General features: G+C 36.1%; 1 protein-coding gene across 3 annotated transcripts; it reads left to right on the top strand.

Annotated features, from left to right (window-relative positions):
- Positions 1 to 15,278: 15,278 nt before the first annotated feature.
- Positions 15,279 to 71,271, top strand: LOC108052918 (UDP-glycosyltransferase UGT5). Of its 3 annotated transcripts, XM_044457494.1 has the most exons (7): positions 30,777 to 30,906; positions 31,163 to 31,248; positions 31,340 to 31,405; positions 53,944 to 54,127; positions 69,812 to 70,108; positions 70,166 to 70,953; positions 71,011 to 71,271. In XM_044457494.1, the coding sequence occupies exons 4-7, from the start codon at positions 54,074 to 54,076 to the stop codon at positions 71,177 to 71,179; spliced, it is 1,308 nt and encodes a 435-aa protein (XP_044313429.1). In that variant the 5' UTR covers positions 30,777 to 30,906; positions 31,163 to 31,248; positions 31,340 to 31,405; positions 53,944 to 54,073; the 3' UTR covers positions 71,180 to 71,271. The 3 variants fall into 3 exon arrangements, with proteins under 3 accessions (XP_044313430.1, XP_044313429.1, XP_044313428.1); XM_044457495.1 differs by lacking the exons at positions 30,777 to 30,906; positions 31,163 to 31,248 and adding an exon at positions 15,279 to 15,848; XM_044457493.1 differs by lacking the exon at positions 30,777 to 30,906 and having other exon boundaries at positions 31,340 to 31,397.
- Positions 71,272 to 72,089: the final 818 nt, after the last annotated feature.

Genomic DNA, 72,089 nt, shown 5'->3' with positions numbered 1-72,089 from the left:
AGTTCGACGGAATTGCTTTCCGGTTCCTGCATCGACAGATAAAACGAAACGCAAAAGCAGCAAAGCGAATCAGCTTCATCCAGGAAGAGACTCGAAGAAATAGGGACTCGATGAAGGATGACTGAACTTCAGGTTCGATGCGCCTGGATAGAGATGTCGATTTAAGCCCTTCCGTTAGGGGCATGTCCAGAATAGAGTTGATGTTGCTTCCGCTCTGTAGCTTCGCGGCGTATAGATTGGTGTGGTGTAGTTGGCTTGGACCATTCCACCACAGCTCGTGGTTCAAAAAAGTGGTGGAAAGCATACCCGGCGGGTTTATCCTTTGGGCAGTGACGTGATGCCATGCGTTCCGTGGCGATGAAAGTCTTCAGCTTTGAAGGCGTGTGCGACAACCACGACAGAACAATTGGTAGGTGCCGTCTACATGGGTTACACGACTGTATACGACAGCCGCGCATGACTTATAGATGCGTCTGAGAACGCATGAGTTCGATTCTGCAAAGTTCGTTGGGTATGTAGCGTGGTATCCACAAATGTGTGATGTTCCGGATGTCATGGGGAAGTATTGAAACCCAGTCCAAGTCAAGAAGTCACAGCTCTTGGAATAGGGTCCAGAACTGCGCTACCATAGGTGCCAGGAAACCTAGAGGATCAAAAATTCGTGAGACGTCAGATAATACATGCCGTTTTGTAGTATCCAGCTGGCTGCATAAAGCTATCTTGAATGAGAGTTTGTCGGGCTCAGGATTCCATTGAAGTCCTAAAACCGGATTTCACTGCAGACGACGCTCTACATCTTGAAAGCGTGAGACAGCTCCCTGCAGGCTATATCCAAACTCTGGGTTGTCGTGTTTGAAAGGCAAATCAACAATGTACCTTCCGTTTGGATCTCTGGAATGTTTGGTCAAGAAATGGTGCTCCACCTTTTCGAGCGATGGATCCCTTTGAGTATGCTTAGTGATGTTATCAATCTCCCAGAAGCGCTGAAGCGAATCGTAAAAGTGGTGGCGGCTTGTGAGTACGGCATTGCAATCAAAGTGATGATTCATTAGAGGTGCAGATGTCGATGTCTCCATTCATCGATGTTTTCGATCTTTTTCACCCAAAACATCGATGTTTTAAAAAATTAAAATAATATTTTTTAAAGTATTAAAATGCATTCTTGTGGTTGTATTAAAAATAGAAAAACAAAACATTTATTCACTTGGTTTAGAAATTTAGTTAAACGTTTTTAAAAAAAATGTGATTTTTGTTTATGAACATAAGTTTGTCAACAATATCAGGCTTTAGGCGCGTTCTAGGGTCAGAAATAATTTGCCCCGCCTTGCTGAAGGCTCTTTCTGACTCGCAGGAAGTGGCAGGGACACATAGAAATTTTTTTGCCACTTCTTTGAAGGGCGCCATACTGTTCGACGACTCCTGAAAGCATAATTAATTACTAAAAATAATCACTTAAAACAATTTAGAAACGTACCTTCCAATACTTCAACAGCTCGCACTCTTTGGCCTCATTCGTAGTCTCTATATGCTGCCTGAGCATAACTATTGCTTCGGAGCGTGCCGTGGTATTTTTTGAAATAGTCCGAAGATTCAGTCTGGCGTGGTACGGACCTTTTTTTTTTTTACGTAGCTTTCCTTTGCCTTTTTCTCTTGATAGTGACGGCACAGAAACATCGATGGTTGAAAAAAAACATCGATGATTTAGAAAATTTCAAAAACATCGATGCATCGATGTTTTCATCGATGTTTCTGCACCTCTATGATCCATCCAAAAATCGAGGAAATTGCAATGATGTTTCCCTGGGAGTTATATTTTTTCTCACCTGTGAGAATAGACCAGATTTGTTGGGTGCCCAATAAAATGTCTATTGGCGAAGAAGTGTTGAAGCTTGTGTCTGCTAATTGAAGTCTATCGTAGATCTTCAGTGCATCTGCTTCTATGTTATCCCGTCGGAGGGATGTCGTTACCCAGCACATGAGCTGCGACAACGATAGTGTGCGGCGACACCATAGATTCGATGTGCTGCGTAGATAATCCCCGTGTAGTTTCTGGCTTGATAGAAGAGATTCCGGAAACCAGGATTCTTGAGGGTGAACGTGCGAGCCCAAGTGCGTTGACGCAACGTTCTGATACGTAGAATAACTTAGAACCACATTCCAGTAACACACGACAGGTTGTATATGTCCCTCTGGTGTTTTGTGCATATACCAATGTAGTGTGCTTCTTTTAAGTCCAGGTGACTGTGATGACGAGCTACTGCCTGAAGTCTGGGCGACGTAGCTTGAGGTGCTTCCAGAGGTTTGGAAGTTCGCCTGTGCGATGTTCGCAAGGCCAGTCGGAATGACATTTGTGCTTTCAGGATGTACAAGAGTGCGATGTAGACCGTTCCAGTGCTTGCACGAATGTTTCGACTGACATTGTGTAGATCGATGTCCAGCTCACAGGCAATTGAAGCAGAGTAGAGAAGGCTCATCTCTGTTCCACGTTCAGGGTGTGGAACTGCATACATTTGTATAGAGGATAATCAGTAGAGCCACACTTTTTACAATTGTTTGGTTTGTTGGTTTGTTGCTACGAGGTTGGCTGCTTCACCCACGACGAACGACTTGGGGTAGAGAAACTTTTAAATCTTTCCGAGATGATTCTTGTGGTGGACGGTGCTCTCGTAAATATCCTTAAAAGCAGGCCACTCTTTGTAGTCTCCACCAAAGGGCTTGATGGGAATTTTCGGCAAGGGGTTTTCCGGTAGATGAGGTGCAGCAGGCAGAGCTGACTGACAGTTTTCGCATAATCAATGGAAATCGTTTTGCTGCTGCAGTTGCATGCTCATGTTTGCGCCCGTATCAGGTTTTATGTTTGGATGAAGTCTACTCATCTGCGAGACAAATAACATAGGGGCGTGCAGGTACTTTTCTCGCACACTTGAAAATCGTTGGCAGGATCCACAAATCCCTCAACGTCCTCATACTGGTAGATTTCGTCAGAATGGTCCTCAAAAGACTTGAATGCTTGTTGAAGTCGTGCCCACAAGGCATCGACGGTGGCGTACGTGCAGTCTGGAGGTAGCTCCTCGACGTAGCTTATCACGCTGGTCAGTGTTGACTTCAGGCGTTCACGTGCTTTCATAATACGTTCCTGTTGATCTATATCCATGGATATCAATTTCAATTGTTCAATGGTTTGGTAAATGCGGACTCATCCAGCTCGAAGGCCAAGTGGGTTGTAAGACCACTTTCAGGTTGATGTCGGCCACGTTGCTTACAAAAAGAGAAAATAGTCATAAGAGGCGGTTGCCAGACCGTCAAGACGCAGTGCTTTCGTAATGCACAGCTGATTGTCGATTGACTTGACAGCTGGACCAAAAAATACTAAATAACAATAAGAAGGTGGCCTGATTCCTCAACAGTTGTATTTGAATAATTTTGTTTCCTTAGCTAGCAAAATAAGTATTGTATTTGAAAATCTGAAAAAATTTAAATTGGTTGTTAAAATGTACAAGTAAATATAAAAATAAATATTTTTTTTAATTATCTCTCAAAATGTGAGTTCCTATAAAGGACATACATGTTTTATCGATATATTTTACTGGACTATTTTCCATATGGTATATATATGCATATGTATATGTATATACACATCTAATGCAGAGCACATACAAACTTATATCTACCACTGCGCAAATTATTTTTAAACACCACCATTTGGTTATGATTTGCACAGTACAATTATAACGTTAATATACTTACTTATTTTTAACCACAATTTACCAATAAGGGGCCTTAAATGTGTTATATAGATTTACTAATACTGAATATGGGTTTTATATTATTTTGATTTTTCCAGATGGTAAAGCGCATGGCGGAACTGGCATCTTTCACCATCTGCAAAAAATCATCTGCAAGCGTGCCATTGCCGCTGTCTACTGCCGACCCCGCTTTACAGTCTCCGAAGATCAATTCATGGACTTCACCAGGCAGCCCTACATACTGGCCTACAGATCCCAGAAAACTACGTGATTTAATTGATTTTGCTGTGACAAAAAACATTTCTCGCAATCTAATATCTGCAAAATCGCTTTTAAATTATCAGTGGACCACTCACCAGTGCTAATAACTCTTCTTCGAAGCCCGGAATTAATCGAGCACCCTCGCAGGCTGACGTCGCATCGAACCAACTGGCTGATGTTCAAAAAGTACGTAAGTTCCCACATTGAACTAACTCCACAGCTCAACATCAAGAAGGACATCGACTGCTATGCCGATGCACTGGAGTCTGTACTCATAGCAGCAGCCAAAGTCTCAACACCGCAAGGGAGGGATGGGTACACACACCAACACAAAACTAACCATGAAATCGAACAGCTTTTTCTGGAGAAAAGACGTTTGAGACGTGCATGGCAAACCAGCAGATCGCCATTCTCAAAACAAAGTCTTAACGAAGCTGGTCGCAGAATGACCAGGGCTCTAAGGCAAGAAGAACTAAAAGCACAACGCCAGTACATTGTGAAACTTTCACCCACCAGCACTAAGCATCCCCTGTGGAGGGCCCACCCAAATCTAAGTGCGCCGGCCGAAACAGTAATTCCCATAAGAGACTCTTCAGGCAGCTGGGCCAGAAGCGACAAAGACAGAGCTTGTACATTTGCTTTACACCTTTGAAATGTTTTTCAGCCAAACCCTGCAACTAATTCATTCGCACTACCGTCGCCGTCAATTCGAATTGAATCTGAGACAGAGCCAATTCAGTTTCAACCAAATGAAGTTGGAAAAGTAATCAGCGAGCAATTGAAACCAAAAAAGGCCCCAGACGGTGATCAAATAACTCCCAAAATGTTATTCGAACTTCCAAACTGTGCAGTGATTACATGACTATTGAAAAAAATTGGTAATCATAATGATCCCAAAGCCAGGAAAAGATCACACAATACCAACTTCGTTCAGACAGATAAGTTTACTCTCGTGTCTGTCATAACTGCTTGAAAAATGCCTTTTGACGCGCATAATCCCATATCTGAAAGATCACAACGTTATTCCAGCACACCAAATTGGCTTTCGAGAAAGCCATGGAACAATAGAGCAAGTCAACAGATTAACAACAGAAATACGGACAGCATTCGATCTTCGGAAATACTGCAGTGCGGTATTCCTTGACGTTGCACATGCTTTCGACCGAGTCTGGCTTGATGGCCTTATGCATAAAATCAGAACGATCTTGGCGGGAAGTACTCACAGGATACTTGAATAGTACCTTTACAACAGAGCCTTCGCCGTGAGATGCAACACTACACTTGGTCCAACTCTATTTCTCCTCTACACCCTCCTCAGCACTACTAGCTGATCATGTCGTGGTAGTGGAGAGGTGGTTATCAGACTGGCGTATAAAAATAAATGCGCAAAAGTGTAAACACATAACGTTTACTCTTAACAGACAAACGTGCCCTCCGCTAACCCTGAATAACACGCCACTTCCACAAGCTGACGATGTAACGTGCCTTGGCATCCACCTAGACAAAAGACTTACATGCCGGAGACATATCGAAGCTAAGAAAATTCACCTAAAACTAAAATCAAACAGCCTCCATTGGCTTATAAACGCGCGCTCCCCCCTCTGCCAGGACTTCAAGGTCCTGCTCTACAATTCAACGCTTAAGCCAGGGGTTTAGCCTTCCAGCTCAGCAATAGTTATTAGAGCCCCTAAATCTCACGCCAGTCACCTTGACTGTCAGATAGTTTTTATAGAGGGTATTATAATTTTGGTCAGAAGCTTGTAACGCAGTGAAGAACCGACCCCATAAAGTATATATTTTCTTGATCAGGATCAATAGGGGAGTCGATATAGCCATATCCGTCTGTCCGTCTGTTTCAATACCGTTTGTGAGCTCAGTTTAAAACCTATTGACATGAATTTTTCCAAGTCTTATTTATTTACGCATACCTTGATCAGGGTAAAAGCGCTTGCCGATCGGACGTTTATATCTTATAGCTTCCGTAGTAAAAATTGTTAAAGGCGGCGAAAATATCTTTTTTTATTCTATTTTTATATGACTTTTTGCAGTATAAAAGCTATTGACATGAAACTATGCAAATCTAATTTATTTATGTTTACCTTATTCTTTTCGCTACTTTTTCAATTTTATCAATGTCGGCAAAGTCTGCAAGGGTATTAAAACTTCGGCTTGCCGAAGTTAGCTTCCGTCCTCGTTTAATTTAAGATTCTATATACTTATTATTAACATCAATTCAGAGCAGATCCAATAAATAAAATGCAAATGTAAAAAAAATGGGTTTCTATATACTGCTATTATTTCTAGATATTACTATTTGCTTAGTTAAAATTGGCGTAAGGCTAAAAAAAATAAAACCAACGTGCGATTTCTGTAGCACAAAGATATGGACGAAGTAAAGAAGAGAGGGTGTTTGTAAAAGCTTTTAGGGTTTGTCAACTAAAACCCTTTTACGACTTCCTCAAAAAAGAAAGACAATTATATATCGGACAGAAAGTGGACGTGGAGTTTAATATTATTATTATATTATTAATTTATACTGATAATGAACTTCACGTCCCACTGCCAAGACGTGTTAAATTATTTGCCCTCAATACGGTTGCCGAACCTCAGCCGAAATATATCGGAATATATTGACCTCGAGGCGGTAAAACATTAAAAGGATAAAGATTTCAGAAAAAACGATCGACAAACCCCTTGTATATAACGGCTTTAGCAATAAATGGCTTCAAATAACATTCAGACTGACATGACTTACATGATTTTAGCAAAGAGTTTGATTTTTTAAATCTCTCTCTGCTTGTATAAAAGCTGGACTTATTGGGGTTTTCATGTCATCATCTGACATGGATTTAAGTTTTCTGATTGGAGAAACCAAGTTCAGCCAACAGCCACCCAGTTCTATTAGTCCTCTACCAACAAACATGCAACAAACATAAACATTCCCACATTTCAGCCGGCCTCAGTTCCCTGGCAAAAAATCACGGCTAAGACGAGAAGGTCACCAGACTCTCCCAAATGCCCAAATAAAAAATTAGTATTAGTACCCTTCTTGCAGAAAATCTGTTTGCTGCCCTCGCTGACAACCCGATGGTGAAATCTCAGCTTGTGGATCCCACCGAAAATGACCCACGCAATGCTCCTGGTCAAAGTGTTTGGTTATTGATCTCAAAAAATCCAACAATAGCTGGGAAGCTTTGAAAGTCTGTAAAGTTGGACGGCAAACCGTAAGGGAAGAGATGCTGAGGAAAAACATCAGCATACGCCACTGTTATCGTTGCTTTGGTTTCGATCACACTAAAAACTATCGCACCAAGGATCCCAAGGATCGAACGAGAGCCAGGTAAGGACCTATGAGTATAAAGTCAGCTCAAAAGTCGAAGTCATCCTTCGGATGATTAAAGTATTATAACAATAAAGCAAACCAAAGCCGGTCTGTGTTCTGGTTAGGCATCAAATGGATATCTTGCTTATCTCAGTGACTTTCCTACACGGTGGTTCCTTCTTTAATATGCTCGGATACGTCTGCTTCCGCGCAGACCACCCTAGTGGTCTTCCTAAAGGAGGAACATGTGTACTAGTCAGGGAATAGTTCACCATCATCTCCTACCAATAACAACTTTGTACGTTAAAGAGAGTCGTTTTTTAGGGTTAACCCACAATATCCCACGTATACGCTTGGTGGAGGTGCGTTGTCTAGACTCACGCATGTTAATGTCCTTGGCGTACTTCTTGACCAAAAACATAAGTTTTGTGTAAGGTGGCCAATGGAATTCGATGATCTCTATGTTACAAAGACTCTGTTCATTTCACTAGTCCATCCAATCCTGGAGTACTGTTCAGCAATTTGGAGTCCTCAGTATGGTATACATATAGATCGGATAGTCAGAATATTTTATTATTTGCTCTACGGGGCCTAAACTGGAATGCAAGCCTTATTTTAATATCTTACTCTAGTAGACTTCTTTAAATTAATCTACCATCCTTATCAAACCGTGGAACGATGCTTGGCACTATGTTATTTCTATTACCGACTCTTTGGCAATCGTAAAAGCATTAATATTATCTTACTTAGCACAAAATTAGTATTTGAATTCGTTTGTGTTATAATTTAGTCTTTCTATATTGTCCTTTTTCACTTCTCCCGATTTTGTTTTTTACGTCCATTGGGGAATAGAACTACTACGAGACTTGTTCTACTAGGTAGCAACATAAGACTCTTTCAAGATGAGCTGGGCAATTCCGTTAACCTCAACTCAGAGTTAAGCACGGCGGAGGACATCGATAAAGCTGTTGAAACGCTGTTTAAAAAGGCCAACGACGCTGCTCAAATGGCATATCCAGCAAGAGCTTCTTCTTGAACAAGAAACGCACGCAGTCACTTCGACCTTTCTTCGGAAACTGTTGGGCTCCTAACGCTTAAGAAGCGCCTCAAACGAGAGTTTATCAGGACAAATGACCCAGCCACCGACTGTACGGAGGCAATAATTATTCAATCCTTCCGGGAGAGAAAGCAAATGTTATTGCTTATGTTAGCTCCCAGTTAGTGGAAGTTAGGTTAGTGGGCTGGTCCCGATCATTGACCAAGAACTAGAGGTGCAGAAACATCGATGAAAACATCGATGCATCGATGTTTTTGAAATTTTCTAAATCATCGATGTTTTTTTTCAACCATCGATGTTTCTGTGCCGTCACTATCAAGAGAAAAAGGCAAAGGAAAGCTACGTACAAAAAAAAAAGGTCCGTACCACGCCAGACTGAATCTTCGGACTATTTCAAAAAATACCACGGCACGCTCCGAAGCAATAGTTATGCTCAGGCAGCATATAGAGACTACGAATGAGGCCGAAGAGTGCGAGCTGTTGAAGTATTGGAAGGTACGTTTCTAAATTGTTTTAAGTGATTATTTTTAGTAATTAATTATGCTTTCTGGAGTCGTCGAACAGTATGGCGCCCTTCAAAGAAGTGGCAAAAAAATTTCTATGTGTCCCTGCTACTTCCTGCGAGTCAGAAAGAGCCTTCAGCAAGGCGGGGCAAATTATTTCTGACCCTAGAACGCGCCTAAAGCCTGATATTGTTGACAAACTTATGTTCATAAACAAAAATCACATTTTTTTTAAAAACGTTTAACTAAATTTTTAAAAATGATCTCCGTTTTCTAAACCAAGAATGCATTTTAATACTTTAAAAAATATTATTTTAATTTTTTAAAACATCGATGTTTTGGGTGAAAAAGATCGAAAACATCGATGTCTCCATTCATCGATGTTTCTGCACCTCTACCAAGAACTACGTCAGGAGTCTATGGGGGAAAATTAGAGTTAGGTTGGTTTTTAATTTTAGTAACTTAAACTTTTTTTGTCCTTTAGATTCTCACTACTTGAGACCGCTGCACCTTTAGGTTCTTCCGAGTGGTAGGGTTTAAGCTGGTTGATGTTGGCGATCTGTCGCTGTCGATCTCCTGGATGTTGCAAAGCTTACCAGGTTCGGAAACGTAAACTTCGTGACGATGTAAGTTCCATCAAATGTAGGCGCCAACTTAGCAGAAAATCCCTCTGCTGCTTTCGAGAGTGGATGCTGTATCAACCATACCTGACCTCCGAGCGTTAGTCTTTATTCACACCATCGGAGTTTCGTGACACTCGCGTAAGATAGCTTCCTCGGGATGTAGTCATCGTCGTCGGTTCGGTACATGGGATCCCTTAGAGGGTTGCCGCTAATTTTTTTGGGTCGTCATGTATCTTATCTTTAATCTTTCGTATTTATTCAAAGAAGACACCCCTCAAAATCTCTCGATCAAGGATAGCTCTTGGTCAATGAAGCTTTGTTGGTCCGGACTTGTGATGCTTCGTCTATCTTAGTCGTGATTTTCTGGTCCTATCTCAACGGGTATTACAGCGTCCATGCTTAAGGTCGAAGAAGGTCCTCTTCTACTTGCCTTGCAGTCTCCAACTGGACGGGTCGTATTGGTCTTTCTTTTTAATGGTATTAGGATCGGGGTTCGGTCTACAAGTCGAGAGTGGGTTGACCGCACTGCACCTGCGTCCCCGCTGCTTATAGAAAATCTAAGAATCACCCGATAGGTAGGAGAGCCGTAGTACTAGGCAACGTGACTGGGGTTCGCCAGAGTTTCGTCATATTTAGACTTGACTGATCGGCCAACGCTATTCTAGTGACGACGTCCCTTATTTCACCTGCGGGGGCACTTCTAGACTCAGATAGGTGTCATATCGCGGCTTTAAATGTACCACTTAATGTGCCAGTGCCCAATATGTTTTAGCACCAATTGTTTAATTCGCTACTTTTCGAGATCTTAATTTATCTAGTAGGTGGACATCGCAAACGGTGCCTGTAAATAATCTGTTGGCAGAGTCAATTTTCTTCAAGCTCCAGAATATAAATATGCTTATCGGCACAGATACGTTTTTCGAACTTGTATCATTTGGGGAGAAATAGCTTTTTGTAGGAAATTCAGATGACGTTGTTGACTAAGCCAATTTCTTTGGCCAATCTGCACGACATTTAAAATACCTGCGGTAGAGATTTGCGTATATAGGAAAGAGTGGATGGTCCAGCTCTGTGTTGACCACCATGGATCAAGAAGAACTGTCCAAAATATTAAGTTGCAATATCAACAGCGTCGATATTTAATAAAATCTTATTGGCTCCAGCTTCATCGATCTCAGAGTTAATGTAATTAAGATTATCAATCAAATTAATAAGTTCAAAAATAAAACCCGATAAATGAAATCTTATTGGCTCCAGCTCTCGCCTTACACTAAACTGCAAAATAAATTAAAATTTAAAAAGCGCACCATCTGAAGGGACGACGTCCTTCAGAACAGCAGAGTCAAAGGAGTCAGCCGATGGACAGCTCGCCAGATCCTCCCTGGTGGTCCTCGGGGACGACGACTCCCAACTTTGCCTCTTTCTGCAGGCTGTGCGACTCGTGACCAATAATGCCAAAGCCTGTGACTAAGACACGAGACACCGCGCCATAGTCGTGAGCAAGTTAGGTTGATTTGGACCGGGAGCGCTGCTGATGCTGAAGATATTTTATAACAAGGGGACGCCGATTAAAAGACGCCCGGGGGTCAGGGCATCGCCGTCGCTTGGATCGCTTCCGAGTGCCTCATGGAGCCTGGAGAGTTTCGAGCTCCTACGCGGTTAAGACGTACCGCTCTCTCCTTCTGCGGCGCCCGGTACTCTCTGAAGTAGGGATCGGCGACGAAGATCGTCGCGTTGTCGCACACCACCTTTTTCGGAATTCAGTGACGTTTATCGAACTTTTAAAAGGCCAACAAAAACGCATCATGTCATACACGAATTCCAAGAGGACCGTCCTGGACGGTGGTTCACCAGGGTTACGATATGTAGTTACAAAATGTAAGTCTATCCGCTCGTAAGTTGGCGTCAAGAGTTGCGGCTGGCAGCAAAGGAAACGCATGCACGAGCGATCTGTGCGGCGAGAGACTTCTTGAGCGTTGAATAACCATATTTTTAATAATAATGTCGACAAACACAATTCTAATTTATTCTCCTGATCTTGTGAAATTGTATAAATTCAACAATTATGTCAAAAACAAAATGTAGTTTTCTAACCGTAAAAATAATATGGTGGTAATATGGCTGCAACACATTCTTGCTCAGAAGTTTCAAGTTCAAAATGTCAATATACATACCAATTAACTTCTGGGTCGAGCAAAAACGAAGGCCCAGCGAAATTACATTTTATGGTCCTCAAAACCTTATCTTGGGGGCCGTGGGTTAATAGTTTTTGTTGAAACATCTCGCTAAACTGCTTTTTCCGATCAATCCTAAATCTCTGTGACCTGTTTTGAGACCAAAAACAACGAAGGGTGGGATTTGAACAAGTGTAACAACAAACAAGTGTACAAGTAACCTTGTAGTGAGTTTATTAAAAAACTTTCTCAAAGGACGATTAACAATCTGACTTGATTAAGAAAATCTGCTAAAACATTTTGCCTAAAGTCGATTTGTGGGTTCACTAAGGCACTTCGCCCAGAATTAAACATAATTAAACAGTGACGTTTGCAGTTTATGGCGACGAGTGCACGGACAAATTGCAAGGCATTTTTAATTGAAGGGTGGGTGTCATGGTGGAATATCTTGGTTAATCCTGCGAAGTCTCAACATGCCAGTTTTCCTCTGAACAGGCTGAACACATGGACGGAGTTCCAATCAAGCACTCTGCTAGCTTGGGCCTACCTTAGCCAGGCGACTTACCTGGAAACAGCATAAGATGGCTCCTTCGTCCGAATTGATATTTTTTAAATATAAATCTTTTTAAAAAGCAATTTTCAACTGCTTTATTTAAGCTGGGGCTGTGGTAAGCTTTACCATCGATGCAGATTTAAAATTAACTGGCTTTACATCACCGAATAATTTTGGTTTCATTTATAGATCAATTTTACCAACATGAATCTTTTGGAGAACCTTGTGACAACTATAATAGCTTGTATAATATTTTCTTATTTAAAATTATTTAAATTAATATGTCATGAAATGTCAGATTTGTAATCTAATCAATAGTGTTTCATTGTTAAAATAAGCTTGTGTCAGATAATCATCATTAATAAAATAAATAAATAGTAGTTTTATGGTTTATACATATGTAACATTTTTGTTATAGCTTCAAAGGTATTTAAACTTTGGCTTGCCGATGCTAGCCTATTTTTATACCCTTGCAGAGGGTATTATAATTTCAGTCAAAAGTTTGAAAAAAAGTTTAAAGCTATTTGCTTGAAACTTTCCCAAAAGTTGTTTTTCTATTGCAGGTAGTATATAAGTCGGAACGAGCCGGATCGGGCGACTATATCATATAGCTGCCTATAACTGAACGATCGGAAAAGCCATAACGTTGGTGTTTTTAAAGTTAGGAAGTTGGGATTTTCTATAAGTTTTATTTTTGGCCAATTAATATGACCTACCGAATTTCATAAGGATCGGACGACTATATCCTATAGCCGCCATATAACTGATTGATCGGAAATGCCATAACTTGGGTGTTTGTAAAGTTAGGAAGTTGGGATATTCTATGGGTTTTATTTTTGGCCAATCAATCCGACCTACCAAATTTCATAAGGATCGGCCGACTATATCCTATAGCTGCCATATTACTGAACGATTGGAAATGCCATAACTTTGGTGTTTATACCCGTTACTCGTAGAGTAAAAGGGTATATTGTATTCGTGCAAAAGTATTTTAAAAATTTAAATATTTCGGAAAAGTAAAAATGCAGTTTTATTGTGTTTATCAATACCTATCGAAATGTAGAAGAAATTTTTCAAATCGGACCATTCGTTAAAAAGTTATGCGTGATCAAAATTTCTATCTCCATCTCCCTCGCACTCCCTTTACCTGAGTAACGGGTATCTGATAGTCGGGGCACCCGACTATAGCGTTCTCTCTTGTTTTAAATTTAGGAAGTTGGGACTTTTTATGAGTATTAAGAATACATCATATGAATAATTTTGAAGAATATAATTTACAGAATATTCTGCAAGGGTATATCAACTTCGGCTCCGTCCGAAGTTAGCTTTTCTTTCTTGTTATTTTTTATACCCTTGCAGAGGGTATTATAATTTTGGTCAAAAGTGTGCAACGCAGTGAAGGAGACATCACCGACCCTATAAAGTATATATATTCTTGATCAGGATCACTTCCTGAGTTGATATAGCCATGTCCGTCTGTCCGTCTGTCTGTCCGTCTGTCTGTCCGTCTGTCTGTTTCTACGCAAACTAGTCTCTCAGTTTTAAAGCTATCGAATTGAAACTTTGCACACACCCTTCTTTCCTTTGCACGCAGTATATAAGTCGGAACGGCCGGGATCGGCCGACTATATCCTATAGCTGCCATATAACTGATTGATCGGAAATGCCATAACTTTCGTGTTAGTAAAGTTAGGAAGTTGGGATTTTCTATGGGTTTTATATTTGGCCAATCAATCCGACCTACCAAATTTCATAAGGATCGGCCGACTATATCCTATAGCTGCCATAAAACTGATTGATCGGAAATGCCATAACTTTGGTGTTTGTTAAGTTAGGAAGTTGGGATTTTCTATGGGCTTTATTTTTGGCCAATCAATCCGACCTACCAAATTTCATAAGGATGGGCCGACTATATCTCATAGCTGCCATATAACTGAATGATTGGAAATGCCATAACTTTGGTGTTATTAAAGTTAGAAAGTTTGGATTTTTTATGAGTATTAACAATGCATCATATGAATAATTTTGGAGAATATAATTTACAGAGTATTCTGCAAGGGTATATCAACTTCGGCTCCGCCCGAAGTTAGCTTTCCTTTCTTGTTAAAGTTATTTTTAATAGAATGGGGTATTACCAAATTCTTTATCTTTAGTGAGTATTGCTCGACGCTAACAGCGTCACATATCGGAGTTATGCCGATTACATGCAGTCATATATAAAACAAATCGAACTTAAGAAATGTTAATCAAATTAGAATAGGGATTTAATTTTTTTATCTTAAAAAAATTCTACTGTGCCAAATCATTATCTTAAGAATAGGCTGAAAGAAACAGCATAGAACCATATGGCCAGTATGGCAAACACATGACAACAGAGTCATCTGATTTTTATTTAAGACAAAAACAGCAAGAAAAAAAAAACTTTTTGCAAAAACGGCAAAATTAATTAAACTGTTTCTACGGTAACACCTGTAAGTATTCGTCTGATCAGAGGCTTTTTTAACTCGATCTGCGTTTACATATAAAAAGACGATTGCGAAAGTTTCAATTCTAGCCTTTAAACTGAGTTCGTCAGCGGTATAGAAACAGACGGATAGACCGAAATCGGTTTTATAACTCGGCTACTGTTGCTGATCAAGAATAAATATTTTAAGGGTCAAAAATGTCTCCATCAATCAAAATTGTAAAAATATTGCAGTAAAGATTAAATTTAAATTAAGTACTTTACCATTATTTTAAATGATTTGGGTAGAAAAAAGTTTTTTATTCAATAGCTCCAAGCTAAGTGAAATAATAGGTCAAGCAAATTGTGAGAAGTGGATTAGGACCCCTGATCTATCTTTAACTGGGACAATTTGACTTCAGTTTCAGTCCAAAATTATTATGTAACGGAAAGAAACTTTGCCACAGTTTTACTAAAAAATACCACACAGCAAGTGCAGTGCCACCAAACCAAATTTACTGAAACGTAACCAAAACACGTTGTATGCATATATTCCTGTAACACCGGTCTCTAGTTGTGACGTTGAGCAGAGCCCAAAAGCTTACCCAACGTTCAGTTTGTTTCAGTTAACCCGCGGAGAAACTTCGAAACAACAAGAGCTTAAGCTTCAATGAAAAGTGAAAAGTCGTAGTGTTTGTTGGTTTATTTTGTTTTATCGGGCTCAGAGTCAATGTGCTAATAAGATTAACTGCTTAACGGTATCGCGTCAGTAGCACTCATTATTGTTTTGAAATTGGACAACGAGTGCATATGCTTATTCTATGTGCGGTCGATTGCTTTGCCTTTTATATTTGGTTATGATTCGCGTTTATTATTACCATATTAAAACGGAATATATAATAATTCGTTTGCATTAGTGAAAGTGTGGTAATAGCTTTGTGTACATCGGAGCTAAGCAGTTGCAGAAAGAGTGTTACAGATCTCGGAGACATGCCAATGCATATGCATATGGGCTTAAAGTGCAGCAAAATATAAAACAAAATTAACTTAACACTGTGAAAAGTTAATCCATAAATTTGAATAAGTCGTTAATCTAAAACCAATCCTACTTCCCCGACTCATAAGAGCTCACATTAAAATTTGTTATGAGCCAGCTGAGATAAGATGTAAGAGATGATTGTGGATTATGAATTTTACGTTTTTTCGAAATTATCAATTTTGTATGTCCATATGGGTAAAAAGGCTGAATTTGAATACCAGATTGATTGTCGTTTTTTTTCTCTTCGCGAAAAACTGATGCGCTTAGAATGGCAATGTTATATGTTTGATTTGGGGAATAAGCATTTGCGAATAATCATAAGATGAGCATACACAGAGAGCAGAAATTAAAAACCAATGCCATATGGTGGGAACGGAAAAACTGATATTAAGTTGAACCGTATCATTTTTAAGATATTTATTAAGTTCACTTAATAAATCTATATTTGCTCCTTTTGAAGACATTATCCTTATCCCATATTGGATGACTATATCCTATAGCTGTCATATATCTGCTATGCTGACCATATGGTTCTATGCAGTTTATGTCAAAACTGTAAAAGCTATCAACATATTCTTATACCCGTTATTCGTAGAGTAGAAGGCCAAATTGTATTTGTTGGGAAGTACGTAACACGAAGCGTTTCTGACCCTATCAAGGAACCTTTCAGGGTCAATAGGCCAATTAAGCCATGTCCGTATGAACGTCGAGATCGGAAGCTACAAAAACTAGAGTTTTGGGATTTAACATGAAGATTCTAAGTTGTTGTCACTCCCACTCTAACGTCCACAAATCACAAAACTCTTTAGAGATTTAGTAGAAGCCAGATATTGGGTGGAAGATGTCAAAGTCGTGTTAATATCTATTGACACATCAAAAGCGAAATCGCACCATTAATTTAGAAGCTGAACAGTGCAAGAAAACTGCTAGCGAAGGCGGGAGTGATGCTCGCTTTTGCGGTGTTTTCGAAATGCGCAATCAGCTGGGGGCTTATTTATTTTCAAAATTGGTTAGCTAAGTAACTGGTATCTTATAGTAGAAACAACAAACATTTGAGGAACACAATTTTTAAATGCATCTAAAACAATATACGTTTATACAAATCATATAAATTTATATATTTATATATTTTTAAAATTGATTAAATTATCGATTCTAAAGTACTAAAACTATTTAAAGAAAATGATTATAATATTAGCTCTGAAGGAAAATAATTTGTTATTAAATTCAAATTCCGTGTGGTTATATTTTATGTCAAATAAATAATTATGTAGATAATTATCAAATAATTTTATGTACTTATAGTCAATTCGGATTCGCAATTATATGTATTGTTTGTTTCCAAAAGTACGTTTATAGTTGTATTCAAAAAATGTGTTCGCAATACTTGTTTTGGAACCTCTTCAAAAAGTTTGTTATGGAACTTATCCATATGGATAAATAGCGAATGGTTTATATGCATTCTAAAGATGTGTTAAGGAATGCTTGTAAGAGAACGCTTCTTGTTTAACCACTTCCTTCATAAAAAGAAGGAGGGAGAGGCATTCTTTGTGCCAAAAGAAACGATAATTAAAATCATCTGTATTTTACTTCAATTCTTAGGAAGAAAAACACGCATTATAAACGCAGCCTAATAAAGTCTTTAAAAACATTTTGAACGAAGACATCAAAAATCAATTGCACTTATGTATAAAACCCCACTTTTTGACTAATTTCACGACCGACAAAAGCGATACGAAAAGTTACAAGCAAATGTGTTGTAAAGAAGGAGAAAACATTCTAAAAAGTAAACACAGAGATGCGGGACATCCCACTTAATTATACCTTTGCAGAGGGTATTATAACTTTGGTCAAAAGTGTGCAACGCAGTGAAGGAGACATCTCCGACCCTATAAAGTATATATATTCTTGATCAGGATCACCTCCTGAGTTGATATAGCCATGTCCGTCTGCTCGTCTGTCTGTTTCTACGCAAACTAGTCTCTCAGTTTTAAAGATATCGAATTGAAACTTTTCACACACCCTTCTTTTCTTTGCACGCAGTATATAAGTCGGAACGGCCGGGATCGGCCGACTTTATCCTATAGCTGCCATACAACTGAATGATCGGAAATGCCATAACTCTGCTGTTTGTTAAGTTAGGAAGTTGGGTCTCTCTATGGGTATTATATTTCATATTCATATTCATAAGGATCGGCCGACTATATCCTATAGCTGCTATATAACTGATTGATCGGAAATGCCATAACTTTGGTGTTTGTAAAGTGAGGAAGTTGGGATTTTCAATGGGTTTAATATTTGGCCAATTAATCCAACCTACCAAATTTCATAAGGAGCGGACGACTATATCTTATAGCTGCCATATAACTGATTGATCGGAAATGCCATAACTTTAGTGTTTGTTAAGTTAGGAAGTTGGGATTTTCTATGGGTTTTATTTTTGCCCAATCAATCCGACATATCAAATTTCATAAGGATCGGGCGACTATATTCTTTAGCTGCCATATACATAACTGAACGATTGGAAATTCCATAACTTTGGTGTTTTTAAAGTTAGGAAGTTTGGATTTTTTATGAGTATTCAGAATGCATCATATGAATAATTTTGGAGAATATAATTTGCAGAATATTCTGCAAGGGTATTTCAACTTCGGCTCCGCCCGAAGTTAGCTTTCCTTTCTTGTTTTTAAAATATGGTTGGTTGGGTCAAACATTTTCTTAAAATAGAAACAAAAATAAAAAATGAAATTAAATAATTAAAAATCTTATGAATTCGCCACTCAACATAATTTTTTTCTGAATACAAGAAATTTTTTTCTAAGAAAAGAAAATATTTTTTAAATTAAAAAAACATTTTCTTAAATTTAAAAATTTTTGCTTATACTAAAATAGACCTAAAATTTAAGTAAAAATAGTACTTGTTTTCAAAAACTTATTTCTTTAAATAGGAACTCTGGTTCGAATCCCACCGACAAACTAATAAAAATATAAGCTTTTGTTTAGATGGATACTTATCAGAATTTTCTTGTAAGAACTAAAATAAATCATAATTATACACTTGTTTTCATCCCTGTGATTATAGTTGTATTCGAAATGGGCAATTCATAAGTCAATACACAACATTCTATTACACTACTTGTCTACTCAACCCCAAAAAAAAAAGAAGGAAGCTTAAATTTGTGTTAAAATTAAACTACAGACAGTATCAAAGTATAAAGAATATATATAAGTTTATACATAACCCTTATACTTTGTAGTTTCATTTATATACCGATGAGTCTGCAAATCAGGCCGTAGTATTATTTTTATGCCACACACAAATAAATTTTCAGTTTAAAATTAATGCTTATGGCTTAAAGAAAACTACAGGCAATTTAAAGAAATTCAGTATTAATTTATAACCAATTAACATGAAACCTATACTCAGTGGAAGTAATTCAATACTAAGGATTATAAGGTCCATACACTGTAGCTTAAAATTTAACCCGGAGTTTTGATTCTTGTCCCTGGTCCGAAACAAAGACCAAATTTAATTGTTTAAGAATAAGGGAAAATGTTCAAGAGCGAGTGCGCTGATTGAAAATTTTTAACTTATTTGGGGGTGATTTCGCCTACGAAATGTAAATAAATACATACATATAAATACAAAATATATGTATCCATTTACATTTCGTGAGGTCACTCCAATAAATTATATACATGTATAGAATAAACCTTCATGTACATTTTAACAAATACGACAATTATTATTAGCTAGCTATGTCTGAATAAAATTATTTTACTATAATTATAAGAACAAATGTTTATATAAAAAAAATGAAATTAAAATTCGTTCATTCGGACATTTTAATGCTATACATAAACTAATTAAACTGTAAAATATATACTACAGCTCTCAGGAATTAGAATAGGTGTTATACCATATAGTACGAAATGTATACTACACGCTGTCATTGGCGTTATTATTGTTGATATACTAAATAGGATGAAAAATAAACTAGGATTATCAGTATGAGTACCTCTTGCAGAGGGTATTATAATTTCAGTCAAAAGTTTGCAACGCAGTGAAGGAGACATTTCCGACCCTATAAAGTATATATATTCTTGATCAGCCTCACCAGAAAAGTCGATCCATTCGTTTCTAAGCAAACTAGACCTTCAGATTTAAAACTATCTGCTTAAAACTTTCCCAGAAGTTGTCTTTCTATTGCAGAACGAGCCGGATCGGACGACTAAATCATATAGCTCCCATAGGAAAATTAAAAAAATACAAATAAAAAAAATTGTATTTTGCTGTTTTTCTATTTATCAAAATATTCCTTTGAGATATAGTAATTATTTATTTGTTTCTAGAAATGTAGGCATAGAAATCGAAATTTAGGTGTTAATAACTGCAATGGTATATAAACATCGGGTTGCTGAAGAAAAACTCATAAGCCTTAAGTATCTCATAATGGACATTCGAAAATGCTTTTATCTGCGTCACAACATTACACATTAAGGGCATTCAATTATGCTTTTAACTGTGTTAAAAACTTTTTTACATGGTCATTAGCTTGTAAAACAAATAGTTTCAAAAATGGCGGTTCAAAAAAAAAATATAACCCATTACTTTATTTAAAAACGAGGACGGAAGCTAACTTCGGCAAGCCGAAGTTTTAATGCCCTTGCAGACTTTTCCGAAATTGCTAACATTGAAAAAGTGACGAAAAGAATAGGGTATATATAAATAAATTAGATTTGCATAGTTTCATGTCTATAGCTTTTATACTGCAAAAACGTCATAAAAAAATAGAAAAAAAGGGATATTTTCGCCGCCTTTAACAATTATTACTACGGAAGCTATAAGATATAGACGTCCGATCGGCAAGCGCTTTTACCCTGATCAAGATATGCGTAAAAAAATAAGACTTGGAAAAATGTATGTCAATAGCTTATACACTGCGCGAAATATTCTGAAAAACATCAAATTTGGACCGATTTCACCGTATTGTTCCTATGGGAGCTATAGGATATCGACGTCTTTGTATATATATTTTTAGAAATTTGGTTTTAACTTGTTAGCTGTCATCGTCTTCTGATTATTTACATTAATTTTACTTAACGAGTATCCATTATAAATAATATAGACTGAATTGTTGAAGATTCATTTGGTCATTGCCAGTTGATTAATAGAAATTCAATCTTCAGAAATTTTAGCAATGTATCAAACCTTAACCCATATAAATGAAAAAAAAATAACAACTCTCAATATTATACTGGACGAAAAGAAGAAAGTGACGGACAATTCAACACCTAAATGATAACTTTTAGATATAGTTATCAGATTAAGATAAGCCTCAAGAAATTTACCTAGAGCGGCCGGTGAAATATACGAATATATGTATGCTAATTTTAAATTAGCTCTCACTTTTGGTGCCCTTAATGCACAACAAAAAGAAAAGGTTGAAATACATGGGATTTCAAAAATAAAATGTTCACAGTTTTTTATTCTTTTTTTTTTTGCGAAAAAAAAACAATTTTAATAACAATTTTTATACCCTTGCAGAGGGTATTATAATTTCAGTCAAAACTTTGCAACGCAGTGAAGAAGACATTTCCGACCCTATAAAGTATATATGTATATTCTTGATCAGCGTCACCAGGAGAGTCGATCTAGCCATGTCCGTCTGTCCGTCCGTCCGTTTCCCTCAGTTTTAAAGCTATCTGCTTGAAACTTTCCCAAAAGTTGTCTTTCTGTTGCAGGTAGTATATAAGTCGGAACGAGCCGGATGTGGCGACTATATCATATAGCCATATAACTGAACGATCGGAAAAGCCATAACTTTGGTGTTTTTAAAGTTAGGAAGTTGGGATTTTCTATGGGTTTTATTTTTGGCTAATCAATCCGACCTACCGAATTTCATAAGGCCGACTATATCTTATAGCTGCCATATAACTGAACGATTGGAAATGACATAACTTTGGTGTTTTTAAAGTTAGGAAGTTGGGACTTTTTATGAGTATTAAGAATGCATCATATGAATATTCTGCAAGGGTATATTAACTTCGGCTCCGCCCGAAGTTAGCTTTCCTTTCTTGTTTTTGTTGTTCTTTGAGAGGAACAATCGGAAAAACAATTCAAAAAAATGATAACTTTGTTGTTTTTAATTTTTTTTGCTGTTTTTTGAGATTTGGTAATATTTAAATCTTATGGAATTACGGTTTTAATTAAATTAAAATCGGACAACAATATCAAATAGCTGCCATAGAAACGATGGCAAAATGCAGCGCAAAATCCAAATTGCTTAATTGTTTTTAGTAATATAGGCATAGAAATCGAAATGTAGTCGATTTGTAATATCTGCAAGGGTATATAAACTTCGGCTTGCCGAAGTTTTCTTCCTTTCTTGCTTATAATAATTTCCATTTTAATATCGTAAAATTAAAATTGATATTAGATTGGCTTTAGAAAAAATATCTTTTCACGAGTCCTACGACACTCAAACAGTCTTTTTGATCGAAGACAGCAGTTCCGCCTAAAGTTGTTACAAATCTACTACATTTCGATTTCTATGCCTATATTACTAAAAACAAGTTAAGTTAAGTTATAATTTTTAAAATTTATTTTTCCGATTGTTCCTATGAGAGCTGATATAGTCGCCTGATCCGGCTCCTTCCGGCTTATATACTCCTGCAATAAACTTTTGGGAAAGTTTCAAGCAGATAGCTTAAAACTGAGGGACTAGTTTGCGTAGAAACGGACGGACGGACGGATGGACAGGCGGACATGGCTAGATCGACTCTTCTGGTGATGCTGATCAAGAATATATATACTTTATAGGGTCGGAAATGTCTTCTTCACGGCGTTGCAAACTTTTGACTGAAATTATAATACCCTCTGCAAGGGTATAAAAACAGTCGTTCGATCTGATAGGTTTTCAAACTTGATTTGCGTTTACATAAAAACTAGGATTTCCAAAAGGTACAGTAATAATAACCAATAATTCTTAAATTGTTTTAGAGAGTAAACCCTTCACGTCACAAGTCAATAGATATTTTATATTTTCGTTTGAGCACCTAAACACACGTTTAGGCACACACATATAAAATACAAAATTTAAAAGCAATAGTTAATTCGCTTAAAAATCGGTACATTTTTAAAGAATTTTTATTGGCGTACGGATAGACTCAGATCAATTTTGGTTTTTATTTTTTAATTTTTTTTCGATTTTTAATGGCAGTTGAAAGTCAAAAACCTCAATTTTCGCAAAAAAAAAAATAAAATATTTGTTTTTGTAATGCAAAATTTCAAAACGATTCGTACAGTAAATTTTGCAGCATCGTGTACACCGACTATAAAAATGACAACTTTTTAGGAGAGCTTGTCAAATTTTCGGAAATATAATATAAAACACGCTAACTTACATACTTACATAACTGCCCATAACTTCTGAAGTTTTTCTCGGATCAACCTAAAATGTTAACACAATATTCTTAAAAGGTTTTGCATTCAGTAAACAAAATACAAGCAAAAAAATTAAATACTATACCCCCTTTAGAAAAGGAACCTTAAACACAAAACAGCGAAATAAAAACCTACAAATCAAGCCGAGGTTTTTACACACTTGCTGCTGTTTCTAGGTCGATTTGTCGTTACATTTTATGATCGTTCCAATGGCAGATATATATTTTTTATAAAAGTTAGACCGAACGTTTGAAGTTGTTGAAAATGACTATATCTCGGAGTGAATGTGCATATGTTAAGAAACAACAAAGTTTATAATTTAATTTCCCGTTTTTCTTATTATTTCTATGAGAGCTATACGTCCTATCCGTAGGTAGTTTATTCTTCTATATTTTTTGGATTACAAATTTTGAATGGTTAAACATTTTTGAGATAGTCAAATTAACTACTTAACCTTGTCTTCAACCTACCCTAAGTCTAAGTTCAATTCTTGCATAATTTTCAAGTCGCTTAGTCCAATCTTTTACGGCTGGCATGATGACCCTAGAAGGTTTATTTCTACGTATTTGCTTAAGCATTTTTCGTTTAAAATATTGTATAAGTAGTTGAGCTTAAATCATTATGGTACTGCGCACGTAGGTTAGGTAATAAAACAAAAAAGTTTTTAAAGGTAAAGTAAAAATGTATCGTAGTTCGGCGTTTTGTTTTGACAATGAGGTTTCCGGCATAACTAAGTATGAATAGCTCGCTCGGTAAACACAAATCATTGGGATGCAGTTAACACATGATAAAGATTAATTGTCAGGCTTAAAAATCAGTAAAATATTTTTACATCAACGCAAACGTCATGTTCACCAATTAACTATTTATAGCTTGATTTAAGCTTTTAAGAAGGGTTTCATAATCAAACAAGACTCTCATATATGTAAAGATTTTTTGAAAGAAAGCTATTGTGTACAAGCTAAAGCCAATAACGGAACTTAAAATACTTGTTAATTAATTTTGTGAGCATACTTTACTCTGTGTAAAAAAATAAGTGTTATAAAACAAATGTTGTGAGTGTATAAGCACGTGAGAAAATGTTCGTTGAGCTGCGACTTCCATGTCTCTTTCACACTAAAGACCAGCTTTCTCCAAGGGTCTTTCATTTTGAGCCAGGCCACTACTCTGATCCAGTCCAGCTTACGGCTCGTTACGCAGTTGACACATCTTTTACATTTGTATTTTAGAGACAGGTGGGGATTTTTAAACTTTTCGGGGGGCACTGGCAAAAGCTTTCGCTCGTTTTGGGGAAACTTTGGTCGAAATATTTTGATTATGCCATTTTTGGCAAGTTGTGCTGTCGACCGGTACACATAGCTAAATAAAGCAGGCCTCGATCAAACCTGTGCGTGTATGTATGGATTAAATACATGTATACATTATATTCATTTATGCATATGTACATATGTATGTACATATTTATGCATCGTTGCATTTTTGATAAAGTTGGGTCTTTCATTTTCTGGTCACAGCTCGCACTTTCGTTTTCCTTTTGAGCGCATTCAACCTGATACTATAGTATACCAATCGATTATAGCAAAACATGTAATAGTTATTTTATCCCCACCTAGCATTGACCGCTAGAAATAACGTGAGTGCTTAAGGCTAATCCCGAAATTAAAATGATTGATAATGAAAAAATGTTTGTCAATCTCAAATGAGAAAGCCGCTTTATCGTAACCCTAATAAAAATTTTTATTGACTTTCTTCATGTATGTAATTAAAAACTGAAGTTTTGTTTTTACGATTCTCTTTGATACGCATTCTGCATCTTGTATGCAATTTTTGTTTCCGCAGGCACTCATAAATACATAAAAAACAAGAAAGGAAAGCTAACTTCGGGCGGAGCTTAAGTTGATATACCCTTGCAGAATATTATGTACATTATATTCTCCAAAATTATTCATATGATGCATTCTTAATACTCAACAAAAATCCCAACTTCCTAACTTTAAAAACACCAAAGTTATGGCATTTCCAATCGTTCAGTTATATGGCAGCTATATGATATAGTCGGCCGATCCTTATGAAATTTGATAGGTCGGATTGATTGTCCAAAAATAAAACCCATAGAAAATGCCAATTTCCTAACTTAACAAACATCAAAGTTTTGGCATTTCCGATCAAACAGATATATTTTGCTATAGGATATAGTCGGCCTATCCTTAAGAAATTTGGTAGGTCGGATTGATTGGCCAAAAATAAAACCCATAGAAAATCCCAACTTCCTAACTTAACAATCATCAAAGTTATGGCATTTCCGATCAATCAGTTATTTGGCAGCTATAGGATATAGTCGGCCGATCCCGGCCGTTCCGACATATATACTGCGTGCAAAGGAAAGAAGGGTGTGTGCAAAGTTTAAGTTCGATATCTTTAAAACTGAGAGACTAGTTTGCATAGAAACAGACAGACGGACAGACGGACATGGCTATATCAACTCAGGAGGTGATCCTGATCAAGAATATATATACTTTATAGGGTCGGAGATGTCTCCTTCACTGCGTTGCACACTTTTGACCAAAATTATGCAGAGGGTATTATAATATATATACATAATATACTTGTATATATACATTTCAAATTTTAGGGTTATATCAGTTCAAGAACAAATTGAACTCATTTATCGTGAACGAGTATCGCTTCTCCTCAAAATAAGAACTCGTTATCCAGTTCTTAATAGAAAACATTCAATTGAGAGCTAGCAAACTAAAAATTAGTAAAAAACAAGAAAGGAAAGCTAACTTCGGGCGGAGCCGAAGTTGAAATACCCTTGCAGAATATTCTGCAAATTATATTCTCCAAAATCATTCATATAATGCCTTCTTAATTCTCATAAAAAATCCCAACTTCCTAACTTTAAAAACACCAAAGTTATGGCATTTCCAATCGCTCAGTTATATGGCAGCTATAGAATATAGTCGGCCGATCCTTATGAAATTTGATATGTCGGATTGATTAGGCAAAAATAAAACCCATAGAAAATCCCAACTTCCTAACTTAACAAACACCAAAGTTATGGCATTTCCGATCAATCAGTTATATGGCAGCTATAAGATATAGTCGGCCGATCCTTATGAAATTTGGTAGGTCGGATTAATTGGCCAAATGTAAAACCCATAGAAAATCCCAACTTCCTAACTTTACAAACACCAAAGTTATGGCATTTCCGATCAATCAGTTATATGGCAGCTATAAGATATAGTCGGCCGATCCTTATGAAATTTGGTACGTCGGATTGATTGGCCAAATATAAAACCCATAGAAAGTCCCAACTTCCTAACTTAACAAACAGCAGAGTTATGGCATTTCCGATCAATCAGTTATATGGCGCTATAGGATACAGTCGGCCGATCCCGGCCGTTCCGACTTATATACTGCGTGCAAAGGAAAGAAGGTGTGGCAAAGTTTCAACTCGATATCTTTAAAACTGAAAGACTAGTTCGCGTAGAAACAGACAGACGGACAGACAGACGGACAGACGGACAGACGGACATGGCTATATCAACTCAGGAGGTGATCCTGATCAAGAATATATATACTTTATAGGGTCGGAGATGTCTCCTTCACTGCGTTGCACACTTTTGACCAAAATTATAATACCCTCTGCAAGGGTATAAAAAGGTAATTCCGTTTTTATTAATTTTTATTGTTTCAATATTCGTATTTTTATACCCTTGCAGAGGGTATTATAATTTTGGTCAAAAGTGTGCAACACAGTGAAGGAGGCATCTGCGACCCTATAAAGTATATATATTCTTGATCAGGATCACCTCCTGAGTTGATATAGCCATGTCCGTCTGTCCGTCTGTCTGTTTCTACGCAAACTAGTCTCTCAGTTTTAAAGCTATCGAGTTGAAACTTTGCACACAGCCTTCTTTCCTTTGCACGCAGTATATATGTCGGAACGGCCGGGATCGGCCGACTATATCATATAGCTGCCATAGATTGGAAATGCCATAACTTTGGTGTTTTTAAAGTTAGAAAGTTGGGATTTTTTATGAGTATTAAGAATGCATCATAGGAATAATTTTGGAGAATATAATTATAGAGATATAGTTATTTTTAACGATTTTAAAATTAAGGTTTTACTTTTATAAAATTAACATTGGCTTACCGAAGTTTACTTTTTATTCTAATTATATTTAACATTTTATGCTTATCTAAATGCGTAGAAAACTATGAGACGCTTTTTGAAGTAAAAGTGAAATATATTTTTTAAATTGCTTTTTTAAATACACGACAAATATTATCATTTCAAGTTTCTAAAAAAAATTGTCTCTGAAAATATTGACATAATGGTGTGCTCAGCCCGTTTTCTGCCCCCTTCAAAAAAAAAAAATTTTTCGATGCGATCCGGCTCGTACCGACTTATATTACTACCTGCAATAAATAGACAACTTTTGGGAAAGTTTCAAGCAGATAGCTTTAAAACTGAGAGACTAGTTTGCGTAGAAACTGAACGAACCGACGGACAGACTGACGGACATGGCTAGATCGACTCTAGTGATGTTGATCAAAAATATATTCTTTATATGGTCGGAAATGTCTCCTTTACTGCGTTGCAAACTTTTGACTGACATTATAATACCCTTTGCAAGGGTATAAAAAGAAAATGTTTTAAATAAAGCTTTATCTTTGGCAAACATTTACAAATTATATTTCTAGACTTAAGGCAAAATTATAGTTTTTTTAAAAGCAGCTATAATCATGAAACTTTTCAAGAAGAATAATATTTTTAAAGTAAGGTGAAAATAGTTTTTCATATTTTCATAGCATTACATAATTGATATTTTCGTAAATAATATTATGGAATTTTGTTTTATAGGATTGATATGCTACACTCATCAGATATTACTATTGTTATGGTATTTTTATACCGTTACTGGTAGAGTGTTGTATTCGTAAAGTATGTAACGGGTAGAACCCTATAAAGTATATATATTCTTGATCAGGACCAAAAGCAGTGTCGATTACCCATATATCATGTCTACAGAATATGGTACATGTAACAAAGTCTACATAATATGGTTAAAATACGTTAATCAGCTTATCTTTGCTATTGTCAACCAGCTTAGTATTAACATTTAGTAAACTATAGGACATTCTCATTGCTGCACAGAAATTTACAGGTTTGGATTATATGATTTATAAAACATCTCACGATGGTAATGAATCAATATTTCAAGGGTATTTATATTATTATGAACACTGGTTAAGATTTACAATGTGCTGTAAGTACCAGCATGTAAAACCTATAACATTACAATATTATTGGTGGATTTCCCTGATAACTGTTTTTAATACTCTCTCAGTTCAGGGTGCTTTCAGTCCTAGATTCCAAACAAATTAAAAAGGACACGCTGCACCATACCATATATGGCCTATAGGCTCTGACCCAAAGAACTGATTGACAGTCTTGTGTCGAATTACTCCTGCTTTGGTATCGGTCAACTAGTTGGTTCATTTGCTAGCGAAATTCCCACGCTGCCCACCCCGATAACAAGTCAGGTTATCTCTGGGCGATAAGGCTCCCTTGTGTAGTTGATTACAGTTCCATCCTGACCTAACGTAGAGCGACAGTTGCTTATTTTGTGGACCGGCTTCTTCCATGTTTTCCACAGTGATGTGCGAGTGTGCGATTTTCCCTTCGGCAGTTATTGATATAGACGTCCGATTTTTATAAAACTTTATAATTAATAACGACGTTCTAATTTGCACTTCCTTTTCCCTTTTGTTTTTGTATGAGCTATATGATATAGTAGGCCGGTCCGGCCCGTTCCGTTAGTTAATTTGCTGCAAAATCAGTATTTTTTATAGAATTTTTATAGCCGACCACTTGTTTTTAGTTCAATTTTTGTTTCCCATGTGAAAATACAACATTTAAACAATATGTGTGAAAATTTGTGTCCAAAAAATACATGTTAGTCCGTCTGCCCGTCCTTCTGTCAGTTTCTTTTCTTTCAACTTTAAAGCTTTACAAAAAGTCTTAATCATAAAAAAAGGAAAATCAAATTATATTTTTACTGTTTATACGGTTTTAGTTTAATGAAAATCAGAACAAAATAGCTATTTTTAATATTAAAGACATAAAATTTAAATTTTTAAAGATTGCACAACTGTATCATATATTGTTCTATAGAAAAGATCGGAAGAAAAAATAACAAGAAAGGAAAGCTAACTTCGGTCGGAGCCGAAGTTGATATACCCTTGTAGAATATTATGTATATTATATCCTCCAAAATTATTCATATGATGCATTCTTCATACTCAACAAAAACCCCAACTTCCTAACTTTAAAAACACCAAAGTTATGGCATTTCCAATCGTTCAGTTATATGGCAGCTATAGGATATAGTCGGCCGATCCTTATGAAATTTGATAGGTCGGATTGATTGTCCAAAAATAAAACCCATAGAAAATCCCAATTTCCTAACTTAACAAACACCAAAGTGATGGCATTTCCGATCAATCAGTTATATGGCAGCTATAGGATATAGTCGGCCGATCCCGGCCGTTCCGACATATATGTATACTGCGTGCAAAGGAAAGAAGGGTGTGTGCAAAGTTTCAGTTCGTTATCTTTAAAACTGAGAGACTAGTTTGCGTAGAAACAGACAGACGGACAGACGGACATGGCTATATCAACTCAGGAGGTGATCCTGATCAAGAATATATATACTTTATAGGGTCGGAGATGTCTCCTTTACTGCGTTGCACACTTTTGACCAAAATTATAATACCCTCTGCAAGGGTATAAAAATCTATACAGCTTCGTTGCTTTGCAAACATAATTTTATAGGGTCTTAGTTATGGATTTTACATTTTACAAAAATCTGTAACCTATTTTACATAGCATTCATAGATACAATCATTACGGGCAGTTCTTTCGCTATTACTTCTTAACACTGACGTCATTGAATTTGCCTTTAAAACTGAATTTATTATTTGTATATACTTGTAAAAAACTTGTTAAGCCTGCAAGGGTATAATAACTTCGGTTGGCTGAAGTTAGCTTCTTTCTTGTTATGTCTCAATTTCAATGGTAACAAAACCGAACGGTTTACAAAATAAATTAAAACAGTAATTACGCACGGTTGATGCAATTATACTTCTAGTTCAATTACGTCATACTGAATGCGTTTCGAGCTTACAAAACACTAATGTTTTTTTCGGAGAGCAAATGGGGCGCTAAAACAAAGCAATTAAAAAAAGTTTCTGAAAATTTTAAGTGAACTAAACGCTAAACAATTGTTTCATATGAAATGAGTTAAAATGGTTTGAATTTAAATGAATTACCCAAATGCTAAAACCTTTTGCACACCGGATATTTTTTTTAATTATCACAACTTTTTTTAACGTTCGGGACTTTTAGGTATGTTGTATATTTATTTTGCATCAAGGTTATGAGTGGCTGGTATATTTTGAGGATTACAATGACTTATACAGAATTTAAATAGTTTCAGTGGAAAATATTATTAACGTTTAGAAAATCGGTTTCCAAGCGTAAATATTAGCTGTAATTTCTTTAGAAGCTGGAAGTAGAACCAATTATATTAGAACAGCCCCAGAATGTCGAAAGTATATGAATAAAGGGAAATTTGACTTGCGCCAACCTCTTTTTTATTCCCAACATTGTGTTGCTAGTACTTTAGTTGAATTCCAGTTTATTACCCGTTGACTTTTTGCTGACACTGTGCGTATATTAAAAAGTAATTTTAACAAAAACGTGGCAATTATATAAACATTATACATTTTTGGGTCGTTTACTAAACGCTCCATTAAGAGACATAAATAGCACGCGCTTTGGGCTGGTATCAAATCTATAAAGGCAAGCGACTCGTCGGCTGTGGTTCAAATACTGGTCCGACGTCAAGGCATATAGCTTAAAATTACTAAAGTAGTTATAGTCTTCAAGAAAATCTAATCTTTTTAACTTTACCATTTCTTAGTAACAACATGGTTCACAAATTTGCCTTATTCTTGCTTATCTGGAGTTGCAGCACACTGGCTGCAGACATCCTAATGGCAACTCAAGGTAAGTTTAGGGCCTTAATCATATAAAACTCATTTCATGCATCACTCTTACTCGTGCCTAAAATAACACTTTGATTTTTAAAAAATTTCAGGCGGAACGAAGTCACACAAAATACCATTCTGGGAGCTGGCTAGAGGACTAATAGCCAGGTATGTATGTATGTGCATTGAAAATTTTAAAATATTAAAAGAATGACATCATTGAAAGTTTTAAAAACTTTGAAGTGTTGCCGAAGCGAATATATTACCACAATAGGGTTCGTGGTCTTCTGATCAGAAAAGTTGGTGGAAGGGACGCAAATATTATTGAGCAGCACAACCTGGAATATCTTTATTGACATGAATAAGGTTAAAACCTGCCAAAAGAGCACCCTTATTTTCAGTTTGCCATAGGAACATCCGGAATAATAATTGAAACAAAATTAAAACGTCCTTGCTCTTAAACATTGGCGAAAGGAAATATAACTAAGTAATTATCAGTAAAAATATAAAACCATCTCTTACTAGTCCGAAGACATTTAATAGACATTTTTTTGTTCGAAAAAGCAAACCCAAAATTTCATAGAGTTTTAAAAAATTCAGATCTGCTAAAAATATATATAGAGGTAAGCGGAATGAAAAAATTTAATTTTTACGGGGCTTTTTGTATACTCTTGCAGAGGGTAATATAATTTTGGTTAGAATTTTGTAACCCAATGAAGGCAAAATGTACGACCCTATAAAGTATTTTTATTCATGATCAGCACCACTAGGCGAGTTGAAATACACATGTCCGTCTTTCTCTCTGCTTCTATAACGCTTGTGAGCTGTTTAAAAGCAAGACATTTAAATTTATTTGTTTTTAAATCAATTTAGTATTCTGACTATTTTGTCTTATATAATGTTTTTTCCCATTATTGGACCAATATTTTGTGTTTTGTTGAATTCTATATTAACGTGCCTAGTGATGCTGATCAATAATATATGTAGCTTATGGGGCTAATTTTTTTGAGCGTGCCGATAGAGAGTTCTAGAAAATGAGTTTATTTATTCATAAAAACTTATAGCTATCATTTTGAAGTTATTATATTTTAATATATTATATTTAAGTCTTAATTACACTGGTTTCCAATTATTGGTTAATATTTTTTAAGCTTTGTTGTTTTTAGGAGCTGTTTGCGAACATATCGTTGTTAATAAGTTATTTTATAGTCTTAAATTATTATTTTAAAAATGGATTATTATATATAAAAATATTTTGTAAACATTTTTCTTCATATTACCACTAATCATACAACATATGTTGACTGATTAGAACTTGAGATATTGTGGCTACCGCATCAAAAAAAATAGGTTTCGAGAAAAACGCGTTTAAAGTTTTACGTTAAGTTTCGTGCAGCGTAACTGATAGAATATTACGTATAACTTACATTCTTTTAATCAGCTATCCCAGCTCCATACAATGACCTTCAAACGATTAGTGTAGTATACTGGAAGTAAGGGTATTGTTATAGAAAGAAGGAGAGAAAGTTATTCATACTCAGGTAGCCCGTGCTTCCAGCTACCTATTGTTCCAGTCGTTCGCTCAACCGGTCTAGTTGCCACGTCACTAAATGGCTATAACATTGAAAATAATTTGGATTTTGAAAAATCCTTTTAGGGAGATATTTTTAATCATCAAAACTATTAAATTCTGAAAAAAACAAATTTTCGGTTTTTTTTTAAATTTATAGACCCCTTTAAATTAAAATCCAGTCTTCGACTATCTCTCGTCGCGAGCGGACGTCTCTTATCTCCAAACAGAGGTTCTCGATCGGTCACTATTTATTTTGGACCCACGTGGTTCTTATCTTTCTTAATTTTTCATCGAGTTTTGAAATAGTCTTTAATCCACTGTTTATAAAAAACAACTAAAGTATAAAAACCAATAAGGCCCATCATGGGCCCAGGGCCTCCCAACCTGGGCGACAATCGGTTTGCGCCGCTTGCCATCATTAAAAAAAAGAAGACAACCCCAAAAACTGAATATTGCATTCCCTGAACTTCCGCCTACCTCAGTTGATAATCCAAGATATATAACAATCGCCTCCATCAATACTGAAAAGACAATTTCTCAATTCTCATGCCTCGCCGTCCACTGCGCCCTTAAAATGATCTTCAAAAACATTTTGACCATTTCGAATCTTAGAGACGGAAATTTACTTATGCTACAAAAATGACAAAATTAAAATCGCTTCCACCGACGAAGTCCCGATTAAAACCCCTTCCCCGAATCCCCAGTCCCCTATCCCCACAACCCCTTATCAGCCAAAGCAATCCACTTCACTTGCTCATAACAAGTATAATACTTATAAGAAATCCATTCTGAATATGAAAGCAGCCGAGCAACATCTTTAAATCATAATAAATCAACATCACGCCATGAGTGATTCATAGTTTCGTCAATCCAAAACCAAACCAAATAACATCCTCTCTCTTTTCCCACTTATGTCCATTACACTAGTACAATGGAACATGAATGGTTACTTTAACAATTACCACGAACTACAACTTTTGATAAACAAAACCCTGCTGTTATTTGCCTTCAGGAAACACATATTAATGCCAACCTAACGAATATTGCTTACCCCAAGCAATTTTTTGGATACTTTTATAACTTTAGCTCTATTACCTATGCCAAACAAGGTGTTAGCATACTCGTACGTAAAGACATTCCCCACAAGCCCATACCAATCAACAGCAATACTTGCTCTTTAGGTATTAAAATCCTAGCCCATCCCAAAATCTGTATTTTTATACCCGTTACTCGTAGAGTAAAAGGGTATATTGTATTCGTGCAAAAGTATGTAACAGCTAGAAGGAAGCGTTTCCGACCCTATAAAGTATATATATTCTTGATCAGGGTCACTAGCCGAGTCGATATAGCCATGTCCGTCTGTCCGTCTGTCTGTCTGTCTGTCTGTCCGTATGAACGCTGAGATCTCGGAAACTATAAAAGCTAGAATATTGGCATTTTGCATGCAGATTCTAGAAGTTCCTACGCAGCGCAAAGGTGCCACGCCCCCTTTAACGCCCACAATCGCTTATATACGATTTTAAAAATTTTAATATTTCGGAAAAGTAAAAATGCAGTTTTATTGTGTTTATCAATACCTATCGAAATGTAGACGAAATTTTTCAAATCGGACCATTCGTTAAAAAGTTATGCGTGATCAAAGTTTCTATCTCCATCTCCCTCGCACTCCCTTTACCTGAGTAAGGTATCTGAAAGTCGGGGCCACCCATAAACGTTCTCTCTTTTTAATACATATATACCTCCATCTCAATTAGTAGCAGCCAACGAAATTCTAAAAATAGTAGATCTTTCTAGCAAGCCAATCCTATATGTGGGAGATTTTAATGCTTGGAGTCCATTGTGGGGATCATCTTCGCATAACTCCAGAGGGTTCCAAATAGAAGAAGTCATAAACAAAGCAACTTTAACTCTCCTCAATGACGGCTCCGCTACCCATCATTCCACTCACAACTCATTCACGGCTATTGATCTTACATTAGCCTCCGCATCGCTGTTCCCTTTCTGTAAGTGGTCCGTAAAAGACTCCCTATACGGAAGCGATCACTATCCTTTAAAGACAAAGATTCAGTTTCAAACTAATCCCATAAACATACTGCCATCTCCTAAATTTAAAATAGACAAAGCCAACTGGGATCTGTATCGCGCCAAATGCAAAGATAAATTTAATTTCCCTGCAACATACGACTTAAATCTGTTTGCCGCCAAAATAATAAAAGGAATCAAAGCCTCAGCTAATGTAGCAATCCCACAAAACAAACCCTTTCTACATCCGCGTAATGTTCCTTGGTGGAGCAAAACTCTGCAAGATCTAAGGCAACAAAAGCAATCTCTTTGGCACGCATACAAAAAAACTCAGAGCACCGCTGCTCTAATTTCTTACAGAAAATCTAATGCTCTTTTTAAATACAATGCCAAAAAAGCAAAACGGGAATCCTTTGAAAGATTCACTTCGAATATAAGCCCTCTATCATCGACCAAGAAAATTTGGTCTGACCTAAATCGCTTAATAGGTAATTTCCCAAATACCCTCAGGACAATTAAATATAACAACGAAGTTCTCCATCACTCCGTACACATTTGCGATTCATTTGGGAACTTTTGGTCGGACTACTCTAAGGACGACAATTTCTCCCACTATTACAAGACTCGTAAAGAAGAAATTCTTTCTCAGGAATACTCACCCACCAAACTGTCGACCGCTTCTACAGACCTTGACTCCAATTTTACCCTTAGTGAGCTTGAATATGCCCTTCAGTATGCGAAAGGGAAAACACCCGGTATAGACCGAATTGCATACCCAATGCTTAAACAGTTGCCCTCCGAAGCTGAATACCGCCTATTAGAAATGTATAACGCTATGCTCGCTGGGGGTACCTACCCTCATGTGTGGAAATCTGCCATAATTATCCCTATCTTAAAACCTAACAAAGCAACACACGAAATAACATCATTTAGACCTATTTCTTTACTCCCATGTTTAAGCAAGACCCTAGAAAAAATGTTAGCCAAAAGGTTAATGTGGTTCATTACAAAACAAAAACTTATCAGCCCCCACCAAACAGCTTTTAAACAACAGCATAGCACTCTTGATTCCCTTCTGCATCTCCACTATTACGCATCGGATGCCCTTTCTACCAAATCATGTTACCATATTGGCAACTGATTTTGAAAGGGCTTTCGATCGCGTTGGGGTGCATACAGTATTGGATCAACTTTCCCTACCCCCCGTAGGTCAAAAGACCTTCAACTTAGCGAAGGCTTTCATGATCAACCGTTCTATCCGAGTAAGAGTTAACAACACTCTATCTAAATTCTATATTCTCCACCATGGCATCCCACAAGGATCGCCCCTCTCTGTGGTATTGTTCATGATCGCCTTCCAGTCCTTAAATAACATAATATTAAGACATAAGCAAATTAAACTGTCAGTTTATGCAGACGATGCCATAATTTTTAGCAAATGTAAGAATAGTCCTTAATGAAATCCAAATCTGGGGTAACACCTCCGGTGCGACCCTTGCTGTAAATAAATGTAAGGTTTTCCATATTTATAAAAAAAAACAGCGTTGTACATACTCACCATTATCGTACAATGACATAGATATAGAACGCGTTTCTTTTCTTACAATACTTGGCCTGACAATTGATAAACGACTCACATTTAAACAACACTGTAGCGAACTTAGGATTAAACTTATCAATAGATTAAACATTATTAAATTCTTAACATCTAAGCGATCTCTCATCCACATTATACAAGCGACAGAGCTTTGTTGCTGTCCATAATTGATTATGGCCTCCCCATCTACGGCTGGTGCGCGCAATCGAACTTAAGAAAAATCTTACCTCGTTATTATGCGGCCGTCAGGTGTAGCATTGGCGCATTTCCAACGACCCCAACTAAATGCATCCTAGCCGAAGCAGGATTACCGGACATTAAAAACAGAGTCGCGCAAACTACATTTAAATTAATACCAAAAATCATGTGCTCAACCAACTCTATTCTGCTGAAGGACTATGAAGTTGCCTCGAAGCACCGTAGGAAATTCAAAGTCCAATCTACGATACGAAGATGTATAACCTTTATCAAGAGACACAACATAGGATCGCCTTATCGTTGGAGCAAAGTCATTCCGTCCCCTCCGTGGAAATTACGCTCCACCGCCATAGACACTACACTTCATGATTTCCAAAACTCAAGTAATCCAATTACAAAGCAGCTATTCGCAGAAGTTACCCATAAATACTCCAACAAAAAATGGCTTTACACCGATGGTTCAAAGTCCGACACCTCAACCACCCTTGCAGTGGTTGACCAACACGGATTAATTGTTTCATGGGGTCAGCTACCTCACCACTTCTCAGTTTTTACTACCGAAGCAGTAGCTATTGTTAAGGCAATTAAATTTGCTCTCGAACTTAAGGGAAGTTATATCATCTGCAGTGATAGTCTGTCCACCCTGCAAGGAGTACAAAACTTGTACAATAACAATAACTTTTTATCCGAAATTCGTCACCTCTGCATTAAAAACAATAGCAAAATTAAACTATTATGGGTCCCGGCTCATATAGGAATAATTGGGAACGAGTTACCCGACAAAGCTGCAAAATTAGCCGGACGGGCTACGTGCCATACAATCATACCTGGAGTCCAACAAGACATCTGGAAAAGCATCAAAAACATTTTGCTAGACAACGAACTGGAAAACTGGTCGTCGTTTAACCACTGCACTGGTATAAACAATTTAACCCCGACAAGAAAGACATCAAGTTCCCTGCTTCGATCAACGGAAGGGAATGCGCCAGGAGGTGATCCTGATCAAGAATATATATACTTTATAGGGTCGGAGATGTCTCCTTCACTGCGTTGCACACTTTTGACCAAAATTATAATACCCTCTGCAAGGGTATAAAAATTAAAATCGGACAACAATATCATATAGCTGCTATAGAAACGATGGCAAAATGCAATGCAAGATCGACATAGCTTCATTGTTTTTAGTAATATAGGCATAGAAATCGAATTGTAGTCGATTTGTAATAACTGCAAGGGTATATAAACTTCGGCTTGCCGAAGCTTGCTTCCTTTCTTGTTATACCCTTGCAGAGGGTATTATAATTTTGGTCAAAAGTGTGCAACGCAGTGAAGGAGACATCTCCGACCCTATAAAGTATATATATTCTTGATCAGAATCACCTCCTGAGTTGATATAGCCATGTCCGTCTGTCCGTCTGTCCGTCTGTCTGTTTCTACGCAAACTAGTCTCTCAGTTTTAAAGCTATCGGATTGAAACTTTGCACACACCCTTCTTTCCTTTGCACGATAAAGTCGGAACGGCCGGGATCGGCCGACTATATCCTATAGCTGCCATATAACTGATTGATCGGAAATGCCATAACTTTCGTGTTTGTAAAGTTAGGAAGTTGGGATTTTCTATGGGTTTTATATTTGGCCAATCAATCCGACCTACCAAATTTCATAAGGATCGGCCGACTATATTCTATAGCTGCCATATAACTGATTGATCGGAAATGCCATAACTTTGGTGTTTGTAAAGTTAGAAAGTTGGGATTTTCTATGGGTTTTATATTTGGCCAATCAATCCGACCTACCAAATTTCATAAGGATCGGCCGACTATATCCTATAGCTGCCATATAACTGATTGATCGAAATGCCATAACTTTGGTGTTTGTAAAGTTAGAAAGTTGGGATTTTCTATGGGTTTTATATTTGGCCAATCAATCCGACCCACCAAATTTCATAAGGATCGGCCGACTATATCCTATAGCTGCCATATAACTGATTGATCGGAAATGCCATAACTTTGGTGTTTGTTAAGTTAGGAAGTTGGGATTTTCTATGGATTTTATTTTTGGCCAATCAATCCGACCTATCAAATTTCATAAGGATCGGCCGACTATATCCTATAGCTGCCATATAACTGAACGATTGGAAATGCCATAACTTTGTTGTTGTTAAAGTTCGGAAGTTCGGATTTTTTATGAGTATTAAGAATGCATCATATGAATAATTTTGGAGAATATAATTTACAGAGTATTCTGCAAGGGTATATCAACTTCGGCTCCGCCCGAAGTTAGCTTTCCTTTCTTGTTTATAAATGAATTTATGTTATTCCGCCTTCTTTTATTCTCATTCATTTCTATACCCTTGCAGAGACATCTCCGACCCTATAAAGTATATATATTCTTGATCAGGATCGCGTCCTGAGTTGATATAAGCATGTCCGTCTGTCTGTTTCTATGCGAACTAGTCTCTCAGTTTTAAAGATATCGAATTGAAACTTTGCACACACCCTTTTTTTCTTTGCACGCAGTATATAAGTGATTGATCGGAAATGCCATAACTTTGGTGTTTGTAAAGTTAGAAAATTGGCATTTTCTATGGATTTTATTTTTGGCCAATCAATCCGACTTACCAAATTTCATAAGGCCGACTATATCTTATAGCTGCCATATAACTGAACGATTGGAAATGCCATAACTTTGGTGTTTGTAAAGTTAGGAAGTTGAGATTTTCTATGGGTTTTTTTTGGCCAATTAATCCGACCTATCAAATTTCATAAGGATCGGCTGACTATATCCTATAGCTGCCATATAACTGAACAATAGGAAATGCCATAACTTTGGTGTTTGTAAAGTTAGGAGGTTGGCATTTTCTATGGGTTTTTTTGGCAAAATCAATGCGACCTACCTTAATTTTATAAGGATCGGCCGACTATATCCTATATAATAAATTCTACGATCATTACTGCCCGTTACTGTCACCCCCTTGCATTATAAAAGAGGCTGAAAAGGGTAGATATTTCAAATTCAAAAGAAGTATGAGTATTAAGAATGCATCGTATGAATAATTTTGGAGAATATAATTTACAGAATATTCTGCAAGGGTATATCAACTTCGGCTCCGCCCGAAGCTAGCTTTCCATTCTTGTTTCAGCTTGAGACTTCTCGCACAAACAAACAAGTTACATAAAAAGTTATTGGATATAGAGTGTTATTTATGACGTCACTGCATATTTAAATATTTACATATTTTTGTCGACCGGACGAGCTCTTTAATTTAAGCTCTTTAATTTAAGTTTTTCTTTTAATTGGTGAATAAATTGCTGTTTTTGGCCAAAATAATTTTTTTTAGTGCTTAGAACCTATTTGATGAGTATTGATCCGAATTGGTTGCCTATAACTTCCATATATGTCTCATAATATATATAACTACGATTACATGCCGATATTGATTGATTGATTCTTGAAATTTTTCAAATCGTAATTTTGCTCTCCTTCTCATGAGGATGTGAAAATTTAATATATACATATAACTACAATTAAAATTAATTTTTTAAAATTATTTTCTATTTGAGTTTCAAGTAATTGTGTGAGTGATGATGCAAAGCCGATCGAGAGGTATCGCTTTAACTGAGGAAAGTGCATATTAAACTTTAAAAAAATCAATAAGTTGAGGAAAATTTAGAAAATTGAAACTGTTAGGCCGGTGAGGCAAAACGTTTCACTTTTGTAGCCTTTTGCATTCTTATTATCAGTCGAATGACACGACACCTGCTATGAATGTACATGCGTCTGGAAACATTTTAATGTTGTTGAAAAGTTCGACATAAAGAACGTTTGTTCTTTGAATTTGAGATTTTTCGACTTTTCTTAACATTCTTTACCGGAAAATTCGCTTTTGGGAGTTATTAAACCTTAAAAAGTGAAACCCATTTTAGATCTGTATAATTACATTTTATTATTAAATGCTTAGAAAACTTAGCTAATTTTATAATATTAATTTCGTGATAAAATTCTTAAATTAAAACAGAAACCTAAGAAAAATATTATTTTTGTGTGAATAGATAATTTACAGCCTTAAAATTAAAAAAAAGGTTGTTAGCTAAAATGTATAGTGTCATTTAGGGATTAATTACACATGTTCCATTTATATTTATTTTATATCACTAAAGCAGAAAAGTCCAATGAGCTACGTGATTTTTTTTTGAAAGTTTAGGAGATAGAAAAATATGTCTTGATTAGAACAACTTTAAGAACAAGTCATTATGGTAGGACCAACTGGAATCGCAGCTTGCAATGTAAACGGATTAACTATTTATAAATTGTTAAATATACCCTTTGAGCATGGACACATAGCTTAATATGCTCTGTTAAATAACACAAATCAATGTTAATATAGGATAACCTAAGAGCTGCTTGCCTAATTATAATTGATAACATTGTAATGGTGTCCAATGGCACATTTCAAAAAAAAAATATTTTTTTTAATTTTTTTTTTAAAATTATTTTTATTTTTTTTTTTTTATTTTTTTTTTTTTAATTGCCCTTTAAATTTGGTAGTCATTATTGAAAATAAAAAAAAAACCCACTTAATAAACACCAAAGTCATCATTCCATCAATCAGTTATATGGCGACTATATGATATAGTCGTTTGACGATTAGTAGAAAAAAGTAAAATACTTTCGAATACTCAGATGACTGGTTTGAAAAAAAATAAATATTTTAGAAAAAATTTGCTTACAGCTAAAGATTTGTCATTTAAAAAAACATAAAGGTAAGTGCTGGTGAACTGTTAATATAGCTGATACAATAGGTAATACAAATTGATAAGATAATATCACTTCAAAATCTAAACTATGCAACACGATAGCGCCCGCTTTTTAAAAACGTCTAAAAAGTTGTCTGTTTAATTTGAAGAAAATTGATGTGAAAATTAAAGTATTGAATGACAATTTGAGGTTTATCCAAACGAAAATCATTTCTAATATGTTTGGCGTATGCAATAATTCGCGACCATAAGTTATTATTTTTGATATTGGATGCTTACCTATTGGCACCTGCTAAATTAAAAGGCACGTAAGTCTAAATATTGGGAGCAGACTTTCGCAGAGGTAAGCCATCGAATAAGTTTTAATTTCTGGAAACAAACAATTGTCAGTCAGAATATTAAAAAATTCTTAATCATTTATCGTAAAAAACAACAACAAAGAAACAGGGTTCCATAAATACAGGTCTTATTTGAGCTAGGGATACATACCGAATAATTTCTGATGTCTTGCCTTTTGTAACATTTTGGCTGCAGCCAGTCAAAATCGCAAGCAGACGGAATTATTTAAATATCAAAAAAAATAATAAAAGAACATTTTTACGAAGTATGCCAAAAATTGTATAAAAGGTTTTTTATTTAATTTCAAAACAAGAAAGGAAGCAAGCGTCGGCGAGCCGAAATTTATCTAACTTGCAGTTATTACAAAACGACTACATTTCGATGTCTATGCCTATATTACTAAAAACAATGAAGCCGATTTTGCGCTGCATTTTGCCGTCGTTTCTATGGCAGTGTTGAGCTAACAAGCCCTTTTGTCAGCTATTTTTGAAACAAATCACAAGGCGAGATAAATTCAATACTTCAGTTTATTAACGTTTATACATATGTATGCACGGGCCTTGCGAACACCGCAGCTTGCAATCAACAACAACAAAATGTATGCGTTAGCGACGGACCGTAGGCGTTGAGAGGCGGGCTCAGACAGAGTAGTCCAATTAATAGAGAGATAAGAGGAGCCGCTTAGAAATGGGTGAGTCTGACTGTCTCTTTAGTTGGAGTGGTTTGCCGCTGCGCTCAACAAAAACTAAAAACGTAATTCTGATATAGTAAATAATTATTACATCTCAAAAGATTATTTTGATAAATAGAAAAACAGAAAAATAAAATTTTTGGATTGCCGAAGTTTTCTTCCATTCTTGTTTATAAATTAATTAATGTTATTCGCCTTCTTTTATTCTCATTCATTTTCAGCTTGCAACTGCTCGCACCAGTCGCACCAACAAACAAACTAATTTCCATGATAAAAAACTCAGAAATCTAAAATTTTCAAATCGCACCATTACATAAAAAGTTATTGGATACAGCGTGTTAAGTGTTATTTATGACGTCACTGCATATTTGAATATTTGCATATTTTTATACCCTTGCAGAGGGTATTATAATTTTGGTCAAAAGTGTGCAACGCAGTGAAGGAGACATCTCCGACCCTAAATATAAAGTATATATGTATATTCTTGATCAGGATCGCGACCTGAGTTGATATAAGGATGCCCGTCTGTCCGTCTGTCTGTTTCTACGCGAACCATAGAGTAAGAAACTATATAGAGGTTTCATTTGAATTGTATTTTCCGATTGTTCCTATGGGAGCTATATGAGCTAGGCTCGTTCCGACTTATATACTACCTACAATAGAAAGACAACTTTTGGGAAAGTTTTATGCAGATAGCTTAAAAACTGAGGGATATGTGTGTTCGCTGCGTAAGTGCATATCCTAGAACGTCATTTAAAGTAGGCGACGCATTGGCGAGACATATTTTGGAACTTTGGATTGTAAAAGCGCAGTTAGCGGGAAAGAAGCATAGTAGCGGAAATTGAGTGTCTGCTACTGAGTGAGGTCTGATCGTATTCCGCGAACTGAGTGAGAACAGAGGCAGGAGCAAAAAAGGAATTGGTAAAATTGAGCTCTGCGTTCTTGGAGGTCAGTTCGATTTGCGGCATAGAGACGAACAGAACTTGCTGTGCTTTGAAAATTAAATAAAAATTAATCCGTCACCAAACGAGCCCCCGATATCAGAAGTGGGATCGGCTGAGCCTAGAGTTCAAGATTCAAATCAGATCCTGGCAACTCTTGAATCACAGAACCGGAATCTAATGGAATAATAAAAGTTTCCGGTGAGTCAATTCCGTTTTGCTTCGACTCAGGAGCTGAATGTTCGTTGGTCAAGGAAAGTGAAACTAAATGGCATCTGTAACGACTCTATCTATAGTACAATGCAAATCCTTTCTAATATTGTGATACTCAATACATCCTTTCTAATATTGTGAAGTATTGAACAGTATTGCGTAGAAGCTTTATTGCACGTTGTAAGTTATGACGTTTTGATTGTGGCCGAAACTAAGGACGAAGCTTTAGATCGTGCTTTAGATTGTGCTAGAAACCTTGAGCAAGACTGGATTTTCATTCAATGTAACTAAGTGATCTTTTCTCAAAACTAGGATAGAATATCTGGGGTTTGAAGTGAGCGAAATACAGATTCGCCCTAATCCACCCAAAATTCAAGAGCTGACAGAATTGCCACCTCCAAAAACGGTTACGCAATTAAGACAATATAGGGCTGGCAACTTACTTTCGGCAGTGTGTACCAACATTTTCAGAGACCTTAAAAACATTGTATTCGCTCTTTTCAAGGAAAAACTCAGATTTCGTTTCGTAGATTTTTTATCAAGGAATCCGATGATTAAAGAATGCAAGAGCGTAGAGAAAATTGATGAAAAGCGGATTGAATTGAGTGAGGTAACTGACAATTGGATAGTTTCTGAGGAACAACGGAACCCTGAAATAGCAGATTTACTAGCTAAGCTTAAAAATAACGAATTGCCGGAAAATTTAGATAAAACATATGAATTGAGAAAAGGCGTTTTATATCGAAAAATACAAAGGAACGGCAAAAACAAGTGTTTACCTGTAATACCTACGGCATTTAGATGGGCAGTGATTAATCACGTCCACGAATCTATTATGCTTTTAGGTTGGGAAAAAACCTTGGATAAAGTATATGGGTTTTATTGGTTTGAAAATATGTCGAAGTACGTTCGAAGGTAAACTGTATTACCTGTAAACTAGGCAAGCCACCAATTGGGAAAATTCAGGTGGAATTACATCCAAATAATAAGGTCGAAATTCCGTGGCACACAGAGCACATAGATATTACTGGAAAGTTGAGTGGAAAGAACGACCTAGAGGAGTATGTAATTGTTTTGGTGGATGCGTTCACAAAATTTGTTTTTTTTCATCATACCTTAAAACTTTGACACAGAAAGTTCCATTAAAGCCGTTAAAGCCGTTAAAGCCGTCGTGTGTTTGTTTGGTGTGCCTACTCGAATTATAGTGGATCAGGGTCGTAACTTTGCCAGCTCAGGATTTCGTGATTTTTGTTCTTCCCAAAAAATTGACCTTCACTTAATTGCAACAGGCGCGAGTAGGGCAAATGGCCAGGTAGAACGTATTGTGAGGACACTTAAAAGTATGTTGACCGCTGTCGAAGCCAGTCAGAGATCGTGGCAAGATGCATTGGCCGAAGTACAGTTGTCAATGAATTCCACAGCTAATCGAATCACCAAGGTCAGCCCATTAGAAATGCTTATCGGTAGGGAAGCCAGACCTTTCGGCCTATTGCCAATAGGTGTAGAAGAGGATAATTTAATTAATAGAGAATCCGTAAGAAAACAAGCTAAGGAGAATATGGAAGTAAATGCTCGTTACGACAAACGTAGATTTGATAAGTACAAAGCAAAAATAATTAAATTTAACGTTGGACACCATGTATTGTTGAAAAACAAAGAGCAACACCAGACAAAACTTGACAAAAAATTTAAAGGTCCGTTTGAAATCATTGAGTTACTAGATGGAGATAGATATGTTTTAAAATCATTAACAAGTAAGAGAACATATATGTACATATATGTACTGCACGAAATAAGCTGCGATCCACTGTAAGTATGCGCATGAGATTTTAAGAGCATTGCCAAATAGACAAATGAGAAAAGAAGTTGATAAAGAATTCGACGACTCAAAAGGAGCCGAGTCTGATTCCCAAGTGGGGAGTGAAGATATGGATGGCACTGTAGGTGCTTTGGAATCCCAAGAGGGGATTTAATGACCGCACCATAACAGATGGACATGTTATGGCGGGGGTCGGTGGTGACCGCACCTTAGCAGAAGGACATGCTATGGCGGGGGTCGGTAATTTGGTGTGAATGAAAATGCACAAGTTGATAAAGTTCATAAGTTAGTATGAATTGTTAGGTATGGTTAAGAAATAAAAGTAATGTAAAGAATGTTATCAAGAAACTTATTCGTTTATTTTGGTCTAAATGCCTCAAATTATGTGAAGAAATTTTAATGAAAAGAATAAAAATGAATTACAACTGATATGAGAAAATTTTGTGATTTAAAGGTAGCACACGAGGACGTGTGATTTGTCAGGAAGGCCGTTTCGGAGAGCAAGTACATGTTCTTTGTAGGTCAGTGTGTGTTTGCTGCGTAAGTGCATTTCCTAGAACGTCATTTAAAGTAGGCGACGCGTAGGCGAGACATATTTTGGAACTTTGGATTGTAAAAGCGCAGTTAACGGGAAAGAAGCATAGTAGCGGAAATTGAGGGTCTGCTACTGAGTGAGGTAGAACAGAGGCAGAAGCAAAGAAGGAATTGGTAAAATTTTAGCTCTCCGTTCTTGGAGGTCAATTCGATTTGCGTCATGGAGACGAGCAGAACTTGCTATGCTTTGAAAATTAAATAAAAATTAATCCGTCACCAAACGAGCCCCCGATATATGTATATGGTCGGAAATGTCTCCTTCACTGCGTTGAAAACTTATGACCAAAATTATAACACCCCCTGCAAGAGTATACAAATTTACCTTGAATTCCTATCTATCTATCTATCTATCTATCTATCAAAAAAAATATCCTTTATATGGATGGATATGACTCCTTCACTGCGAAGCAAACAATTTTTTCTTTAAAGAAAGAGTGCGTAAAAACCTTATATATTCCTTTTACTAGCCATGCTTATAAGAAAATTTCCCTCTCGAGTGCTGTGCCATTAATAAAAAAATTCAATGTTCGAAGACTTAACAGCCCGACTATAATTACTAACACAGAGTTTTCAAGGCCCGGCAGACAAAACCTCAATAGTTTTTCTCTATGCCATGCTTATATGCTGATTAATCCGAAAATTCTGAATTTACTTGTCTTTATATAACTATTAAATATTTAAAGAAAGCGTGCGTTAAAACCTTATATTATATAATAACAAATTCGGGATTTAACACTTTGAAAAAAATATAATTTTTATTTATCAAAATAGTGTAAACACGATCTGGGAGAGATAGGTCTGCTCCTTACAAGATTCAACTTAAAACTCAAACTTAAAAACTAAGCTGGCGCTTATCAAACCTTCGATTGGGAGAAAGAACTTTATTGATAAATTGAGAGTGTCCAAAATGAGAGCACTGAGCAAGAGAGCGATCTAGGTTTGAGCTGCGTCTGCAATTTTACAGTATTGGGGGATAAAAGCTTTTTGGAGTTTGGGGACATTTGTTTATAATGCAAGAGGATGTTTACATTAATTGGTCAGTCGTGGGAGCCGACAATTTGGGGTTCTTTCATTTGTTTATAACTGAAGAGGATGTTTATATTAATTGGCGACTCTTGGGAGCCGATGATTTTGGGTGTGACAAATGCGTAATGTAAATATGTTTATGTGGTAGATATGTGGGTGTGTGTATTTTACTTTATGTGGTAGATATGTGGGTGTGGGTATGTTACTTCCGCATCCATTAGAAAAAAGCCTGTCCTCAGGCGGATATATTAGGGTATATGTGAGTTGGTATGTTAGTTTGTGTAGTATTTTCGTTTAATTGTAGGGTATTTTCATTTGGTGCAATATTGTTTAATTCTGTTAGATTTTCTGGGTCCTTAGTATTGTTTTTGTTTTGATTTTTATATTTAATTACAACGTTTCTCGGAATACTCTTAAATTTATAGATGAAGTAAAGAATTAAAATTATAATTATTACAATTAAAATAGTAAGTATTATAATTTGAAATGTGTTATTTTTTCTTGTATGTATTCTTATTATATCTTTTGCTTCAATTATTGACAGTGGTTCTATCATTGTTACATTATTGTTTACATAAATAGTTTGTGTGTAATCCATTATAGTATTTGTTATTAAGATTTCTTCGATTTGTACAGAACAATTAAATGCTTTTACGATTTTATTTCCTTCGACAACTATTGCTTGATTTATACATGTTTGGTTTAAAATAGTTTTTGGTAAGTTCCAAGTAATTATAATATTTGGCTCTATATAATTTGTTTCATATTTTGTATACATTTTTGTGTATTTACATTCGGCATTGGCTTGGTTTAATATTCCTATAATGCATTTATTTGTAACTCTTTCTTTTGTGTTAAATGAAAATATTTGATTATTTTGAAAATTTGTCTTCTAAAGGTTCTGTTAATATGTCATTAAATTCATTTGGGTAAGGCAAAATTTTGAATATTGAAGTTTTTATAATGTCTTTTGGGATATGAGAAATTATCAATATTTGATTAGTATTGGTTTGTAAAATGTATTAAAATTAATAAGATGTTTATAGTGTTGATCAACAAGTTAGGTTTGGTTTTCATTTGGCGTGCATCTGGATTATCGTATTTATTTTCGTTAATTTTCTTTGTTTTCTTATATTTAGACTTAAAATGTATTATTTTTCTTCCTCTGTTAACTTCTTCGTAATGATTATCATCTAATTTTGTGATTTTTCCTGTCTTTTTAAACGGATTAGTGGTTTTTGATTTTACTAGTGGAGCTTGTCGATATCTAGTATCAAATTCAAATTTATTTCGGGATTCATTTAGTTTTTCTATTTTATTGATTTTATTTGACTGTGTATTATATTTTGGAGTTCCAGCGAAAATAAAAATATCTGCAGGAGTTCTGCCTGTCGTGTTATGTTTTGTTTTATGATTATAGACATAAAGAATAGTTTCAAATTTTGTTAGCTTATTTTCTATGTCTGTTTCACTGTTTATGATTCTTAACTTTTCATTTACTGTTTTATGAAATCTCTCAACGTCAGAAATTCCATTTTTGCTTGTTGTTATATCAATAACAACATCTTCAGATTTTAACCAAAGTTACAATGCTGCACACATGAAAGCTGAATCTTTGTCTGCTTTAATTTGGTTTGGTTTACCCATTTCATTAAAAACTTTAGTTAATGCTCTTTTTGCTTCTAACCAATCTCGACTGTTGACTTCTATTAAGGTGGCAAATTTTGAATAAATGTCTATACAAGATAAAAATTGTTTATTATCTATCATATAAAAATCAATGACATATTTTTCTCTTGGATTAAAAATTTCTGGGGTTATTTCGAATTCTAATTTAGTATTTCTGTGTTCTGTTTTTGCGATGTTGCATACTTCGCATTCATTAATAAAATTTTGAATTAATTTTTGGTGATCGGGAAAATAATATTTTTCTTTAAAAAGTGCTGTTTGTTTTTCTATTCCTGGATGTAATAGTTCTCTGTGTGTTTTAATAATAATTTCTTTGAATTCTGCGTAAGTGTTAATATCTATTAATTTACTATTAGTTTTCATTGTTTTAGTTAAGTTATCTGGGGAAATAATTTCAACGTATGCCTTTTGAAAAATTAAAAAGTCTGTTTCAATTGGAAAGTATATTACGCTTTTCTTATTAGAAAAGTATTCAATTATTAATTGTTTTGCGTATTCTATTGTCATCTCTTTATATGTTATTATGATTTTTGTTTTATGAAAATAATTTATTACTTCGACTTCATTTAAGTCTCCTCTTTTAAATTCTAGATGTTTGTTATAATAATTCAGTAGTCTTGCTGTTATTGAAATGTGGTTTTGGTTATCTTCTGGTGCACTATGCACTGTAGCTACTGTTGTTATTGTATTTGAATTACTGGAAGTCTCTCCTAAATAGCCTTCCTCTATTCTTATTCTAGATAAGGCGTCTGCCACATGGTTTTCTTTACCGGGCAAATATTTTATTTCATAATCAAACTCATTTAGTTTGATTTTCCAGCGTTGTAATTTCATATTAGGTTCTTTAATATTATTGAGCCATACTAGAGGCCTGTGATCACTTAGGATCAGAAATTTTCTGCCAAAAAGATAGGACCTGAAATATTTGGTGGCCCAGACAATAGCTAAAAGTTCTTTTTCTATTGCCGAATAATTAATTTCGTGTTCATTAAGAGTTCTGCTGGCATAACAGATTGGTTTATGATTTTGCGATAATACTGCTCCTATAGCAATATTACTTGCATCTGTTGTTAATGAAAATGGTTTTTCAAAATTTTGGGTATATAAGTATTGGATCGGACATTATTAAAAGTTTAAGTTTTTCAAACGCTTGTACATAGTCATTATCTTTTATATTTAAAGTTACGCCTTTTTTAAGCTTTGCTGTCATTGGTTTTGCTATTTTAGCAAACTTTGGGATAAATTTCCTATAAAATCCACAAAGACCTAAAAAGGATTTTATTTGTTTTGGGGATTTGGGTATAGGGAAATTTTGTATTGCCTCTATTTTGAGAGGATTTGGTTTTATACCAGTTGTTGTTATAATATGTCCAAGGAGTTCTGTTTCCTTTTTCATAAACTCGCATTTGTCGAGTTGAAGCTTGAGATTAGCTTCTCGTAATTTTTCAAATACCTTTCGCAAAGATAATACATGTTCCTCCAATGAAGTGGAGTACACGATAATATCGTCCATGTAGACCAAACAATCCTTGTAGATCAAGTCTTCTAAGAGATTGTTCATGCACCTTTGAAAGGTAGCAGGGGCATTTTTCAATCCAAAGGGCATTCGAGTATATTCATAATGGCCATTTTTGGTGGAAAAAGCTGTCTTTGGAATAGAATTTTCATCCATTTGTATTTGGTGAAAACCTTTTGCAAGGTCAATAGTGGTAAAATATTGGCATCTACCAAGTTTGTCCAATATTTCATCCATGACCGGGATAGGGTATTTGTCATCTACCGTAATTTCATTTAAATTACGATAGTCAATTACGATACGGAACTTTTTTGTTCCTGATGCATCACCTTTCTTAGGTACTATCCAAATAGGTGAGCAATAAGGGGAATTTGACTTTCGAATTATTCCCTGTTTTATCATATCTCTCATTTGCGAATCGACTTCTTGGTCGTAAGCTTGAGGATATTTGTATGGTTTTTTGTAAACCGGTTGCTCATTTTTTGTATGAATGACATGCTTGATAGTACTAGTGAAAGTCAAATTGTCACTTTCTTTGTACTGTATGTCGCTAAATTCATATAAAATTTTCTTAAGATTATCTTTTTCCTCGTCATTAAGGTGTTCTAATCTAAACTTATTGGTTTCTTGCAAGTCGTTATTTATTGCAAAATTAAAAGGTGTATCTGTTGAAAATGGGGGATCGCAGCAATCAATTTCTGCTTCTCTTTGTTTATATTCGAAATCGTTATAATTAAATCTCATTCCGAATTGATAACCGTTTAAATTAACTGTTTTTGATTTATAATTAATAATTGCGTTACAAGCTTCGAGATATTCTCTTCCTATGAGCATATCATATCTATCGGAAAAATTATGGACCCAAAATGTGTGGTTGGTCGTATAAAGCTTACTTGCATGGTAGGACACGGATTTATTTAACTGAATATTACCATTTATGGTATGAACTTTAAGAGGTGTATTTTTGGTTGGAAAATGAAAGTAATTTTCTTTAATTAAATTAATAGAAGAGCCTGTGTGTACAACACATCAGAACTCTTGGTTATTCATGATGATTCGTATGTAAGGGTTTCTATTTCATTAGCCCCATTTTGTTGTTTATTAGTATTTTGTTGGGGTTGATAATTTCTCTTATCTTGGTTTTGACTTTGTGAATTCTTTGTTCGATCTGAATAAAATGTTTCATAACAACCTTCTTTTTGTGCTACACATTTTAGTTTATTAGCATTAGTAATATCATACCTAGCCAATGTCATAAAAAGTCTGTATGGCAATTTGTTCATAATAACATCTTTAACTTTATTATTAAGAGCATTTGTGTATAAAATTGTATTTGAAGCGTTATTTTCTAAGGCTAATTTATTTAATATTACAAAAGATTTGGACTCAATGTCCTCAACGAACTTACGTATACACCCAGGAAAGGGGGTGTTATACAGACGTCTTAGTAGTTCTTCGCAGGGCGTCTGAGTTTTATATTCGTTGATGAGGGCGTTCCTTAAATCCCTCCAGCATCTGGCTGTTGATAATTGAGATATCCTCTGGGCATCTCCGTGAAGCTGCATTTCAATCGCACTAAAGAATACGATCGACTGGCGTATACATGTTGTGGGGTACAACTCCAGGATGAAGTCTATCCTCCTGTTGAACGGGCTGAGTTCGAGCGTGGTGCCTCCAATTTGCGGCACTTGCCTGATTTGGTTCAGGGCTTGATTTAGATGGTTTTCTGACAATAATAGCACTGGTTCTGCCATTTTTGGTTTTTTATTTAGTTTTATAAATTTTTCACAATTTTAAAAGTTTTGTATTATGAATTTGATTTAAAATTGTTATACCTTGGCTCTTACCACTGGTGGGGGAGAATTAAGGTGTTTTATTTTTTTGATACAATAAAACGGGTTTTTGCAAAAATTTGTTTTTATTATTTTGTTTTTTTGTTTTAGTTACTTGACAGTCACACGGGTCAAGATTTATGTTTTGTTAAAAAAAACCTCGCAACCTGAGCTTCGATAGCGTGTTGCAAAATTGAGGTTTCCGTTCGTATATTAGCGACACAAACCGACACTGCGATAGCTGGTTTATAATTGCACTGGGACGAACGACGTTTGGGTTCTTTAAGGATATAACCGTATAAAAAGTTATATCCTACCGGCTGCGCCAATAAAAAATTCGGAATTTAACACTTTGAAAAAAATATAGTTTTTATACCCTTGCAGAGGGTATTATAATTTCAGTCAAAAGTTTGCAACGCAGTGAAGGAGACATTTCCGACCCTATAAAGTATACATATTCTTGATCAGGATCGCGTCCTGAGTTGATATAAGCATGTCCGTCTGTCCGTCTGTCTGTTTTTACGCGAACGATTTTTCCGACTCTATAAATTATATATATTCTTGATCAGCAGCACCAGGAGAGTCGATCTAGCCATGTCCGTCTGTCCGTCTGTCCGTCCGTCCGTCCGTTTCTACGCAAACTAGTCCCTCAGTTTTAAAGCTATCTGCTTGAAACTTTCCCAAAAGTTGTCTTTCTATTGCAGGTAGTATATAAGTCGGAACGAGCCAGATCGGGCGACTATATCATATAGCTGCCATATAACTGAACGATCGGAAAAGCCATAACTTTGGTGTTTTTAAAGTTATGAAGTTGGGACTTTTTATGAGTATTAAGAATGCATCATATGAATCATTTTGGAGAATATAATTACACGTTCGATGGCGTAAAGGCACCGAAATGTTTGGCCTAAACGGTTAGGCGTGGCTTTCGAAGGAAAGGTCGGACTGTTTTAGAATAACCCTTAACATAACAAAGAAATGAAAAAGACGATACTTTTAAAATAACAAAGAGTGTAAACGAAACTTTAATAATCGCAGCCGAAAATGTTAGTATACGTTTTTATGTCTAAACTTATACTAACATACATTCTTTGTTATTTTAAGATTAGAATATATTTTAGAATTAAGAATCTTAACAAAAGACTCAGTATTCAGAGACAAAAACAACGCCTAATTTCAAATTCAAAATTATTAAAAATTAAATTATAAAAAAAAATTAAACTCCTTTTATTATGAAAGGCAAAAAAAAACCCTCTGAACCATCTAAGAGTTAATCCACACATTCTATTGTCGCTCTGCTCGCACTTACTAAACAGTTCCCATCTCACTCGCACTCATTGTTATAATAGTAGGGTACCAAAATTTTGCCGACGAGACTACCTTATGTTATTGTATCATGGTCTGCTCCTTACAAGATTCAACTTAAAACTCTAACTTAAAAACTAAGCTGGCGCTTATCAAACCTTCGATTGGGAGAAAGAACTTTATTGATAAATTGAGAGTGTCCAAAATGAGAGCACTGAGCAAGAGAGCGATCTATGTTTGAGCTGCGTCTGCAATTTTACAGTATTGGGGGATAAAAGCTTTTTGGAGTTTGGGGACATTTGTTTATAATGCAAGAGGATGTTTACATAAATTGGTCAGTCGTGGGAGCCGACAATTTGGGGTTCTTTCATTTGTTTATAACTGAAGAGGATGTTTATATTAATTGGCGACTCTTGGGAGCCGATGATTTTGGGTGTGACAAATGCATAATGTAAATATGTTTATGTGGTAGATATGTGGGTGTAGGTATGTTACTATATATTCCTTTTACTAGCCATGCTTACAAGCTCATTAATCCGAAAATACTTGATTTAATTGTCTTTATATAAGCTAGCTATTAAATAACCGTTTCGTGATTTCAGAGGGCACAATATTACCTTCCTTAATGGATTTCCTGCTGATTTTAACATAGAAGGCCTGCATGAGGTAACACCTGCAGGATTGGTTGAATATATACATAACTACACCAATTGGGATCTATTGGGCTTACGAATGGCTGGAGAAATGCCCATTAAGCCTTGGGACGGTCTGCGATACGCTTTCGAAGTAAGTTTAATATTTAAATTCATTGTTATACCCTTACAGAGGGTATTATAATTTCATTAAAATTTTGTAACGCCGTGAAGGGCACATTTCCGTCCCTAGCCAAGTCAGTCTGTCAGTCCATCCGTTTGTCCGTTTCTACGCAAACTATACTATTTTTCTGAAAAAATGTCAACAAACAATGGGAATTTTATTTGTTTACGTTTTGTCTAAAAATGGTTTTCTTCCCTTTTTGTGATTCGGCAAGATATAGAGAATTTAAAATAATATAAATAAATATACATGGTATAAAAGTTTGTCAACAGTAAGCTCGCCAACGCACAATAAAATCAAAATGTTTGTAATTTGTATACCCTTGCAGAGAGTATTATAATTTCAGTCAAAAGTTTGCAACGCAGTGAAGGAGGCATTTCCGACCCTATAAAGTATATATATTCTTGATCAGGATCGCGTCCTGAGTTGATATAAGCATGTCCGTCTGTCCGTCTGTCTGTTTTTACGCGAACGATTTTTCCGACTCTATAAATTAAATATATTCTTGATCAGCAGCACCAGGAGAGTCGATCTAGCCATGTCCGTCTGTCCGTCCGTCCGTTTCTACGCAAACTAGACCCTCAGTTTTAAAGCTATCTGCTTGAAACTTTCTTAAAAGTTGTCTTTCTATTGCAGGTAGTATATAATTCGGAACGAGCCGGGTCGGGCGACTATACCATATAGCTGCCATATAACTGAACGATCGGAAATGACATAACTGATGTTATTAAAGTGAGGAAGTTGGGATTTTTTTTGGGTTTTATATTTCATAAGGATCGACCGACTATATCCTATAGCCGCCATATAACTGATTGATCAGAAATGCCATAACTTTGGTGTTTGTAAAGTTAGGAAGTTGGGATTTTCTTTGGGTTTTTTTTGGCCAATCAATCCGACCTACCAAATTTCATAAGGATCGGTCGACTATATCTTATAGCTGCCATATAACTGATTGATCGAAAATGCCATAACTTTGGTGTTTTTAAAGTTAGGAATTTGGTATTTTTTATGAGTATTAAGAATGCATCATATGAATAATTTTGGAGAATATAATTTACAGAATATTCTGCATTATACATTCTTGTATTATTTAAGTTTAGCTGGATTAGCTCGGATTCGAATGTTATTTATATATATTTATTATGGCTTTTTCGAATGTTAAATACTTAAATGTTAATTGGTTTTAACCATTAGGATCAAATTTGTGTTCCGGTTTGTGGCATTAAAATAGGTATAGATCAGTAGAAAGGTATTGTAAACCTCACTGATCCTAAACTTCAGATAATGTAATGTTTTCAATTTTGTTATTCTGCAGTTGTGTTAAATAAATCAAAAAGAAAATGTAAGTCGAATTAACTGAAGTCTCATATTTTATCCATGGATATATTTTATTGAAAAACAGGAAAGGAAGCCCTTGCAGTTATTACAAATAACAACCATAGGAAAATCAAAACATTTAAAAAAACAAATTTTTAAATTGTATTTTTCTGTTTTTTTATTTATCAAAATATTCTTTTGAGGTATAGTAATTATTTACTATATCAGAATTAAGCTTTTAGTTTTGGTAAAATCGGACAACAATATCATATAGCTGCCATAGAAACGATGGCAAAATGCACGGCAAAATCGACTTAGCTTCATAGTTTTTAGTAATACAGGCATATAAATTGAAATTTAGTAGTTTTGTAATAACTGAAAGGGTATATAAACTTCGGCTTGCCATTGTTTGCTTCATTCCGTTCCGACTTATATACTACCTGCAATAGAAAGACAACTTTTGGGAAAGTTTCAAGCAGATAGCTTTAAAACTGAGGGACTAGATTGCGTAGAAACGGACGGACGGACGGACTGTCGGACGGACAGACGGACGGACGGACAGAGCTAGATCGACCGACTTGTGATACTGATCAAGAATATATATACTTTATAGGGTCGGAAATGTCTCCTTCACTGCGTTGCAAACTTTTGATTGAAACTATAATACCAAAGACCAATATAATCATATATTCTAATGTCTTTGATAATACCCTCTGAAGGGTGTAAAAACTATATATATCAGCACAAATACATTATACATTATATTTGCCCCAATTTAATATTATTTAGAGTTAATACCTTTTGGTAGCTCAGACGATTGAACTGGAGTTTCCTCACCTCTGACCACACTTTTTTTTTTCTCGCGGAGTCCCACGGCCCACTTACCCGCGAGTTAATAAAATATAGGTAAAAGTCCGGGGAAAAAAGTAATAGTAAGATCAATTTTGTGCCAATGATGCTAGTATTAATCGTTTTAGGAGCGGCAGAGAGTCAAGATTTGAGATTATACGAAAAAGTATATTATAGTCAGAACATAATACTCTGAAAGGCTCATGGAAGGCATAGTTATATCTACAATGATTTAATATTAGGGGAATATAATTTCTAGTTAATCTACTTGGCACAGAAAAGTTTAGCCGACTTACCAAGTCGGGGCAGTCAATATGACCATGTATAAGGTTATAAATGAAGACAGTACCAAGCATCGTACTACGGTTGGCTAGGGAGGGTAAATTAATCAAGAAGTAAGTGATTTACAGAGTCAAATGCTTTACTAAAGTCAGTGTAAATGACGTCTGTTGGAAAACTACTATTGAAGCCTCTTATCACAAATGTAGAGAGATCTAGAAGGTTTGTGATTTAATAAATCCGTGTTGACTCGGAGAAATGATTGATCTACAAAGGTGCTGCAAATGAGGAGTAATGATTTTTCAAAAAGCTTCGGAATAGCTGACAACTTAGAAATACCTCTATAGTTACTGGCTTCTAACTTTTTACCTTTTTTGAGGAGGAATAACAAATGATTCCTTCCAAATATTTGGGAATTGGGAAGTTTCTAGAAATGTTTGGTATTCCGGTGCAGGTGAACTCCCTGACTTAATAAATTGCACTCAACATTTTTGAATGTTTTTTAAAAAGTCTAAATTAAGTTCACAGTGCAATTTGTCATGTTTTTTAAATTTTTTTGTCGAGTTCTGGTAAAACGATTTTTGTTACTAAGTTTAGTATATATATAATCTTCTTAAACCTTGCCACACACTTTATAGAAATTAGTTCGTTGATACTTTAAAAACTACACGTATAAAACCAAATTAATTTTATGGCTTATACTCAACTTAACATTCTCCCATTAAATCGATTATTTTATGAACTTTCTACTTTGACGGTGAAACTTGTCTATAGATGTGTGCCCACCGCGGATTTATACAGTACGTAACGGTCTCTGCCGGAGCTCTGCTGGCAGATAGAGCCATGGTGAACACGTAGCGTTTTTATGTTCTTTGTTAATGACAATATACCAGAGAACATGTTTTGCCATTTGATGATAATTGCGGATCCTCCGCGATCAGCAGGATGGTTTGACAAATGAACGTCATATCCCCTTAGCTGGTAGTGTGACTTAGAGCATAAGTGGGTTTCGCTGACCAACATAACGTCAATATGATGTTGCTTTACAAAAAGCTCCATCTCGAGTGACTGGAAAGGCAGAGTGGAGACCAGTGACTGCTTGTTCAGATCCTGACACTATTTGGGGTAAGAGGTTGGTTATAAGGAACATCATTGACATCATCATCTGGAGCATTGTGTCAAACCGAGCAACGAGGTCAGACAGTTTTTCTTCAGATCGTAAATACATTTGTTCTTGTCGTTTCGATTGCTGATCGTTTTGGAATTGCTGGAGATTTCGTTGGGGTTTCTGGGTATTGTTGTTGGTCAAGGGCTGTCGTCTGTATGGTTTGTGGCTGATTGATTCTGGGGCTGGTTCGCAGGTTGCTGCAACTGGGGTCGGCCACCCTGTTGAGTTTGCTGTCGAGAATGACCAATGGTGACATTTGCGTATGACCACACCTGATTTGCCCAAGAATGGAGTACCCGATTTTTTTGGGATCTTTAGAAATAATTTGTCAATACACGAAAACAAGGTCCATCCTTGTGTGACGTGTTCAACAAACTATAAAAAAAAGACAAGGCTCACACGACTTCCGATCGAACAGTAGTCCTTTTTGTAGGGGATTTTTGGGGGAGGGCGTTACCCTGGGATGGAGGATTTTTTCGACGTCTTACTTTGTGGTCATAAAAATCCCAACTTCCTAACTTTAACAAGAGAGAACGCTATGGTCGAGTGCCTCGACTATTAGATACCCGTTACTCAGCTAAACACCTTGGCCATCTGTTCCAAAGTCATCCGTTAGATGGCGCTATTGTATTGCGCCATCTATCCCAAGACATTGGTACCACGGGCCATGAAAGGCGGAAATGTAGGCGCTAGCCGGGCTTAAGCGTTTAATGGGTTTTTGGGCGTTAGAGTGGGCGTGGCAAACTTTTATTAGGCCAATCGATAGGTATTGACGAAACAAATACATATCAATTAAAATTTTCATAATAGTGAAATAATTTTCATAATTTTGAAACAATCTTGCGCTGCGTAGAACTCCTAAAATACATGCAAAATGCCAATCTTCTAGATTTAATAGTTTCCGAGATCTCAGCGTTCATACGGACAGACAGACGGACAGACGGACATGGCTAGATCGACTCGGCTAGTGATCCTGAACAAGAATATATATACTTTATAGGGTCGGAAACGCTTCCTTCTACCTGTTACAAACTTTTGCACGAATACAATATACCCTTTTACTCTACGAGTAACGGGTATAAAAGCACCAAAGTTATTGCGTTTGCAATCGGTCAGTAATATGGCAGCTATAGAATGCAGTCGGCCGATCCTTTTGAAATTTGGTATGTCGGATTGATTGGCCAAAAATTAATCCCATAGAAAATCTCAAATTCCTAACATTACAAGTCGGCCGATCCTTTTGAAATTTGGTGAGTCAGATTAATTGGCCAAATATAAAACCCATAGAAAATCCCAACTTCTTAACTTTACAAACACCAAAGTTATGGAATTTCCGCTCAATCAGTTATATGGAAGCTATAGGATATAGTCGGCCGATCCCGTCCGTTCCGATTTTATATTCCTTGAAAAAAAAAGAAGGGTGTGTGAAAAGCTTTCAATTCGATATCTTAAACTGAGAGACTAGTTCGCGTAGAAACAGACAGACGGACAGACAGAATATATCAGAGGGATCTCCTTTTGAAATTTGGTGATTCAAGATATAATAAAAATTAGAAAATATGTCTAACAAGAAAGGAAAGCCAAATAAAAATTTAAATTATATCAAAATTATTCATATACATCTAAAACCCATAGAAAATACCAACTTCCTAACTTTAAAAACACCCAAGTTATGGCATTTCTGATCAATCAGTTATATGGCGGCTATAGGATATAGTCGTCCGATCCTTATGAAATTCGGTAGGTCGGATTGATTGGCCAAAAATAAAACCCATAGAAAATCCCAACTTCCAAACTTTAAAAACACAAATGTTATGGCTTTTCCGATTGTTCGGTTATATGGCAGCTATATGATATAGTCGCCCGATCCGGCTCGTTCCGACTTATATACTACCTGCAATAGAAAGACAACTTTTGGGAAAGTTTCAAGCAGATAGCTTTAAAACTGAGGGACTAGTATGCGTAGAAACGGACGGACGGACAGACGGACGGACAGACGGACATGGCTAGATCGACTCTCCTGGTGATGCTGATCAAGAATATATATACTTTATTGGGTCGGAAATGTCTCCTTCACTGCGTTGCAAACTTTTGACTGAAATTATAATACCCTCTGCAAGGGTGTAATAAAAATAGAAAGGTTTGAATTGTTATCTCAGATTTTTGTTTTTGAATGCTCGGACGCGTTGAAAGTGTCAAATTGACACAACTTGTTATCGGTAAGAAATCTGAGCAGCGCATAATCTATTTCTGTTGCCGTTTTTATATAGGTCGACTAAAAATTATACTTTTTATTGAAAGGTAATTAAAATATTTTTTGGCATATTAAATATCAAATTATAAACGAAATGTGTGTCTGAAATATAGACTACAATCAATACTACGCATGGCAAGTTCTTTACGCGGAACCGTTAACCGGAACCGCTTAATCGATGTTGCCGAACTCACTCGAGACCTGTGTTCGAATCCCACCGACTCACAGTGGGCGATTTGGCCTCGCTTCAGACGGTTTTATTTCACTGATCAGAGAAAAACCATAGAATTTTTTAAATTAAAACAATAAATGTTATTAATTTTTTTTAATTAAAAAAAAAATTTTAAATATAAAATTTTGTTTTACTTTTATTTTTTTTAAACTTAAATTGACATATTTCATAAATAAACTTTATCTAAAAAAGCCTAGAATCAGAGAGAGGCATATCCAGATGCTTTATTAGAAGCAAACTCTTTACATCATCGTGCATAATAATTGTTTTTGTAGAAGAAATTGCAGACCCATTTGACAATGAAGTTATTAAGTTTCGGAAGTCCTTGTTCCTGGCTGCAAGAACTTCCTCGGGCATCATACCAAATGGAAGGCAAAAATGGCTTATAATGACTTAAAATTCTGTGAACACACGATGGTATATAAAACCAGGGATATGATTTCACAAACAATTCGGAAGTTTCCAATGCGTAAGACCGGAATGCCTCCGAATTTATTTCGTGGCAACATGCCAGTGCTCGTAAGACTACACTGAATCGATGTATTAAATTCTAAAGCCACTCAGTAATGTTGGTAAAATATTTGATATTTGGCTTTTAATATTTTCACTTTCTCTGCGAATTAAGTCTGCCGATTCTTTCTAGCAAAGTATTTTAAGGGGTCGACAATATCGAGTAGAAGAAGGTCTAATGTTTTTCCATAAAACTATTGGTCCGTTCTGCACTGTTAATGGCACCATACAAATTGAAAATAAATATTGATCTATCATGTTTCCATCAAAATCATCAAATTTTTGCCTGACCGTTGAATGGCCGCTGCTGCCATCACAGCCCCATTTGTATGTAGCAGTTAATTAGGTGTTATTCTAGTCCTAGCAATCGAATGGTCCACTAAGCTTTGTAGTGCTACTTCAGCGAAATGATCAGTGACCGTGATGACACTGGAATAGCATTTTTTTCGCACAACGCAGTTTATCGTAGCATGGATATATATCAGCGTTTTGTCCTTTGGCGGCTCTCTTTGACAAATTCCATGTGTACTTGTGTAGGGGTATGATATAATATCCCAAAGATATATGCAATTTAACACCGTTGAATATATAATTTATTAGTTAATAGCTTTTATTTAGTTTTAAGTCCTGGTCACAATCACTGCTGGCTATCAACTGATCCATCTAACCTGTCAACAACAACAACTAAGGAATACAGTAGCCTATACATATTAATAGGTAGCAATCCTGCTACACTTGGTATGTCCAACATCTACAAATAGGGCAAGTGCTTTTTCATCAGAAAATTTTGACGGTAGACGCTGCGGGGCAGTCATAGTTTTCATAATATTACCAATAAACTCTTTGTCGGCGTTTACAATTGAAACCAACTGTAAAGCACTGCGTTTTCCAGCTTTATACGAGCTGCAGCTTGCAGCTACCAACAATGCATCTGATGGGACATCTTCAGTTAGGTCTGACAATTTGTTGACTTGCGTTTTTGTACAACAATCCGCAAAAACTTTTTGTGGACGTCCAACATTTTTTGAAGATGAGATTTCCATTAATAGCAGCGGCGTATCTAGCCATTCCTGGTTTTTGGTTTCGAAAAAATCCTTATTTCTTCCACAGACTTTCCACTTTACTATAGTTAAATTTCGCAAAATTTTTGCCAATCTCACACTGCTCTTCCAGAGTATATTTAAGGTTTTTCCAAATACAAAGTTTTCCATGACAACAAACTTCTTGGTTGGGATGACTTCTGAGTGCCATACTAAAAAAAGATCCCTTTTTATACCCTTGCAGAGGGTATTATAATTTTGGTCAAAATTATGCAACGCTGTGAAGGAGACATCTCCGACCCTATAAAGTATATATATTCTTGATCAGGATCACCTCCTGAGTTGATATAGCCATGTCCGTCTGTCCGTCTGTCTGTTTCTACGCAAACTAGTCTCTCAGTTTTAAAGCTATCGAATTGAAACTTTGCACGCACCCTTCTTTCCTTTGCACGCAGTATATATGTCGGAACGGGATCGGCCGACTATATCCTATAGCTGCCATATAACTGATTGATCGGAAATGCCATAACTTTGGTGCTTGTAAAGTTAGGGATCTTCTATGGGTGTTATATTTGGCCAATCAATCCGACCTACCAAATTTCATAAGGATCGGCCGACTATATCCTATAGCTGTCATATAACTGATTGATCGGAAATGCCGTAACTTTTGTGTTTGTAAAGTTACGATGTTGGGATTATTTATGGGTTTTATTATTGGCCAATATGGCTGCCATATTGGCTGCCATATAACTGATTGATCGGAAATGCCATCACTTTGGTGTTTGTTAAGTTAGGAAGTGGAGATTTTCTATGGGTTTTATATTTGGCCAATCAATCCGACCTACCAAATTTCATAAGGATCGGCCGACTATATCCTATAGCTGCCATACAACTGAACGATTGGAAATGCCATAACTTTGATGTTTTTAAAGTTAGGAAGTTGGGATTTTTTATGAGTATTAAGAATGCATCATATAAATAATTTTGGAGAATATAATTTACAGAGTATTCTGCAAGGGTATATCAACTTCGGCTCCGCCCAAAGTTAGCTTTCCTTTCTTGTTGCTACTGACATTGTGCATAAAAATTACCATAGTTTGAAGGCTAGCAGGTAATAGCAGTTCATATTACAAATTTTGGACGCCACTGATTCACAATTTCGGCTAATAAAAGAGTTAGACTGAATCCACTTGAATCCGGTAAGTTCGACTCCACGAAAGACAGGTGTACGCTAATCCGGGCTCGTTGTTAATACAGTGAATTACCTCTACGTTTTGTGAGCTACACATGTATAGACCGGTCACAAACATTGATTTTTGTTGTTATACATACCTTGAAGATAATAAAAAGACAAACTTTTAATAAATTTAATAAAAATGTTAAATTTCCGAGGAACTCGAAATCAATGCTCGCAAATAGAAAGCATTTTGTAAAGCTCTTTGCAAAATCATATGGTGTCTTTGTCCGTTCACAGCTGATGATCAGCTGATCGTAGAGCCTTAAAAAGCTTCGATAAATCTAATCGAAGCATCTGTTATCGACTTGTAAAAAAATATCAACGCTTTTTTAAATTTGAAAATTTGAAATTAATGCCGCTATCGAGACCAAATCGCCAACTGTGCGACGGACAATAAATATAATACATTTCAGAATTTACTTTGTAACGAACTGATTTTTTACGGTCTGCTCGGTACGAGTATCGTGCGGCTAGCTCAGAAGATGTGTGTTGTTCGTCCCACCAAATTTATATAAATGTGACCGCCCGATTGTCTAGTGAGAACGCACAGAAAGTTGGGATGTTTATACTAGGATCTTTATTCGCCGACTTGTCCCTCGGCCTGGGACTAATGGTGACTGATGGTTGTCTCAACGCCTTCCTTGAAGAATTGTGGTCGTTCCACCGACGCTCTCCGCTGCCTCGCTGCTCGCCGCTCCGGAACGCCTCCGCTGTCTTTGGCCTCGGGGCTATGAGGGTTTAGGGATGCATTACCGTTCCCAGACTAGGGTGAACAGGCATTGGGCTCTCAAAGCGTATCTGTCCCGGCCGGTCACACCAGACGCTTACACAGTTTCTACCTGACGGTTCAGGCATACGCCGGAAGGCCGCCAATGCAGTCCCTGTGGCAGGACGCTAGGTTCAAGACGAATGCTTCCGCCCTCGCCTCTTAGCCGTATACTGGATACGCTTGAGTATGGCTTGGTTGCTGCTGGGCCTGCGATGACTGCTCGTCGTTTCTTGTGTCCTGCCGGTTCAGGCGTACGCCGGTATTCGACAAGACAATTATTTTCGCACGGCGGCTGGTTCTGGACAACTTTCCTTCCGAGCCCACGGTTCTTTGTCGAAGGACTCTTTTTATACCCGTTACTCGTAGAGTAAAAGGGTATATTGTATTCGTGCAAAAGTATGTACAGGTAGAAGGAAGCGTTTCCGACCCTATAAAGTATATATATTCTTGTTCAGGATCACTAGCCGAGTCGATCTAGCCATGTCCGTCTGTCCGTCTGTCTGTCCGTCTGTCTGTCTGTCTGTCCGTATGAACGCTGAGATCTCGGAAACTATAAAAGCTAGAAGATTGGCATTTTGCATGTAGATTTTAGGAGTTCCTACGCAGCGCAAGTTTGTTTCAAAATGGTGCCACGCCCCCTCTGACGCCCACAAGCCACAAGCTGTGGCCACAGTTTTGATGCTATTATGAAAATTTTAATTGATATGTATTTGTTTCGTCAATACCTATCGATTGGCCTAATAAAAGTTTGCCACGCCCACTCTAACGCCCAAAAACCCATTAAACGCTTAAGCCTGGCTAGCGCCTACATTTCCGCCTTTCATGGCCCGTAGCGCCATCTAACGGATGACTTTGGAACAGCTGGCCAAGGTGCTAATTCGAGCGGCGAAAAACATACAAGAAGGCATATTTATATTAAGTTGTTTAGCTGAGTAACGAGTATCTAATAGTCGAGGCACTCTCTTGTTTTATTTACTTCTGTCGGACTCGCCGAGCAATGTACATAAATAAGATACATAAATTCTAAAATATAAATAAATTATAATTTTATTTATACATTTTATTATTTTTTATGGGACATCTATATCATATAGCTCCCTTAAGAAAATAAAATAATTAAAATAAAAATTAAAAAACATTTTTTTTTCTATTATCAAAATATTTCTTTGAGGTATAGTAATTATTTACAAAATCACAATCAAGCTTTTAGTTTTGTCAAAATAGGACATCACATTATGACATAAGTTGCCATAGAAACGATGGCAAAATTCAGCGAAAATCGACATAGCTTTGTTTTAGAAATATAGGCATAGAAATCGAAATGTAGGCGTTTTGTAGTAACTGCAAGGGTATATAAACTTCAGCTTACTTCCTTTCTTGTTAGAAATGTTTTCTACCTTGAGTTTTATTTTTATATTTTTTAGGAAAGTTTTAATTTTAGAGCTTTTGCTATAGATTTAAGAGAGGAAACGCCATTATTTAAAAGATATTAAAATTAAATTAAAATTGTGAAGGTCGAATTACTTTATTTTTGGGTTCATTTTATTATGCGTGTGAAAAAAATTATGAATTTGTTATTGCTAACCAATTAGATCAAATGTTTGTTAATGTTCGAACTAAACAAATGCATTAGTAATGTTTATTATTTAATTCAACGAACACAAGACCAAGTTCGAAGCAAATATCACCTAGTTGTATTGTTTCCTTAATACCATAACAAAATCAAATTAAAACACTCGCTATTTCATCAGATGCTGTAGTTGAAAAATATGGGCGATTCGAACAAGTGCGATAATCTTGGCATCAAGTTCAAAACTGACATAGCGGTGGCCAATTCAAAACCAGTCGTAGTTAGAATGCAAGGCTGCTAAGGGAATTTTTTGACTTTTGATGTGGTGGTGCAGCTAACAGTAAACCGTAAAAGAGTGCAAAATCGAGGGAAATGGAAATGATAAAGGGCCTTCAAAAGCGATTCGCCCATTACGAGCAAGATAAGAGCAAGCAAAATCTTTAAAATCAATCCCCCATCTCAAGAACTCAAGATATCTAGAAAATGATCAGCCATTACCATGCTTTTTAGTCTTCTATAGTCAATACAAATCCGCAGCGTACCGTCTTTCTCTTTGACTGCAACGAGTTTGCTTGTTGGGCCAACCATTCATCAATTTCCTGCTTTACTCCCTCTGCCTCGATTACTGAAGACTTATGAAATGGTGTTCTTATGCATCCAGATCCTGAGTTACTGGTGGTATCTGCTGGACTTCTTCGACGAGTTTGGTCACAGATTCTTCGAAATGGGGAGAAACAGTAAAAAAGGTTGATTCTTCTACAATATTATACAGATCTGACTTAAGTATACTTGTTTTCCTCGGTTCACCTCTTAGCCCGTCAACTTAAAGACATTGCCATTGCAGCAAAATAAAAACTTCGTAGTAAAATCATGTCCAAAGCACCACAGTCGACCACGTTATCAGGCACGACCAGAAACTTTTGTTGTGTGAACAACTTGTCAGCAAGAACATCGGCTGTGAAGAATCCAATCGGCTTTTTTTTCTGACCCAGACCGCCTATGATACACTACGTCAATTGATCAGAGAATAAAGATTAGACGTCGCTTGTTGCTCGTAATAAACCCATGATATGATAAAGTCACTAGTGAACTTCAGAGGTGTTGCAATTGAAGTGTGATTAGGTGCTTCAGAAGTTGGGGTTTAGCTTAGATTTTCGCAATGAATTAATAGTATTCAATGTTCGATATTGACCCTAATTTGAAAAAAGTAATAGTGACTCGTTCCGAATCAGCCGCAAGTAAATAAATGTATAAATTAATGTAATTGGATGTGAAAGATTTCACAATGTACTGGTTGGTATTAGTTTCTCAATGTAAAAGAGGTGGCTATTATCTAATTCTTGATTTAAAACCTTGTTGAGAATACGAGATGTTGTTTTACAGCGGCAATGGTAATGTTGCAGTCGCCTATTGTAATCAACTAGCATTCGTATAAATTAGATTATCGAAAATGTATCAGAATATTTGCCTTCAACTTATTGTACAATGGTACGTATCTGCAGTATGCTGAATAGTTTCCTCTCCAAATTCCGCATCTTTTAATTTTTGGCTCCTCCTATTTAAGGGGTTATATACCTTTTTGAACGAAAAAATTGAGGGAACTTTGGATTTTTTTTCAGGTGTGTAGCAATAATTTTATGACACTGAAATTATTATTTATTGATAGTACAAGTTTTTATCGAAACAACAAGCGTTTGTTGTTGAAAAAATATAAATAATTTACGAAGTTATGGCAATTCTCTCGGAACCCTTTTTTTATAGCGGCTTGCGGTGACCACGATGGAAGTCCAGCAGATCAACTGAAATCAAAAAACCAAAAAATTTGTATTACTATAGTATTATTTCCAGTTCGTGAACGATTATTTTCAAGAATATTTGGTTTTTTCTGCATACAGTAACAATTTCTCCAAAAAGTTGATTTTTCGAGTTCTAAAAATTTTATTAAAAAATTCTGATCTGCAAAATCAAAATTTGCGCATAAAAACCGAATCCTTCACGAACTCGGCACAATCATTACGAATAATTTTAAAAAAAATTGAAGAAGATCGATCAAATAGTTCTTGTGCAATCGCGGTCACAGCAAAGGCACTTTTGGAAAAACACGACTTTGAGATAATCGCATTCAAAGTTTTACATTGAGTATATGCAACTATTGAAGTCCAGCAGACAAACTTACAAGTCATCGTCGATTCCGGGACCATAAAGCGTGCCTCCTGCACTTGATACAGGCTCCACAATTGACGTTGTCTGCTGGCCATTCGTCCTTCCCTTGTCGCACTTTGCGCCTTCAGCTCAGCCGTCGAAATGCGCCTCTCGTCCTGCTTGACGCTGTCCGCAGCCGTGACGAACCACGCCTCAAAACGCTGTTTTCCTATCGAACTATTATTCGGATCTCTATGAAAATTTGGGAAAATGTTCTCTAGGGGATATACTTTAGGATTCAGCAAAAAAAAATTTTCGTTTTTTTTTTTTAAAAAAGGTATATAACCCCTTAACAGGGAAGTTGTGAAAATATCCACAAGCTACGCAGACCAACGGAAAGCCGCAGTGATTCTGGTGGCTCAATTCTCCTGAAAATTCGAGCATTGCACTGGACCATTCCGCTTGTGCTTATTTTCCACAGTAAAACTAGGGTGCAAAAGAAACTGCAGATTGTAGATCAGGTGCACTTAAAATTTCTCCAAGGATCTTCTTTATGGCTCCAGCTCGATATTTAAATGTTGCTGCTTTTAAATTATGCATTCATTCTCTAGTTGTTCAATTTAATCTAGGTATTTTGACACAGCTCAGAAGTGCTCTTCATATTTAGCTATACATTTTTCCATTAACAACATTAAAATGAATACCGACGTTATTGACTATGGGTGTTTCTATTGTTTTTTGGACCACCTGTCGAGATATGGGTAGATAACTTTACTTACTATCACCCGCCATTTGGGCATATCGTAGGTATGTATATAGTTCGCTGATTTTTATGAGGAGCTTTTTCTTTGGTTTACAGAACAGAAGTAATTTTTGACACTATAAAGTATTTACGTACGTGTCCGTGTCTCTCAGTGGTAATGGAATTGTTTCTGTGACAGCTATATGATATTGTTGTCCGATTTTGACAAAACTAAAAACGTAATTCTGATATATTAAAAAATATTTATATCTCAAAGGAATATTTTGATAAATAGAAAACCAGCAAATGAGCTATATGTATTTTAATGTATCCTTTGCTGTTTTTTCAATGGTTCGACCAAAAAAATGCATTTATTCACACGATACGGTTAATGTCAGATAAATTATTTTATAAGCATCTAAAAGTACAACATTTACACTATGTTTTCACAAATTTTTATAAAAAAAAAGTAAATATACTTTATAGGGTCGGAAATGTCTCCTACACTGCGTTGCAAAATTTTGACTGAAATTATAATACCCTCTGCAAGGTTATAAAAATAAAATTGTTAAAGAAATGCATTCAATAAAATGCTCAGGCGGGCTAGACTAGTCAAGGGATAAACGATTATTTCATAGAATACGTACTTTAAAACAATTTTGCTTTTATATATTCTAGTTCCAAAAAGCTGCCAAGGCGCTCAACTCTGCGTTGTAATTCGTAGACCGTTGAAATCGTGTGACCTTCCACCTGAAAAAACAATCATTTTCGAAAAAACTTTTGGACCTCAAATAAGCCCAAAAAACATGTTCGTTCTTTTTCTGTAAGGAAACAATGCAGTTATAATTTTATTTCCCTTTTTATCCCGATAGTTCCTAGTTCAGCCTTATGATAAATAGGTCGACCCGACCCGTTCTAACTTTTATACTACCCGCAACAGAAAGAAGACTTTATGCTAAATTTTATCAAAATATCTTTAAAACGAAGGGATAAGTTTGCGTACGGACATGGCTAGTCGAGTCGATACTCGCCTGGTGATGGTGATCAAGAACATATATGTATACTTTTTAGAGTCCAAAAGGTGCGTTTTGTACTGTGTTGCACACTTTTGAATAAAATTAAAATAATTATAACTTAGTAAAATGCGACAAAAATGTTATTTAGCAATCATAAAAATGATAAGAAATTAATATAAAATATCCACAGTTTTATTGGTATTAAAAAAATACTCATATAACTCGAGATGTAGCCCACTTGTACGATTTTATCTTTAGTTTTATAGAAATCGGACGACTAAATCATAGGTATATATTAAATAAATTGGCTAAATCGCTTTTCGGCTTGTCGAAACTATCTTCTTTTCTTGTTGATTAATCGCTTTGTTCAGAAGCTAGCAAACTTTCTTCCATTCTGCGTGTAAATTAAAATGGTGAATTTATTTTATTTTTAACAATTCGAAAATTAATGCGCCGAAAATTAAGTATAATACAACTGTAAAAATAAGTGATCGAAGAAGCCTGAATATAATTTTTCTTTTATTAACAGTCGTGCGATGCTATGCTTAGTGATGCTGAGACGAAAGAGCTGACCAATCGGAGCTTTGACTTAGCCATACTGGATGGAGCTTTCCCGGAGTGCTTTTTGGGATTGATGTACCAGTTTAAGATCCCGTTCATGTACATAAATACAGTAGGCTTTTACACAGGCAGTCTCTCGACTGCTGGAAATCCCGTTAGTTACGCTATAACTCCAAACTTTTACTCCCGATTTACCGACACAATGAGCCTCTATGAACGGGCAATCAACACAGCCATGCAGATCGGGCAAAACCTGATGCACATGGTAAGTGAAACTCAGTTTTACAATAAAATTATAATTATTATAATTAATTAATTATAGTACGTTATGCGGCGAACACATCTTGTTCTGCGAGAGCATTTAGGTGCCCACATTCCGCATCCTTACGACATTTCGCGCAACGTTAGCTTTATTTTGCAGAATGGACACGCAATTCTGTCTTATAATAGAGCCTTTAACCCGAATGTGGCTGAGGTTGCTTGCATTCACTGTAAGCCAGCTAAAAAACTTCCCAGGAACCTCGAGGACTTCGTCTCGGCTTCCGGAGTCTCGGGATTCATTTATGTTTCCATGGGATCTTCAGTAAAGGCTGCGAATATGCCAGAGGCACTGCGCCACATGCTTGTAAAGACCTTTGCACGCCTGCCGTATCATGTGTTATGGAAGTACGAAGGCAGTTCCGCAGATTTTAAAGACCTCACTTCAAATGTAAAGCTTTTGCGATGGCTACCGCAACAGGACATTTTGGGACATCCCAAGCTTCGAGCATTTGTAACACATGGAGGCTTGCTAAGCATGTTTGAGACGGTATATCACGGAGTGCCAGTCGTCACGATGCCGGTATTTTGCGATCATGATGTCAACTCAGCTAAGGCCGAGGTCGATGGTTATGCAATTAAACTTGATCTTCAAACGCTTTCGACCAATCAGCTTTACAAGGCTATTATGAAAGTGATTCATGATCCTCGCTACAAAAATGCAGCTCGGTATCGCCAAAAACTCTTGCTCGACCAGCGCTCAACAGCCCTGGAGACAGCGATATACTGGACAGAGTACGTGCTGCGTCACAAAGGCGCCTATCACCTACAGGCTCCTTCACGGAATATGACGTGAGTTTATGCAGATTTCTTTAATGTAACGATGCTAATATATTTCTCTCTATTTAGTTGGTGGCAGTACTATCTACTCGATGTGGCTGTTATTTATTTAATTTTACTTTACGGGCTGATTTTATTATTAAAACGCATAGACTTTCGGTCTAAAAAGCTACGGAGCCTTCATTTGCTGATGTCTGCTTCTTATTCAGAAGTAAAAACGAAGTCGAAAAAAATGTAACAGATCGCTAGATATCCCATTGGGCTGTTTAAAAATTTAAGAGGATTTATTGTGATTTAAAAGCGTTCAAATAAGAATATATTAGAAGCTGATGAGTTTTTTTCATATATTTTTGGGAAAAATAATTTTGAAAATCTCTTTTTTTAAATTTATAATTATGAGAAAATTTACTTAACCACAAAAAAAAACTTAGTGGGTAATATCACCCATTTATATTAATTAATTTATTAAAAAAAATTAGATTTTCAAAATATGTTCAAGTAGGTAGAGCACAAAATATATATCTTAAATTAACAAGACAGGTTCTCCATCAATACGATACCTGTTTTTTGGGTTTTATAGAGCATAAAATGGAGACTTACGGCACGACTCGCCCAACACTAAAATTAAAAATTCGGGCACGGCAAAAATTGTATTAAATATTTTAATTATTTTTTTATTGTTTAATATTTCTTTGCTCCGTTGTTATAAAAGAGTTTATCAGGACAGCACTCGCTAAGCATTTGTCGGAAGTGCGAAGTGGCAATGTTAGGTTTCAGTAAAAAATCGTAGTTTTCAAGTGATTTTAGACACTTTTAATGCGGTTACATTCATATCAAATTTATACACGATAACATATATGTTGTAAGAGAACCCCTTATCAAATTTACCGATGTTTGTTTTTGAAGAAAAACTCAGTTTTTAGGAAATTTAAACTGCTTTGAGGTAGAATATCATGAAAACTAGGTAACCAAACGTAATGTCATTTGTTTCTTTGGCTAGGTGTGTTTATTTAGTGTATAGAACAATAATAAAATACTTTTTCCTTTGTGCTTCTTCAGGAAATCATTATTTGCAAGCAGTCTATTTTTCAATACATTTAAACTAAAAATGGAAAATAAAACAAAAACATCAAATACTATTTTTACCA

This window comes from Drosophila rhopaloa, unplaced genomic scaffold (genome assembly GCF_018152115.1).
Source record: "Drosophila rhopaloa isolate 14029-0021.01 unplaced genomic scaffold, ASM1815211v1 contig_160, whole genome shotgun sequence".
Classification (NCBI taxonomy): Eukaryota; Metazoa; Arthropoda; class Insecta; order Diptera; family Drosophilidae; genus Drosophila; species Drosophila rhopaloa.
Note: the sequence above shows the minus strand (reverse complement) of the source record. Positions and strands in the feature narration are given on the sequence as shown.

Excerpts from the sequence above, each read along its gene's own strand:
- LOC108052918 (XM_044457493.1), top strand. The coding sequence starts at position 31,170 with ATGGTTCACAAATTTGCCTTATTCTTGCTTATCTGGAGTTGCAGCACA. Across the intron at positions 31,249-31,339 it reads CATCCTAATGGCAACTCAAG|GCGGAACGAAGTCACACAAA; the intron begins GTAAGTTTAGGG and ends AAAAAATTTCAG. Across the intron at positions 31,398-53,943 it reads GCTAGAGGACTAATAGCCAG|AGGGCACAATATTACCTTCC; the intron begins GTATGTATGTAT and ends TCGTGATTTCAG.